The following is a 71,321-nucleotide window of genomic DNA, read 5'->3' as shown; positions in this document are numbered from 1 at the left end:
ATAAATGCACAATGCATATGGCTGGTCGAGATTGCAGTAGGCAGGTTTACTTGCATTACGAGTAGCACTTCACTTTATTTTCAACGACAGCGCCAGAAAACCACTTTGCATTCAACGCGGCGAGTCGCCGCGGGCGTACGTACTTACCGAACGCCCAAGCACTTCAGAAATGCGGGCGCAGTGCATAACTTGGGCGCGCCAACACACAACGCAACGAGACCAACAAACAAACCCCCAACTAGATCAATACGTTTATTTTCCCCCTCCCGTATTTCCCGATCATTCACGCAGTCATAAACAGACACACGCACACACGCACGCACGCTTCGCTGCGAAGGCATACATATACGCTTTCCGGAAACAGGATCCACACAACATCGACAGAAGATGATCTCCCCGCAAATGCGTATTTATTTGAGGAATGCAACCATTCCCGCGTTCTGCAAACAGGCAAGCGTTCTGTATCAAAATGCGACGCGCGACTCAGTATACTCCACATATACGACCAAAGCAAGTAGGCTACACAAAGAAGTTTGAGCTGAAAAAGGGTCTACAATACCAAGCCTACCAGATAGGAAAAAAAAAAAAAATTGCATATATATTGTTTGCAGGAGACCTTGTTGATCGGTTAGGTTTCAACGACGCAAGCAAACATACCCGCACGGAAGCACAGATACACCGCGTTCATCCAATCGGAAGGGAGGGATAAAACGGCTTTGTTATCGAGCCCTTGTTTCTTCCGCTACACGCTCTATCAGTGCCGGGAGACAGGCGAACGCCACACTGATTATACAACAAGCAAGCTAGGGGCTATCAAGTATGAACGCGTAAGCAACAAGCGAGTCGGTGTCGCTAAAAGCCCCAATAACACCGAATCAACAATAGGAGACACTTACCTTGTACAGAGCGGTCGACAGCTAGGAAATCCCAGCTCGCGAAAACACGCCGGGGCGCATTAGTAACATAAGGGATGGCCAAGCCGAAGCCAGGCGCAGTCGCACATGCACCGCGGACGTTATAACGCCCATCGCTGAGCTGCTGCGCGCTCTTGATCGGCTCTGGGCCAACTACCAGTACGGGCATATTTCTTTCTCTATGGTACGGGCGCGAAAATCGATGCGCTGCCCCAGTCTCGCCTTCCACAGCGAACGCCCACAGTTCGCTGCTTCCAATCGCCTCGTGCGTGCGTGACCCGTTCGACGTGAGCAGGGAGGGAAACGCGTGCACGCCGGACCCGTTTCACGAGAAGGTCACGCGCGAAAACGAAACGGCAAAATGAGGGTCGATTCGGTAGGACGCGATTACAGCTGCGAAGTGCACAGCGAGTGAAATTAATGGCCCGAAAACGACACGACTTGGCGACGAGCGGGTCGTTCAGAAGGACAAGAACGACGCGAAAGTAACAGGACAACCCATTTATCACTGGTGCTCTGTTTTCGTTTTGGCCCAAGTCCGCCCACTAACAGTTTTACAAGAGAAGTTGCACTAAGGCTTGACAGCTGTTTATGAGTAGAGCCAATTACCAAAGCTCCCGGATGTTGTACCACGAGGGGCGCATTCCTGCATACGTGCTCGCCCATCTTGTCGCATAACATGCCAAGGCCAGTCAGTGTTTCAGGCGTTCAGGAGTCTGGCGCTAGCGATTGCCTGGGGGCTTCCAACACATAGCAACTCTAGATCAAATCGGATGGCTCTGAAGCAAACCGCAGACGAATGGCGCCTGGATTCCAGCTGACACAAAGCCCGGCTCCATACATTTGCCCCGCCTGACAAGTTATTCAGGTTTGTTTAACCTGTCCCCACAAAATCCCCCAAGCCGGCGCAAGCCATATGGTAAGCGTGAACGAACATTTCAACAATACGAGGCGCATTTCAATCCCCTTGTTTTTGTGAATTATTCCTCCATCAATGTGCCCCCGGTGACGTCACTGGTACGTTGTGTAAGTTGCGTAGGCGGGACCATCGAAACAATCTTGTGCTGATAAACTTCAAAAGCCTTTGTTACCTTCATCAGTATATACTATTACATGCCGCTTCCTATTTCATGTCTCCATACTGTTCCTAATACTTCCGATACCACTACGCGGGATTACAACGCGGCTGAGCTTATAACTAACAGGATGAGCTGAACTACGGCAAAGGACGACGAGGAGGCGACTCTAGACGTCTAGACGCAGGCCAGGTTCTGGTCCGCTCCAGCGGTCCAAGCCATCTACCCGCATGGCAACGGGCAGCGCTAGGGTGACTGCCGCTCCCAGCGCCGCAACACGAGCGGCCGCGGGCGGCAGCGCACGCGCGCCCATAGAAAGACAAGTGGGGAGAACAGAAGCGAGGAGAGAAGTAAAGAGAGCGGGAAAGAGGCGCAGCTCCTCCTGCGCCGACGCTGAAACCGAGCGACCGACTCGACGGGCAACTTTTGCTACGCCCGCTCAGCTGGGTCGGCCGGACGGGACGCAAAGGCGGCAGGCAAGCACACACACGCAAAAGGCCACCAACAACAAGAGCGCGAAGAAAAGGGGAAGGTCGGGCCGCCGCCGCGGTCGAGCCGCGAGGAGAGAAACGGGCCGCCAAACAAGGAGGCTTCGCTCTCTGAACAAGAAAAGACGCATCCATGGCGGCCCCGGCTGCAGAAGCGCGCGAAATCAACCTTCTCTCATGCCCCCTCCTCCACCCCCTGTCCACATGCGCAACACAATCGCACTGAATCATCTGTGTGGGATAACGTGATCCGGACGAGTGCGACGTCGCAAACAGTCGAGAGACGAGCGCTTTTTTTCTTTCTTTCTTTCATTTTCGGTCTCTACGTCTTTGTCCACTGCTACTAACGATCCGAGTAGTCTCGCCCGACACCCAGCTTCGGCGAGAAACACGCGAGAGACGGTTAGGACCCAAGCTGGCGCGAAAATGGCGCGAACGACGCGAATCCCAGCGCATTCAATTTTTGCACTCTCGGCGGCACACAGGGAGATAGTGAGGAAGAAGCCGCTGGAAATTGTCTGCACAGCGTCGGTGGACGGGCATTTTCGGAGACGAGCTGAGCTCTCTCGTTCGGAAGAGCAAGGTTTTCGCTTACGCACGCCGCAGAGCCCACGGCGAACGCGTTTTCGTGAAGCGCAGGGAAAAGCCATCTACGGGGTGTGCGAAAAGCCCAGTTCCCCCTGAACAAAACACTACGCGCGGTAGGTCCGGAGATTGCGGACTTAGCAGGAGAAGGAGGCGGAGGAGATAGCAGCCATCTGACGCTATTCGCCCTCCACATGATCTTGATTGGAATATGGCAGAGACGCACAGATAGGAAATTTTACGCTCGTAGCCAGACTGCCTTTAAAAAAGCGCTTACCGTATGCGAGCATACACGGCATAACGTGTAATTTATTTCTAATAAAAGCTCAACAGAACTTGGAATGAACGTAAGGCAAATGCTCCACGTAACACCGGTTCCTATCAGAAATTTTTAAGCGGCGTTGCTCACACCGAATCCTTTGTGGCGTAAGCAAACAAATGTCGCAAGCGTCACCAACTGCGAGGTGTAGCAAGGGAATCGAGTGGCCTTTCTGCGATGTGGAGCTGTTCGCCTAGCGCGGCGGAAAAAAAGCCGGAGGAAGCGAGCGAAATGCGAATGCGGGTCAGCGGGAAAGAAGCACGTGTACATGTTAGTTTTTCAAGAGTGAGTGAAGCAGCACCGTTGTCAAAGCCACCGTGCAGAGCTCTTAACCATGTTTTAACCGCGGACTGCGTTGTAAGATGAAGCGCGGAAAGCGCTCTCGTGCGTTTCGGTTGAGCAAACTTTGGGTGTGTTCCAATTCCCGGCAGGTGGCCGAGTGAACGATGGTGAAACGGCGACGCACACGGTCGCCGCCATCTTGGGTCCCGGACTCGCTTACACGGACAGACATCGGAAGAACACCACCAGAGCTCGACATCGATGTGGTGCGCTTTAGCATATATGCAAATACTTATCAAGACTGACGCCAGCGCCATTCTTTATACAGAGGATTGATTAAAATGCGTTGCTTTGAACTGTTTTCTGAAACAGTCTATTTTAGTGCCTTGTTACCCCTGGTTATATCCCACCACGCTCGATCCTTTTGAAGCCTATTTTAGCTCTGCAATTTCATCGCGCTTGACTTTGAATCCACGCCGGAAGCGCAGCTTTTGTTCCATTAATCAACACTTTGCCCTCCATTACGACCACCTAAATAGACCGCTTTCAATCCTATTAACACTGCAGCCGCCACCCCTGGCAACACACAGCCAACAAAAAATGAAAAGGCACGGGCGCCCCTAGAGTAACGGGATCCAGATTAATCTACCACCTTGGCTTATTCAGCGCGCGCCAAGCGCTTCTGATAAAATAAGAATAGCAAACACACACAGAGAGGGGGAGTCAGCTCAAATTACATTGAAATTGGCATTTTACGAGCCGAAGCCAAGCCTCGACTGGATTAAATTCGACCACCTGGGGATAATTTTAAATGCGCGTACACGTGTTGGTGCCTCCACCGGATAAAACGGCCTCCGAGGCGGCGGCACCTTGGCCGTTGCGACGGGTAATTTATTGAACCAAGTTGTAGACGAATCCGAATCCGCGCACTGTTCCGTAGCGAATTGGCTGCGCCGCTCGGTTACATTCTAGCCACTGTAGCTCGGTGAATTCTTTTCGCTCGCTTCGATATCGACCTGCAGGCGAGCACACCTGCCATCGGTTAGCACTCTATTCGCCGTTCTTTGAACTCCCGCTTGTGTTCTGCTCCCTTCCGGCTTGCAAATGTATCACTCTCGGGGCATTTAATCTTGCAAGGAATCACGATGTCTACGTTTTTTTTTTTTTTAGAAGAAAGAATTCTTCGATGCTAATTGTGCGCGCACATAAACGAAAGAAAAAAATAAACTCGCGACCAGATGACGAATAAACGTTCATTATAGAGACCGAAGAGAACGTTGCTGTATACGATTTCGTCGCTCGCTGTATCTGCGCCACAAAAATTGCCGCGATTGCGGCTTCAATTACGCACGTTTTACGGCAAACATAAAAAGACCTACATTGTCAAGGTTTGGTGACATAGGACGCGTCGAAAAATTAGCGCGTCCGAAAATGCCGCTTACACTGGCGTTATAGCTCAGAGACCATTAGTTGAAAAGGAACTTTGAAGCTAAGGACTTTAAGCGAAAAAGGAACAAATCTGGACTATTTCCGTTGTGTTTAGACTGAATGTATTCGTTGAAGGTAACCTATGGGACCATCATCATCATGCCTGCAAGTTCTAAATATATTAATTAATCGAGCATTTGTTGAGCATACGGTCACCGGTAATGTTGTAAAGAATTTATTCATAAAACGAAATTACGGAGACATCTCAGTAGGCTGCACGACCGAAAAGTGATTTTTGTTAGGACGCTACCTATTCTTACTGAATGCGATTTAAAAAGACAAACAAAGAAATCTGTTTAAGAAACAGTTCTTTATCAGCTGCCATAGAGTAAAACAGATCAGCTGGAAGCAAGAAATGTAATGGTCGTGGCTGAATTTTTATTGGCGCAAGGGGAAGCAAAGAACGACCACTCGTCATAAGTCGGGATCGAGTCATGTTTATGACCATGGCCCGCACGGTCAGCAAAGATAAAATTGTGCCACATAAGGGTGAACTTTCACCCGCTATTAGTTTAATGGTTTTAACGATTCTCAAAACGCGACTACTCAGGCATATATATCCCCATCTGGCGTAGCAAGCACTGCCGCTAGCAGAGCTGACCTCTCCAGCCCACATTAAAGAGTTATCTCTCTCTCTCTCTCAGGCATCTATCCTGAACATATTGGAAATGATGTCGAAACTTCACAGATAATGGTTTGCTGATGGAATTAGGTTTCCTATTGTTAGCCTTGTACCTTCGAAACAGGCTCGTAAGCGATACCGTAACAGCGAAATTTGCCGCCAGATTACTCATACAAATAGCAAAGTATTAAGGTCTTTAGTTTCTGCAAGCCTTCTCCAAGTTTCTGCCCTGTACGTCGGCCCCGGGGCTACGCTCTGCTTGTATGGTTTTCTTTCTAGGGATAAAGCCTGTGATTACTTCACACTGCTTGCCGAATGCACCCAACCCAGTGTTAATTCTACGCCGCATTCCTTCTCGTGGTTTTTTGTATCGGAACTCGCAAGTTGCTCAATAAAGTTATAATCATCAACCTATTTTAGTATTACATTACTTAGGCTTGAGGAGGTAAGCTTTCTGCACGTCTACACTAGACTTTCTAGCTTTCACATTTACCGGGAGAGCACAGCGGTTTGAGATAGGTGGCGAGGCAGTGGAAGTGGTAAGCGAATATATCTATTTAGGCCAAGCAGTGACCCCGGATCCCAACCACGAGGCAGAGATAATTAGAAGGATAAGAATGGGGTGGAGTGCAATGGGCAGGCATTCTCAGATAATGAATGGCAGCCTACCATTGTCCCTGAAGGAGAAAGTGTATGGCAGCTGCATCTTACCGGTACTCACCTACGGGGCAGTAACCTGGAGGCTCACTAAGAGGGTTCAACTTAAATTGAGGACGACTCAGCGAGCAATGGAACGGAAGATGATAGGTGTAACGTTAAGGGACAAAATGACAGCGGAGTGGGTCAGGGAACAAACGTGTGTTAAGGACATATTAGTAGAAATTAAGAAGAAGAAATTGGCGTGGGCAGGGTATGTAATGCGAAAGCAAGATCACCGTTGGTCAATAAAGGCAACTGAGTGGATCCCTATAGAGAAAGCAAGCGTGGCAGGGGGCGGCAGAAAGTTAGGTGGTCAGATGAGATCAAGTTTGCGGGTTGATGAGAGCAAGTTCGCAGTTAGCTCAGGACCGGGATAATTGGAGAACCATGGGAGAGGTCTTTGCCCTGCAGTGCGCGTAGATAGGATGATGATGATGACCTTGAACCCAATCACTGATAGTTCCAAGTACAGTTCTTATGCTCCCGAGAGAACTATATATAGACGATGCCATCCGCAAATCCCGACAGGCTCAAATAGCCTACATGTACTCTTCTGACTTCTCCCAATGCACACGGGCACGTTGTACACGTGCCATTCTGCTATGTATTAGAACTAATTAGTATTTCTCAGAGGCAATGAGGAACCTGCGACGCACGGCAGTTGAGGCGGCAGATCACCGACACAGTAGAATCGCTCTTCGCTACACGCGCACTTCCACTCGATCTACATTCGATAAAAAGAAAAAAAAAATGTAAAGCCGTTCCATTCAATGTGAAAGCTGTCGGAAGCGCACAGAAAGTGATTCGCCATAATGGGCTGTAGCGCCGTTATCCGCTCACTGCTACCACCCAAAGCAATTCAAATTTCCCGCCTCCACAATGCTCGTGCGCCCCCCGCCTGAAACTGCGCCAGCGGGATTTCTGTTCTTTTTTGCTTGTTTTTCCTCCCGCACGTGCCGGCGTTGCACTGCCACTTTTTTTCGCTTAGTATCGTAAAAACCATTACGTACATTTTGCCTCAAATGTACCTGAAGTGTTCTTTGCGCTGAGCAACAGGAAAATGTATGACAAGCGCCAGCGGTTCACGAGTTTCGAACGCTTATGACTTCTAAACAGCTTGGGTTTCAAAGCCTCTGGGTTACGTCGCTACGACGGAATGCCGCGTGAAGATCTACTTGGGTCCAGCGAGCGAGCTACGACGACAAGGCCAGCCCCTAAAGTGCTCTGCACTTAGAAGATAGGCCTTCTCCTTCCCTCGGAGCTGAAACCGCGGAAGGATTCGGTTGCGACACGCGCCAAAGTATAAACGCGGTCGCACCCTTCTCGGGCCGCGTCTGTCGCCCCTCTTATTGAAGGCGGGAGAGGGAGTGGGTCGAGAGGAAGACGCGTGGCACTAGAATGTTTTTCTGGCAAGCCTTCCTCGCCTGGCGCCGTGCCCGGTTCCTTCACCGCAACGCTTACGCCAAACAGACAGGGCGCGCACATAATTCGGGGACGAGGGCGTTTACCACCGAGATTATAGGAGCGACGCGTCCTCCGACTCGCCTTTGCAAAAGTCCGCGCGCGACCCGCGCCGGCCGAGGTCGTTTCGCACCGCGGGCCGGATAAAATACTTCATCCTTCCCGTGTGTGAAGGATAGCCCTAAGCATAGGCCCAGTGCTACTCCTATAAGCTCGTCTCGATAGATAGGGGATGGGGTGTTTGAGATATCGAGCCCTGGTGCTGCGATTAGCTGGGTTTCCAGATTTACGGTACTGCGTTTAACAGCCCCCGGCAACACGCCTAACGCGTCCTACAGGGTGTGTATACGTTGAGCGTGTGAATAATGCCGTTACTCCTGCTGGGAGAAACGCTTCGCTAAATGACCGGATTTATCTGGAGGGAGATGGGAACGCACTTTCTGAAGTTTTTAAGAAAAAAAAAAACTTGTTAAAAAAACGTGTTTTGTTATGGGAGGAAGCCAAGTTGACTTGTAATAAAGAAGCTCTAACGGGATCAGGCGCTCCTCGTATAATTTGGCTAGCGCAACCATCAAACCTCCACAAATGTTCCACTTGTGAAGGAAAACGGAAGCGTTGCACAACAATGCGCTGTCCTCTCACCGCTCCTACTGATAAGCTGAGAATTTCGTAAAAAGGCATAGGAAATATTATCTGGTGCTTAGGTTGCTTCTTTTCATAAAAGGCGAGCGCAACATAGACGTCTGACACGAGTGTTTCTATGAATAACCAGATTTAAACAATACTGATACCAAGTGTTGATAATGCAGCCCATTCGCCACCAGCGCACTCGGTCGAACTCCAAGGATCAAAATATATCGCTGCTTTTTTCGCACCTTCTGGTGTAAAACCACCCTTACCAATGAGGAAGCAAGCCCTTGGGCAAGAAGCGTAAGCCCCCACTTTAAACAAATGCACGAATTTGATGAAAACTGAGACCGATTTTAGATGCGACGGCATCTCATTCACTCGCCTTGTCCCTCCATACGGCGTTGTTGTCCGTCCACACCCCTTCCCCATCCTCCTCGCCGCACGAGCTGCGCTCTCCCCCTCTCCTCTCCGATGGCGAACACTCTCTCGCGAGGGGCATTGGATAGGAATCGATTGGATTGGATTGGCTTGGATTGGATTAAAGTGGATTGTGTTGCATTGTGTTGCGTCATAGCCGCGACAGGGGGTTCACGGCACGTTTCACGCGATGGGAGAATCAACCAAACGGAAACAACAACGGAACCCCCTATGCGTCGCATCTACACAGGGGTTCCCGCGAGGGGAGGTGGGAGTAATTTTTTAAAGTTTCTGCCTCCGTAATATTGACAGAAAATGGGGTCAAAGTGGTGCGCAGATTTGCAGGTGTCGGTTTAAAGTTAGTTTCTCAGCAGGAAACGGTTAACATTCTTTGACCATTTTCTTGCTTTACCACACGCAATCAGACTACCTCGGTATACACGCGACGATTTTAAAGGCTCCATCCACATCACGAACCGAGCCTGCACAAATGTAGCTGCTTCAATGCTAAATATTAAAAAAAAAAAACGGTACAGAAATACTGAGAACTGTGTACCCTTACCAGCCGCACCGATATCCACCAAGCCCATTTAAAGTTGGCTTCACTGCTATACATAAATTATTTCGCAGGGAATTTTTACTAAAGGCAACGTAAGCAGCCTTATATAAATGTATGAAGATCTCATGTATCCCTCCTAAGAAGCACTACACACCGAGTCGCCCTAAAGTAGGCTTCACTACTATACAAAAAAGCATTGCGGGCGCATCATCCCACTCGTTTTCCTCCCTTTCTTCACACATTCTGAAAGTACCAATCATCCACATTTGCGCTGTTGCTACGGTTACGTGCGTCAATTTAACCAATAATGCACCGATGGAGTACCCGCCAAAGAACGCTTACTCCTCCGCCCCCCTCTTCTCCCTCTAAAATGACTTTACCGAGTCCAACCTGGCGGTAAGCTGTATTTCGCGGGCCTTTTCCTCGTCGTTGACCGTACCATAGCGTGTATTGTTGAGGGTAGCGTTACTTTAAGGACTAAAGCGAAAGCACATACGAATTTTGAATATTATATAAACTACGGTAACTTGACAATTTTGAGGGTTTAACGCGCAGAAGCTACGCCTACGCTATGAAGGACGTCGTAGCGGAAGGCTCCGGAATAATTTAGACCACCTAGGCATGTTTGACGTGTGCCGGAATCTCGACACACGGACATTTTTTGCTTTTTAAACGCACTTATTTTTTGCCACGGTGTCGGCGAAAACAGCCACCTCTCACCTACTTACCCGCGACCCCTCATTGCACTCGGGGTCCTCGGTACACTCACGCGTACGGCTACCAAAAGCAATGCGGCCATACAAATATCTAGAAACTCCGTCCTCTACACAACCCTCCCGTACAAAAGGGTAAAAAAAAAAAAAGTCAAAATATGTCGACGTGACTCTCCCCAAAACAACAAATACATCGTCGCGGTAAAAGGGCGATGTTTACAGCGGGCAGAACCTTGTAAAAAAAGAGCGAGCCACTCTCGGGCAGCACCACAGGCGCGAACGTCCGGCTAGGGAAGCACTCCGCGAAGAAAAAGCAAAGCGACTTCCAGATGGGGGCCCCCGACCAGGGTTCCGGTACAAGTGCACAAACGCAAAGTGCGTTGACATCGGCACACGCCACGGCATGCACGCGCGGCCGGCGCTTTCCCTCTTCTGCACGCGTGCACGTTGCTGCGCGGCCACCGCGACGTATTAAATAACCGCGCCTGTACGCGTCCCCCGCACGAGCAGCGCCGCGGGCGAAAGTCTGGGCTGTTGTGCGAGCAAGTTTGGGACAGCTTTACGATTTGGGGCCCGTTCGGAATGTGTTTTGTTTGTTCTTCGCGCCGCTCGTGCGGCCTTGCAACCGCGCAGTCCCGCAAACCACACGCAGCGGTTATACGCCCTGAGGCACGGACTGGATCCACTACAGTCTCGCGTCTGATACCGGGCCGCTTATATAGGCGGCCCTTTCTGTTGAGGCCATGCATACCGCTTCCTCGAAGTACAGTTACTTTGTTGCACGTTCGGTAACCTCGTATAAATTGGCGCAAGCGAGCCAGTACTTTTGTCACTCTGGGGCTACGCAAGAAGCCCGGGATGCGACTTTTGAAAGTTGACAATTGGTTCTTGATTGCGTAATATTGCAACAGGTATGAGGAGGAGGGGGAATAAGAACTTTATTTGCAGTATGCAATTTAGGGGCGTGCGACTTCGGTAGCACGTTCCACCAGGGCTTTTTGGACTCGGGTAGAAACAATCGCCCATGATGATTAGTGCGCACAAGGCAAGATGATAAGAGGAGGAAGAGGTTGGTTGCGAGCTTGATTGATGTTTGAGCTACGCCGATGACAGCTATCGCGGCGCGTTCTCTCCTGTTAACACTGCTCATCTTTTTGCATCTACTGCCTCGATACTAAATGTGACTCATGTAGAAGGATTGTAGTTCTCAATACATCGTCCTCAGTTCCCACAAACGGCGTCTTTCTTTTTGTTTTTACACAAAGGTTCACCTTTTTCTGTTGGAAGTATTTTGGGAGCGGTTCATCGCTATCGTCACCCCCCCTCCACCCTTGCGCGCACGCAAGTGGAAACGCCACGGCTTCGTCAAGTGCACCCCTTTTTCCGCCGCAATTTTCTACCGGTAAACCCCGCGGGTCACACGTCAAGGCGAAATACGCATGCCGTTCAAGATTACAACCTTCTAAAACTTAATTACCATAATCTGCGCTAGGGCCAAAACAATCTCTCCGGGCGTACATTAACAGATAGTCACCACCGAAGCAGGTTATACGGCTTTAACCTTCGAAAAACTGAAACAGTCAGGAAGACAACCCTTTCTCGCGCAAGCTAACAAAATGTTGAATAAAGCACGCTCTAAATCTTCAAAATGTCGTTTCATTTGTGAAACGGTTTTAAGATTACGTACACCACACGCTCTGGCAGTGGAAATTTTTTGGTTACAATCGGAATACCCGCTTCATCACCCCCCCCCCCCCCCCGAATAATTACGTATGCTGACGAATAATTTGAATAAAAATTCAGGGTCTCTTAACGCGTAATCCTGACTCCCCTCGTGTGCTCCCAGCTGTTACAACGCAAGCGGATGCGTAACTTGACGCTGCCGCGAAATGACATTGCGTAGTGTTTGCAAGCCAAGTGTCGATTTTGGTTTTTTAAACGTGTTGAGCCCTCGCAGCTGCACACAACAGCACGTGAATGAGCAACTGAGACTGGAGATCTAGAGAAAATAAATAATAAAACGAGGGAGAATAAACTTTTATAGAAACCGAGGAAAGGCTTCAGGGAGGTGTTCTTATTCCAGCATGCTTGAGCTCTGGCCGCGTCAAATAAGGAGCCACTTATACGTGATCTTCTGACCGATGTTCTTAATAAAGTTTCTCTTTCACTCTCTCTCTCAGTGCAAGAGTCGTTGGCTTTCTGCCATACCATATAACACTTTTTCAAAACCATTCTTCTCAGAGTAGCTCGTAGCTCGATGTTTTAGTGGCGGCGGTAAATATCGATCGTGTACGCAGTTCCGATCAATTCAGTGCTGCATCCTACCAGTACGGAAAAGAACCAACTGTGCACCCGCCGGGACAACAAAACAGGCGTCCTTGTTCGACCCACAAGTGCAGCGCATCGCGTCGCAAAATGAAGAGAGCGCGACCTACAAAACGCAGACGGTACACGTCGCCAGACGACTTCGAAGCGACTTAAACCACTCGAGTTGTTTTAAACGCGGCGCCGAAAGGCGTTCCGTCTCTCTCTCCCTAAGCGAGCGACCTTGCTTGAGGGCCACTTCGGTGCACCGACGAACCAATTTATTTTTTATTCCCTTCGTATCCCCCCCCAACCCCTCTCTCGCCCTCGGACAAACGCAGTTGTTGTTGGGAGCGCCGGTCGATCGCGCCTCGCTCTCCCGCCGCTGACCTGCCCTCATCACAGCGCGGACGGTGGAGGGAGCCAACTACATTTCTCGCGCCCGTGGCAGCGATTGGAAAACCGTTCGGCTGGCCGTAGTTAAGCGAGATGGATTAACTCCCGGAGAGCGGACGCAACACGAGGGAAGCAGTCGCCGCCGGCAGAAAGTTTGTGACGGCCTGCGAAAGTATATAACGACCTGCATCGACGGTTAGGTCTACGCACTGTACGAGCCTGCTTCCGACGACAGCCACGTGTACGCGTCACTAAGCCGAACGAAAGCCCCGAGCGCACAGCTTTAGGAACACCACGCCTTTTTAGAGCGAAGGCTTTGAATGGAAGTTGAACAGAAACGGAAAAGCAGGCGGCGTACGTAGCGACGAAACGGCTAATTAGAGCACAAAAGAAGGAAGCGTTCCATGCTTATCGTTGGAAGAAGTATTATTTCGCGCCCACGACGTAACTAACACCCTCTCCTCCCAATGCAATGGAGATATGTATGCGTAATTCGTAGTGGCGGGCCATCTGTTGGGAAATTTCGTTTCTGATGGGATTGGAGCAGCTCGAGCCGACCCGTTTCATTTTAGTGTTGCGACAGGGCGTTTGAACTTTCTCCTAGTCTGTCTGTTCTCGTAAGAATCAATCCCGGAGTCTTTTATAAAAAACTACATAATCTGCTGCTCTCAGTCATTGACTTGCGTTTTGCCCCAAATATGACTAATGTTTTCTTCATGTTGCGCAATGTTGGCGTGTATGAAAAATGCCACCATTTTTAACACCTTTAGGAAAGATCTTGCCTACATGTATTCGTGTTCAAGCATTCTTTCACTTGGTTTCTGGCCGGGCGGTTGAATCGAGCTACCGACAGACAGACAGACAGACAGACAGACAGACTAAAAATAATTGAGACATTAAGTAAAGCGTACGAAGCAGCGGTGATTACTCAGCCACTTTCCGGCAATTTCTGGCCCATGACGTCACGTGTTCTTTGTGCGGTTGGCGGACGCCGACCTATAGGCCACCGCCAATCAGGACTGGGTGAATATAGACGTGCCTCTCGTTCCGCCTAATCGTGTAACTTGAATGCTAAAGCCCACTAACTAGCACCCTGATAACTGGTATGTTATTGGTGCTGCCCATAATACCTCACTGTGGCGCGAAATTTTAGTTATTTTTTCAATATTTTTTGCGTTTTTTTCGGTTATGGAAAGGTTACAGGGAGCCAACCAGGGCCATTTTTCTTAAAAGCGGTGTTATCGAAATCTTCAACTTGTACAATTATCGTTTGAGTAGCCTATTCAAAATAGAAACCAAAAGAAACATAAACCATATACGTAATCTGGCCCGGTTGCGACAGAAAGAAATGAATTACCCTTTCAGGAATAAGGAACCTTGGGCGGTCCCTAGAGCTTGTTTGAACACTTGGACCTCGCCTTCTCTTTTAAAGGTATTTCAGTGCACCGATTTTGATATCTACAAATGTTTTAAGCGTCAATTACGGGCCACGTGTACCAAAATATGTTAACCTTTTTATGTCTCTCATTTGCTTTCTTTTTTTTAACTGTTCTTTTTACACCCGGTGAAGATAACGGGAATTAATGCCCGTTATCTTCACGTTGCACGTAATTACGTACACCGCAAAGAAGTGTCTTAATGTTAGCTTTTTATTGTTACTAATTTTCCAGTTGCTTTGTAACTGTGTTTACTTTGTCGCGATGCTTCTGAGCCCGAAAAGGGGGCTGCGGCCTCGTCAAGCTGTCTACGACAGCTTTTTCCCGCGGTCTCTATTTCTGTATCTCTGTTTATAGAACAGGAATAAAGTTTCATTATTATTATTAATATTATTAGTATTATTAATATTATTAGATGCGACGCTGAGAGCATCTCTTGTCGGCGGCCCTGTCCTTCCTGCGTGCGTCCGTTGTTGTTGTCCGCAGCCACTCTCCCCCTCTCCTCTCCGATAGCGAACACTCTCTCGCGAGGGGCATTGGATTGGATTTGATTTGGATTGGATTGGATTAAAGTGGATTGTGTTGCGTCATAGCCGCGGCACTCTCTCTCTCCGCAGTCTCCTCTCCTTCGGGCCCGCTGCGGTGTGCCGCTCTCCGGCGGCCTTTCGGTCGACGGTTGCTCTCCGCTTGCGCTTGAACCCCCCTCGGCGTCGCATCACACCAGGGTTGGGGACGTGGGCGTAATTTTATTATTATTATTATTATTCCGTGGCTGGGATGGAGCTGACTGAGATACGAAAGGCTATATAGTTATTTCAAGCTAAACAGAGCTGTGTTTTGCCTTGTTCTGCGTCCGACAACTGCAGTGACACGCGGCGGCCGCTCTGCTCGGTCGTCTATACGTTAGCGAGCTGCAGATGAAGTAAAACGGAAGAAGGGAGATAAACGAGCGCAGAGCGAACATTATTCGCAGCGTTGAACTCGAAAGAGCTCACGGCAGATGCATTCAATTCGACATTTAACGCCTTCACATTTACAAAAGAGGTGCTTATGTGTCGTCGGATTTTTGATTCTGTTCTAACGTTTCCTGTTCTCTTTTGCAGCCAGACACACCGAATGTTTTAGTCATTTCCAATGTGGAGGAAGAAGGTTGGATTTTTTCAAAATGTTCTTGAAAGCATTTTTACAATAAAGTTTTGTTTCTCCTCTCTCGTTCGAAAACCAACGCTACTCCTACGCATTACGGAGAAGGTCATTTTGAGACTGCAATCTCATGCTGTCTTTTGATAAATTAAAGAAACTAGCATGACTTTTTTTAAGGACGAACATTACACCCCAATTCGTAGAAAAAGTTATTGTAACACAAGCAAAAATAACAAGTGTCTGCTATATCAATAGCGGGCACTTGTTATTTTTGCTTGTGAATCTACGATAGAAAACCGCCGTTATTTCTCTCCATTGACGCGGTGAGAGGGGGAGAGGGGGGTGACCTCCGAACCGATAGTTACGCCTCACCACGTATCCCGGGTTTTTATCCACCACCCCGTTATCACAGGCAACCCGTTATCTATGCAAAGACGACAGTTGCACGCTCACAGCGACAATCCCAATCGAGCATACCCGTATATTACCGCCTACAACATGCATCCAGCATTTCTTTTTTAAGCGCTGATAATACGCCCTAAGCTCGCGAACCAAGTTCTCCACATAGCCGAACAAATAAAAGCGAGGTAATCACATGTACTGTGCTTATGGCGCTCGTGATCGCACGCTTAGCCCAACTGTTCCAGCGGCAACAAACGGCAAAGCGACGTGTTTTTAGTTTAAACCAACGACGAACTTCAGCAACCGACCGAATTCTCGAGACTCGTGGCCCATAACTGCGTACTAGCGCGGCTAGCATTCAAATTGAGTCGCTAGTACGCTCACGAGGAAATAATTACGAAAGTTGCATTGTGTTCGCAGCATGAAAGGCCGAAGGGCACGAAATAAAAAAAAAGACTTTATTTGCGGTCAGACTAAGACCTATTGGTATTCTCCCGTCAGAAAACAATTTTTTTTCTTGGGGGGGTGGGGGGGGGGGGGGGTGGAGGGGGGTAACGTGCCGAAGCTGCGCTTGAGCTATGAGGTACCTCGTAGTGGAGGGGGCTACAGATTAATTTTGGCCACCTGGGGATTCTGACGTGCGCCGAAATCTCGACACGCGAGGCACGAGAGAGAGAGAGAGAGAGAGAGAGAGAGAGAGAGAGAGAGAGAGAGAGAGAGAGAGAGAGAGAGAGAGAAGAGAGAGAGAGAGAGAGAGAACTACAGTTGATGCTTGTGCAGTCAACGCAGGTTACATTCGAAGGAAAAAAAAATACCGGGCCATCTCCCTTAGCGTGAAAATTGGTGAAGGGCGAAGCGTGACGTGTATAAGTGTATTCTTGGCGCCTCGGCGTTTTTGCCAACGGAGATGAAACCATTGGGCAGTAAAAGTATACAGCTTTGCTGTAAAAGTCTCTTGTCTTTGAAGCACGAAGCTCTCTACCGCGAGGCGTAAGCGAGTGTCCCGGTGTTTTTTTAGTACGCGTTACGTTCTAGCGCGAGGCGTAAACGAGTTTCCCGGCGTTTTAGTACCGTGACTACATGAGACGACGATTATGATGACAACAGCCTCATCGAGTAAGGGGCTTCACCCCTAAAAGCGTTTAAGCGCGTCTCATGGCGGGATTCATAGGAGCTACTCGAGGCGACAAGGTTACCTAAGCTGTCCTAAACCAGAGCATTGAAGGACTCTGCCTAAACTAGTCCGGTAGCCAGCGTAACCGGGGCGACTCCAGCGGGCCGCCGCATGCCTCCTAAACTACACCGCAGCCTTGGGAGGCCGTACCGCCAGTGCTACGCGGAAAGTGGTTATCGGAATGAAACCGAGACGACGAGCGAGAGAGCGTCCAACAGGAACAGGGGAGGGGAGAGAGGGAAGAGGCAGCAGCAGCTACCGTCCAAACAAGCTCCTCCGCCAGGGAGCCAGCCCGCTTCGACCCGACTTCTCTGCGCGCCACAACGAGAAGCCAGCCGGCCGAGCAGCGCGAACCCGGCGGCTTCCTCGTCGACGTCACTCGCCCCATTCTTCTGCTTTGTATACACCTTTTTTTTTTTTTTCCCATCCTTTCTCTTTTCCCGGCCCTGTCTCCAGTTTGAAACCTCTGGCTCCGCGCAAAAACGGGCTGGCGGAGACCCGACACTGCGGGGTTACAGTTCAGTGTGCAGAAATGGGGGGAGGCCATTACAATCATCACCAGCTGTGGCGGGTGGTCTGTCTGCCTCTGCCTTTCCTCTCCGTCTAACCTTGCCTCCACACAAGCCGTCCCCAGAGCAACGCTCGGTTCCTGCAAAACGCTGCCGCTCTTTTCCTCTACTACCGCTGCGCTAAATTATCCAGTTTCCGTTGAGACTGGCAGCGAAGTGGGAACCACTCCTACAAGAACATCGCAAAATGCGTTTAACTAAATATGTGTTGGGAGCAGGGCCTTAGCCAGATTTTTTTTTCTTTTTCGGAGGGGGTTATGGGTTTTGGGAAGTAGGTAGTTTAGCTGAAAGCAACAGTAAGTATTGCTTACGCGCTGCCTGAAAAAGATTTTGGGAGGGGTTCGAACCCCCAACCCCCTCTGCCTACGGCCCTGATTGGGAGAGTATAGAGAGGCAGCCAATAGGTTTTTTTTAAAGAATTGAACAAATCAATGTTCCATACACGCCATGTTATAATTAAAGACCGGATTTTAGGCAAATGCCTATTCTGTTCCTTGTGCTCCTATCGCGCCATTTTGATATATGAGCATGAGTTTATAGCGCCATAAACGCCCATTTTGGCGTTTGTGCTTAAAAGCCTCGAAATGCCTACAAATGGGTATTTTCAATATCGGTACCTATTTTCAATATCGGCCTCAAGTTTCTCTTTCGGGTGCAGTTTGAGACTGTTATCCACGTCACTGGGCAGCAGCGACTCTAGAACTCAATAGAGTTCTACCTGGGACCCTAGTTCAACCAACTCTCGGAAAAATACGGCTAGCACAAATATAATGGTACGCTCATTCTCGGTGATAAGAGGCACAGTTTCGAACAGAAATCGTGGAGATGGTGCAGTTTGCTATTGTTTCCACAATTTTCACAGTTATTAATAACTAAGACTACACTCCGCCTGCTTCCAAAATGGATTTCTTTAACATGTGCAGCCGCATCCCCGTTTCAAGAACCATACTCCAATCCAACTCAATTTTCAACGCAACGGTTGAGCATTGAACACGCCTTTGTTAGCAGTATTGCAAAGCCAACGGCGAAACATCACTACGCAGCTGCATTTCTTTACACCCTAAAATTCACACTTCCGACGGGCTCCAAAATATGCTTTCCCTTCAAAAATTCATTCAGCTACTAAACACCTTTGGAAAAATGCTCATGAGGTGTGTGGAAGTGTGTTTGGCAGAGTTAGGACGCCTTGCTTGTAAAATTCAGATAATATCTTTGAGAAAATTGCCAGAGTTGTCCCCAACACTCTTCACGTGAGGTCATCTTAAATTCTAATAAATCGCCGTCTCCCTTGTGTTTAATATCTGCCTCTATTTTTGTCGTGTCTTAATTTATTCGAGTCAGGCAGACACAAAGTAGCGCTTTAATATTCAATTTCCACAGCTTTCAAGTATTCTAGTTCAGGCCTTTTTGACGAATTCATAGCGCAAAGAACGAGGACAAGAAAGAGGACACACAACTTGTCCTCGTTCTTCGCGCTATGAATTCGTCAAAATCGCCACACCAACTTGCCCAAGAATCCGTACCAGTGAACTTTATTTCAGGCCTGTTTCGCTACATGCGACGCTGCAGCAAGCGCCCATGGCCGTTGAACATAAATGTGTGCAGTGGCTTGTTGAATTAAGAAAATTTATCTTGATATGGTTAGCAGTTTTATTGGACATTTGAACGGGCATGTTCAACTGTGGACTCTTTTGCGCCATAATGATAACATTTTTGGTTTTCCGCTTTTAGATACAGGTCCGATGCACGGCTTCGTTTGACATTAGAGAGTTTTAGCATATCGTTACCGTGTTTACGTTACCGTTTACCGTGTTTGCGGGAGTCGACTGCGCAGCGCGAGAGATACCGCGAACAGTAACTTAACGGCACAGGCTTCACCGTCGCCAGCGGCTTCCGGTAACACGGTAAACGGTAACGCAAACACGGTGACGATATGCTAAAACTGCCTATTATTTGCACTCATGCAAAAAAGCTATCGTGCCTATATTTGCGAGGTTGAGAGACTAAAACGCTGTTTTGCCTGCCTATAGGCGCCTAAAATGCGCATTTTTATTGCCTGAAAATCCGGCCTCTAGTTATGTTTTTTATGGCGAAATGAATAGGCAATGATCCGCTACATTGAGACCCACGCATGAAACCTCTTTAGCGACAGACTTTTAAGTACCCCACACCCCTCTCCCTGGAAAAAAAAAAGGTGGGGGGAAGGAGGAGGAGGAGGGGGGAGGGCGACTGCTTTATTTTTGATGGCCATGGAAAGAGAGGAGATTCGATTTCGACTCCCCATCACATATCCGAACGTTTTCTCCCATATGACCGAAATGCAGGCCAACCCCTGCTTCTGCCGAGGGTTTTCAAAAAGACCGCGCCGCCGCATTTTAACTTCGAAGCACAACATCACCCGATAACGACATTGCCCTACAACGTGCTACACAGAACCCTATCTGCCAATCACGCCGCAGCATACAGGCCGATAGAAACAGCGAGGTTTGCCGAGCCCGAGGATCGAAGCACCTGCGCGGGTTCACATGCTAAACAAGTACGTCGTCCTGCTCTCAAACAATCGCGTATCGGTTTGCCAGCCCTCTGCGTTTCACCGCCAAGACAGCAAACATGGAGATATACGGTACGGGCCCGCCAGTGTGATCGGCGGAGCGATATGCACGGCTGCTCCACGAAACGGAGCAACCGACGCGCGGTCGCCAGACATGCGGGAGCGTCCCCCTGCTTCAAACGGCGGCGCCCGTTGAAGGAGACGCCTAGATCAGGAGGCGCGGGCGCGGATTTCAGTAAAGCGCTCGCAAGCAACCTCTCAACGAAAAGCTTGGTAATGCCAGCTGCCATATGCATTCAGTCGTGTTCACGCGCCTTTCACAGCTGTGCCCATTACAAGGCAAGAATGAGCACGTTTGACTTTTCGCTTTCAGTCGTCCACAGCTTCTGCCTTGAAAGAGCAGACGGCGTTGAGAAAACAGAAAGAATAGTAACTGCTAAGCACGTCACAATCCGTAACCGTAAATAAGTAAACTACAAGTTAGCACTGAAAAAAGGAATGGCAGCGTACCCCGCGCGAGAAGGCTACGTAGCCTGTGTTAAGTTGTATTCCTAGTATGACAAAAAAACGTCGGCATTAACCAGGATGCGCTGAAACTCGTCCCAGTTGGATCGAACCACCTGCACATTCGACAACACGTTGACGCCACAGCTGTTGTCGCCAACCCACGGAATGAGTGGGTACGCAATACCTCCCAACATAGTCACTTCCCGGGTTGTCTGACATTAAAATCATGCTACGCGCAAAAAAAAAAAAAAAAAAAAAAAAAAAAGAAGGAAAAGAAAAAACGAATGTCGCCAATGCGAACGGGTGTTACGAGGTTCTACAGCGATCAATTTAAAGACCATGAAGTCGGGCTCTCCACGAATACTTTCACCCTTGGTTTCCAAAATGGCGGCGCGATACGGTGGCCCATCCTCCCGTTACAAACGCCCACCGAACTGCTCGCAACCCCAAGTTTATGCGATTGAAAAACCAAAGCGAACGCCAGGGGTGAAGACCACCGCCTTTACGTTTTTAGCGTGCGTGGTTTACGTATCGCTGCAACAAAGGCACCCCCCCCCCCCCCCCCCCCCCCGTCTTATCCAGCGCCCCAACTGGGCCATTGTGCACAGGCCGCGAGGGTGTTTTGTATGCATCCCTCGTCTCCCCCAGACCCGACGCTATTGTCTCACAGAGCCGGTAAATAACGCTTGAAGCCTCACTTCTGGACCTTGGTCTAATTTTAAGCTAGAGGGATGCTCATGGAACTATGTGTGTAAAGGAGATCATTTGTCACTAACTTGTGCAACAAGAGTTTTCATTTTCCTCGCACGGACTAAGCCCATGCGGCACAGCGGATTGTGCCTTAGTTTTTTTTGTTAGCGTAGCAACAGCAATAATAATTATTGTTTCTTTCTGAAGACTGATTATCTGAGTATGTTGCGTGCATTCTCCTGTTATTTTGTGGTCACAGAGGACGTGCCATTCCCCGCAGAGGCGTGACAAAACAGGGGGGGGGGGGACGTCACCTTGTCAGGCTTTTTTTTTTTTGTAGCCTTTTTAAGCGTTCCCCTCGACAACGGTATAATCATTCCTGTACATGTTGTAGCAATAACTTTCACTTCAACGTGGCCACCTGGAGTCGCACAGCGACTACAGTGGATTCCCGTTAAAACGAACTCGGTTAAGACATACGCTATGGTTAAGGCGAGCAATATTTTTGCTCTCTTGTAACGTCCACCTTAGCTTAACCTCCGCTTAACACGAATTTCTGATAATGCGAACAAATTTTTACGGTCCCTTCGAGTTCAACTTAGCGGGAGTAATATATACGGCAGTGGTAGAAACCAACAATAACAATCCTTACTATGCTAATCCCGTACAGTCTAAGCTCGCTAAGTTTAGACTCATGCATCGCAAGAGCCAAGTAGAAAACTTTAAGGCACACTACAAATAGCGTATGTGCGAAATTTTAGAGGATAAATTTTCATATTACGACGATAAAAGGATATGCCTACTACGGCTTGCTGTTGTCACGGAAACCGGCTTTCGAAAACTTCACTTGAACACTAAGCATACACGACACATACGTTTACATTACAAGCTGGAGAAAATAAAGAAATAAGAAATTCAGTTCCCCATGAAAACAACAGCAGCTCCGCCTTTTCTCAGACGCCAGATTCCGTGACAAAAGCACAACGCCGCCTCTCAGACGACAGAATCCACGACAAAGGCATAAACGCGAGACCTCTATCTCTACCTGCTGTTTTCGCGACCAACCTAGGGGACGCTAAACGGGTTCCACCTAGCGGCGATGCACTCGCCGTCCGTATGGCGTCTTTCAAGGTTGTTTTCCCAGCTATTCCGCCAACCCGCGTGCCAGGACAACAACTGTATCAACCACCACTATCACGAGCAATAAGAGAGGCCCGTTTAGCCCAAGCCCGTCAATGCACGCAGCAGCCCTCGTTCCAGCCCCTTCCCTTTCTGGCTGGCCCCGTGAGCAGTGGTGTGTGTTCGTAGGCCGCCCAGTGACGTCTCCTGGCCGCCAAGCCATCCTCGGAGAGGTCCGCTGCCGGCGCAGAGCACGGGGGCCCCAGGCTCGCACACCGCACCTGGCAGCAAAGACAGGGCAGGGCGTCAGACGAGCCTCCTCCCCGACCACCCTCCTCCTCCTCCCCTTCCACAATGCAGCAGCACACCAACTCACACTCACGTCACACTGCACGGGTGGCCAGGACGCACTAACACCTCCAGGCACCCAACGTAACCTCGCTTTACCAAAAGCTCCACTCTACAAAATCGGAGCTCCCCGTAGCATCATGTTCCTCAGCGGTCCCCAGACATAAGAAGAGTAGCCAAATTTGTCCTGTGACTGAACACAGGGCAAGTTTGCTACCAGGCGCCAATGCGAAGCCGGCAATGGCCGCTTCAAAAACCACGTTTTCTTTACGAAACCGCTCCCCCTGCCGCAGAAGGTGGCAAATATTAACCCTCCCGAAAGTGTGTTTTTTAAGCCCCGCACTAGGCAAGGAAGTGGAGTTCCAACGTTTGTGTTAACTCACCATGGGAAATATGTCCTGGGTATTAATTACAGGCTGGTTGAACAGCCTTTGGGGACATTATTAAGGTCTTGTTATTTCGTCACCAGATGTGTTAGCTACTCCAGCTTCCTTCACACACACCCATTCCGAGTTGAATGACCTCGTAGGTTTTAAAAAATGGAGAGGAAAGAGACAACTGGTGTATGGAGAGAAACGGGCAAAATTTGCTCCGTTCACAGAAATTTGGAAACAAAATAAGACAACGCCGAAGGCTGTTTGGTGGCAATTTGGTCCACAAGTTTTTTTTTTCTTTTCAATCTTCTCACCGAGTTTTCAGTCTTCAGTTTTTTTTTTCTCTCTTTTTAATGATGAGCGACGACGGAGTGTGTCCAATAAAAGGGTTGCTGCCGTAAACTCAAATATGTACACAGGACTAGACCGTCACGGCGGATCTCTTGTACCACCGAATGCCAAAAACAGCAGAAGCCGAAAAAAAAAAAAGCCTTAACTTAATGTACAAACAAAAGACGATGTGGCGTCCCCGAAGGGCAGGTATCTACAGTGAACGCGGATGCGACCTCACGATGCGACCAACTAGGTCCGGATGCAGTTTTCAACACCATTCACGCCTTCATCATCATCACGACCCCCTCCCCCCTCGTCGTCGTCTTCGTGCTCGCTGTCGCAGGACTCGTCAAGCGCGTCATTGTCACTCTCCTCTTCGTCGTCGTGCTGATCCTCGGCGCCGTGGTCACTGTCGTCCCCGTCGTGACCCGAGGATGACGAAGTCGTCGTCAGACTGGACGTCGCGGCCGAGCGCAGGGTGCTGTTGAGCTTCAGCAACGCGCTATTCTCGTCTTGCAACCGGAGCAGTTGCCGCTGGAGCTCGTCAAGACAGTTCTGCGGGTCGACCCTGTGAAGCTCTTCCCACAGCTCGGCGGCGCGCCGCTCAAGAGCCGAGTACAGTTCGGCCACTTCGGACCGCGAAAGCCGCATGAGTTCGTCGATGCGCGCGTTGCTGTACACCGCTTCGAAGTCCTTCTCGTAAAACTCCACCATGTTCCCGTAGTCGAGGGACTCGTAGTGCTCGCCGGACGGAAACCACGACTGCGGCTGCTCCTCTCCGCCCGATTCGTCGGTCTGCGAAGCGGGCAGCGACGTCCGGGGGAGGTCCCCGTCGGGATGCATGCAGTCCTCGTCTTCGTCACTGCGCTCCGAGCGACGCGGGTACGCCACCTCGAAGCTCTGGTACAGGGCACAGTTCTCGTGGTCGTCGATTATGAACTGCGTGAAGTTGGCCGGAGCCTTGGGCACTTCGCGGGGCCGAATCATGACCTGCCTCTTGCGCCGCTTGGTCGGCGTCTTTTTCGTCGGGCTAGCGGCGTCCGAGGACGAAAGCACGCCGTCTTGATCGTCGCGGCCTTGACGGCGCTTCTTGCCGCGTCGCCGCTTGCGGTGCTTGCCCAGCGGCACGCCGAGCAGCGCCTCGCTTCCGGCGGGTTCGGCTGCGACTGTCATCCCTTTGTCTAATGTCATCGATGGGTCCACCGACCCGTTCAGGGGCGGCGAGGGAGCACTCGCAATGCTAGCGATCATTCGGCGCTAACTACTCCAAAGCGTTAAACAGACAGACCGTTAAACGTACACCAGTACTCAGATCAGACGTCTAGCGGCACGCGACTCCGATAATAGCGAGTAACCTGCAAAGGCAACGCGATAGAGAAAGGCGTTTCACCTTGATGTGACTTGAAGTTGCCGGGCCGATCTCAATCCCCGCCGTTCGTCGCGTCACCGGTGACAAACTCGTTGATGTGCCCTCTCAGCCTTGATAAAGTCACTTCTCAGCGCAGTGGTTCGATCCGAACAACGCGGCGGCCTCGTCGTCGTCGATCAGCCTTCCTGCCACCGTGAATTGTCTTTGAAGCAGTCCGTTGACAGAAAACGTACGAGAAACGAACACCGTGACGAGGAGCGCGGCTGCGACATGCCCAAGCCAGTTCCAAACGTTAAACTGACGTTCTGAGCCTGCGTGACGTCGTATTTATAGCTTCCGTGACGTCACTGCTACGGCGGTTTTGCCAGCCAATCGCAGAGCGCTGGATATATTGGGCGCTACGAGGGGGCGGTATAATAATGGGAAAGGGCGGTGAACGGCTGTTTTCTTTATTTATTAATGCGGGCTGCTTCGTCTTTTGTTGCTGCCGCGTGCCACGAAGCGAACGCGATGGTTGTAAATACACTGGACGCCTTGTATTTCGCGTTTTGAATGCCGAACATTTTCTCGTTTTTTTTTTTTTTGTAGAGTTTGTTCCATTTTTACTCCGTCTGGCAAACACCATACAACGACGGTCGACAGTTTACCGTCATACTGATAGTTTTCGCTTTAACCGCTCTAACAAACTTCCCACTCCAGCTGAGGAGCACCGCCAGCGCAGATAACAAACCGCGGCAACGCAAGTTCGCAAAAAAAAAGAAAGAAAAAAAAAGGGAGAGGCAAGAACGCGCCAACGTAACTATGTCGTCGGAAACACGGCACTTCGCTGGCCCCGTCGTGTTAAAAAGAAAAAAATTGTGTTTTCTCGACAGCTTTAACAGCCCGTACTGCAGACAGGGCATAACGGTTTGCAAACGTGTCAGTTTTCAGGCAAAAATCCGCGACTGCGGCACCATTGCGGTGGTAAACTGACACGCCCAAGCCTTGCCCTCTTTTGCATTTCGTTGTGCCAGGTGAAAACGGGTTCAATCCGCGACTGGCATGACGCCGATGGAAGTATTATCCACATTTCGCCAAACTTGTATCCTTGCTGCGCTCACGCATTGCGAATATACACTCTGTATTTGTAAAATTCGGCGTGAAAAACCAAATACAAAGAAACCACAAGCTGTCGGTGAGGGCAAGGGCGGCAAGGGTACATTTATTTCAGAAAGGCATAGCTATCGTTGAGCCCCCTAGCGGCAAATTTCATTATTTAGATCTAATATTATATAATTGTTATATTTGTCGTTCAGCCTTTTTCTTGATCCATTCGCGCGACTATTAAATTTAAATGTCTGATCAGTAGCGCCTCTGGCGTACAGCTCCAAGTTGCTTTTGTCGCTGTTTGTCATACACTGTTCATCTCACCATGTGGATACAGTCTCTCGCCTTTGTAAACAAATATTGCGTCGTTGGAAAAGATTTTAAATTTAGATCGATATCGGTGTGTTGCCCTTCTTGATTAAGGGGCTTCTTAGGTTTTCTAGTATAAGATATTGGACGGAATGCCGAAAGGAAAGAAGAAATCCAAAGGAGGTGAGTGGCCGTGAAGCCTAATGTTAGTGCTAGTGCGCTAACTTAGTGTTAGTGCTAGTGCGCTAACTTACTGACACTTTCGCCAGACGACGGCGTTTATTTTGCTGACACCGACTGGTCCGCTTCGTCAGCCGTGCCGTCGGGAACAGCGCCGAGTTGTCGTTACCGCGTAAAGATAACTTCTGAGTCAGGTCCACGGTCGACGGTTGCTTCCTAAATCGGCCGACCTTTCAGCGAAGTTTGAATGAAAAGTGGCTGCCATATGTTGTCACGTTTAATTTAGTTAGTGGACCCGATGTTTGAATTTGGGTACGCGCATTTCGTTTAGCGACGATCGCTGATTCTCGCAAGGTTTGTTAACAGCCCTGAACTAAGTGTAACGTCTTTTCTGCGGCGAAGTAGTGTTGGTTTGAATGTTTCAAGGTCGCCTAGCTAGCCACTCGCTTGCCGCGTGAGCACTTTCTTCCGCCCGTAGTAACGGTCGCAGCTCTTATCTTCATTCAAGTCGCCACCGTTTCGTTGTGGACATCTTGAAGCTATGCCAAATTTAACAACTGTTGGGACAGTATGAGCATACGATATGAGGCATGTTGAACTCGCAAACTTTCGAAATTGCGGCATTTAGCGCACATTTTTTGCGTTTGTCGCGCCAGAAAACTGGACAGCGTATGGAAAGGTAAAAAGGTCTAGCGGTTGGAAGGTACTGTCAGTAACCTGAAACCAAAAGTCATTTCAATTTAAAAACTGATGTAGATTACTGTAACAACGCTGTGTGGTTATGTTGAATCGCGTTGCAGCTGTTTGGTGAAGTTTTCCTGTATTAAAGAAAAAAAAAAACTCTTGCTTAGCGTACAGTCCGCGCCTTTGTGCTGGCTTCCTTTGTATGCTGATTTCGAAAAACTGTGAAAGCAGTGCTTGTGTGGCTTCACTGAGAGGAAACAGCTGGCGAAGCTGTTTGTACAGCTAGGTCTTAAAGAAACGGGGCATTGGCGAATGAAATTGGCGATTGTGTAGCTGGATAGCCGCATTATCTCAGAGGATGGGAAGAAATACATTGCTCCAGATGTGTTCAAACATCGCGTATTCCGCACATAGCAAGTCGCAGCGACATTATAAAACATTTGCATTAAAGAACATTTATGCAAAAAGAAAAGTGCGCCTTGTAAGAAATGTTGCTTAAGAGTTGGGCAATGCGTATAGTTCAAGAGTGGCACTTCTTCAAAATTGTCGACAGCAGTTTTGTGTCTGGTTAATTAAGCAGTTCAGAGTATTAAGTTCTCAGAACTTTACTCATGTCAATCCACACCTTCCCACGATCTGTATGCTGAATGTGGTGTTTGTTGTATGCGAGGAGGCGATGATTTTACAAGCCACTTGAATGGTAGCTTTGTGGTGTACAAACGCCTGTAATTTGGATGATAAATTGTCCTGTCTGGCAGCAATTGGACGGCAGTCTGATATATGAGGGGTGTTTGCCAGCTTATCTAACTCAGTGTTGGAGAAAGCAGGGAGTGCGCTGAAACAAGTCTGGGCGCGTTGTGACCGGTCACGAGGGTGGTCAGATGTGGCTCTGACAGAAGTGCCGAGTGAAACGTTCTAAGGGGAAAGTTATCGCGCAAATGAAGCAAGGAAATGCTGGATATGCAACAATGCCTGATGATAAGATTTCTCGCAGCAGAAGGAAAGAACTTACGGCTACGGTTTATGGTGTACGTGCCTGTCCCCATCATCCCATGAGATGAAATTTTGAATGAAGCAGTTTAATTCCTGCGCTACACGAGCATTTGGAAGAACATTTCAGTCGAATGGCCTTCGAAATTTGAACTGGAAGGAGTTCCGCCAATCTACATGACAATTCTCAAAGGCAGATTAAATTATCCGTGTTCGCCCGCATGAATTCTCAAAGGCAGATTAAATTTTCCGTGTTCGCCCGCATGTTTTGGTGTTGCCACTGCTGCCGTAGTTTGTTCTTGAAAAATTTAGCTTTAGAGTTAAAATGGGCAAAAAACAATTATCAGTAATCAAGTTGACAACAATTTACAGGCACACACAAAACAGCCAGCATTTTTTTTTCTTTTTTCGCACCGCCAGTGTTTAAGTTGCCGTTTAATCGTAGAGCGACGAGAACAAAAACAAGTGATAAATTACGAAGATTGTGTACTTTGAACACCAAGTTTTACTCGTAAATAATTGTTTTGTAATTACGGCATCCAGAAACTTAGCCTGAAAGTACGACAGTTCGCGTTTCGAAGGCCTTTGAGAACCTCAAAGGTCGTTGGATGTGCTCTTTTTACTCAAATGGCATTTCAACCAAACGCCTTAGAAAAATGTCGTGTAGCAGCTCAAGGTGTCATTTGAGTCAAATGACATTCGACTCAAGCGCAAGGTAGGGAGCCTATTGAAGGTGACCCTTAACTTCTACAAGAGGGCGGCAGGTAATCCAGAACATAATTTTGTCAAACGGGCGAATCAACGTTTCCTAAATAGCCAAGGAAATGAATTTCAGCAGGTTAAGCTTTGAAGGTGATTGGGGAAATGTTGGGAATGTCAGGAGTTGGCGTAAGGTGGGTGCCCAAATGTGCTGGCAGGGTTTCGGAAGGCACTGACGATGTGTTGGGAGACCACTCGGGCATTTTTTATTGTTTCGTGACCGGAGATGCTACATCGGTTAATCACAGAGACCTTTCAGCCAAAGCGAAGTCAAAACAGTGGAAATCACAAATCATCGCCCTCTGCGTGACAGTTTCAGTGCAGAAAAATCGGCAGTAAGAGTTGTGACGGTCTTTTTTGGGGGGGGGGGATGTCAAGGTAGTACTTCCCGCTTCGACAGTTCATGCGGCACAAGGCAGCCATAAATGGTAAAGTTACGCCAACACGGTGATTGCCTTGTGGGAGGTAATTGAGGGAAACTTGCAGCTGGTGTGCTTCCGCGTCGTGACCGATTGCGGCGGTTCACATGTCGAGGCAAGCACAGGCTGCTATTCCCAATTGCAGATTGCGGCAGCTGAGCCGTTAGCCCGACAGTCTGCAGCTGGACCCGTCGGAATGTTTCCTCGTCCGGTTTGAATGCATATCTCTGTGGGCAGCTTTTTTCGAGGGACAAAGACTCAACTGTGTGGGGAAGTCCTGAGAGCTGAGCAATCCTTTTTTTTGTTTTTGTTTTTTCTCAGAGGGTGTTTTAGTCATTGCAGGAAAAATGGGTGAAGCATACCTGCCAGGCTTCCCGAATTTTCCGGGAGACTCCCGAATTTTCATGCTTTTGTACAATTGTACGACCGAAACAAAAATCTCCCGAAAACGCACCCGTCTGCGGCCTAATCCTTTTCCCAGTATGGCCACAATGCGCCGGAGGTATACCTGACAATCCAACCAGACACCAGTTGGCATCGCTATCAGTGAAGTGCTTAAAAAGCGTAGTCCGCCATGCGCACACGGTGACCCCGTTGTCCCATTGTTAGTTTACTGTTTATAGAAACGCAGCGCCGCCGCAACTTTCATTTACGCACGAGCACGGCCATTCTGAAGGTTTAGCAAGTCTCCAGTGGTGTAGCTTGTTGTTAGTTTAGACGAAACAACCAAACAGTTCAGTTCCTGCTGTTTTGTATTGCGCTTGCAGTACTATTTCCAGGACTTTCTGAAAATGGCGGCGTTAGCAACGTCGAATATTTAAGTGGTGTACCTTGTTGGTAGTTTGGGCGAAGAAATAGTTCATTTCCTGATATCTTGTAAGTGAATAAAAAAATGTGTGTAGTTACCCATTCTCTTGTTGCTACTAGCCCCCCCCCCCCGCCTTCCCCCTCCCGGTAAGATCTCCCTAATGCCATCCCGGCAAATCTGGCAGGTATGGTGAAGTAAATTGATGGGGCATTACATTGAAAAATGAAACCTTGGAAAAGCTTTTTTTTAAAAAAAACAAGATGTTTATTGAGGTGTGCTAGAAAAGTACATAAGTAAAAATACTACAGACAAGGTTCCCAAAGTCAGTGAGTGTATTAAGAACAGTGTACTAGTGACAAGTGTACCAATGTAGGTACCAGTGAGGGTACCAAGTCAAGTACCAAGTGTAAAAGTGACAAGACAAGTGAGCCAGTGAGTGTGCCGGGACCCTTTTTTACTACTGAGGTGGACGAATTGTTGAACTCCCCGTATACATACAGCATGGAAGCTCTTATTAAAAGGCACAGAGCAGCTAGCGGGAGGCAACACGTATTTCCTACTTTAGTGAAAGTGCAAGTCTGTTTGCTCTCTGTGACAGGGTACTGTAGTTGATATGTCTCAAAATGCCTGTGTAGGTTCAGGTTAACACCTAGAAGATTCAGCAACTGCGCGTGTTTTAATTTTTATCCTCACCTGACACATGGTCCCAGTCCATTCAAGTGGCTTTCGCAAAACGAGTTTTAAGGGCGGGCTTGAGAAGCCGTTAAGCAGAAAAAGGTATGGGTGAATTTGGGAGCTCTGAACTAAAAGTTCATACTTCTTGTTGCATGGAATTTCTACGCCACTATGTTTCTGAAAAATCGTCACACGTTCCACCTACGCAGACACACAAGCACACATTAGTATGCTTTGCTGGGCGAGTTTGTTTTTAGTTTGAACTATAGGAGCGTGCAATAGGACGTAGAGAGAGAATAAGCAGGCTGGGGGAACACTCCCTGCCAACCAGTTCCTTCAGGAAAATGTCATCTTATATAAATGCCGCAACGACAGAAATGTGCACACCGCCCAGGCAGGCTAAACCAGCCACATGTTATGCTATTTATTGTTCACTGTAGCGGGCGATGCCAAGCGACATATACTGTGATAGCGTGGGGATGGAGGCATGTGAACTATTGGAGGCGTTCTTGCGTTTTTTTAAGAGGGGCCACAGGTTGTGTCAGTGTAATGTCAGTTTGTTCAGGGAGCGTGAGGTTAGGCTATTATGTTGCGAACAATAGCATAACTTGTGGCTGGTTTTGCTTGTGTGTGCGCAGGTGCGCCTCTGTTGTAGCGGCATTTATATAAGGAGAAATTTCTCTTTATCTAGATAAACTTCTTGATACTGAATGCTTGTCCTTTCTGCTTTTTATTTGCTCACTGCTCCTGTCCAACTGCGCTCTCCTTTGTCAGTTTACACGCACACAAACGTGAGGCACAGTCGTCGTGCCTGGGTGAAAAAAGAAGGTTCGGGTGAATCGCAAGAGCTAAATCAGTCTGAACAGTTTTTTTTAAGCACTACTTAGAAATGCAAGAGTTGTACTGAGTTTGTGGAACACGTGTCAGCTGTTTTTCCTTGGCTGTGAGTCTGGTAGCGAGAGCTCATGACATTAAATTCAGTTTGGGCCACTGTGAAGTTAAAAGGAAACAGAGTTGCGTGGACAGAAAAAAGCACAAGAGGGTAATGGGTAATAGTTGAGAGATGCCTAGGGGTATAAGTTTTGTACCCGCTGCGGTGGCTCACTGGCTAAGACGTGCTGCTAAGCCCAAAGACGTGGGTTCGATTCCCAGCCGCTGCGACCGTTTTTTTAATGGAGGCGAAAAGCAAAAATGCTTACGTGTTAGATATTTCGGCGTACGTTAAAGATCCCCAGGTGTTCAAAATTGATCCGGAGCCCTCCGCTACGGCGCGCCTTATCGCCTGTGTAGCGTCGCCGCGTTAAACCCCTGTATCAATCAATCAAATTAAATCAAGCAGTTTGGTCTTGAAGAGGCCATGAAGGCAAAATAAAGCTTGGTTCGGTTTGAAAGAAATAGCCTTTGGTAACTCATAACCTTCATTCCAGCCATGAAAGAAGTTATTTTAGCCGAAAAAAACGCAAGAAATGCTGAAGAACTTTCTAATTCCGTTGTAGAACGACCTGATACGGGTAGGAGTGATGTAATAGGGGCCAGCACTGAAAACGTAGTTATCAATTAACTGAACGTGGGCATTCAAGTGATACAACCAAACAGAAACTGGAGGCCCCACTACAGTCACGACGGGCTGTTGGCGGTGGCTCAGGTCGAAGGCTGCCACTCGCCCAAACAGAATTCTGTGACGTCGGGGAAATCGCTGGAAAGTGGCTTGGAAGTTCCCGCTGCTTCATTCGTTTCCTTTAATATCTCCATTATGTGCTTAAGTTTGCAGTAAAAGTAGTATCACTGTTATTGGCACGAAGCTGTCTTTTTAATGAGACAAACCTGTATTTTGTCTTTGCGGCCCCTTTAAAACAGGACTGGGTGTAATGACGACAATGACAACATCGGGGGCGAGAAAGATTGATGAGGCTGGCATGTGGTAGTCGTGGTTTGGGGGGCCTATGGTAGAACCTCATCCTGCAGGGTGCATCGGATGTGATGGATGGGGTGATAGGCTCGAATAGGGGAGCCAAGAGTAGGTTGCAGGCATTTTGAAACCTGCCGACTTTTGGGAGGCAGTGCTTGAGTTCTGGCTGTGTGTTTCCGTTTGCACGAATTACACGAACAGTAAGATAGACGATTCACTAGACAATCATACACGTTCAAACTCTCCCGCTTTGCCTGGGACACTCCCAATTTTTGACCTATCCTCCCGATTGCACAGGTCCGGCCACAAATCTCCCTAAAAAGTGCCCCAACCACACCACAAAAAAAAAAAACTCAAGCAGCATTGCTGTATTGTAATTGCCATCATAAGTTAGGTAGCCACATGAAATTAGTGGAAGTTTTGTACAAGCCATTTGAGTTTAATGAGCGTGTATAGGCCTTTTTTATAGCTTCGTTGGCAACGTGGCGTTGTCGAAGCCAAAGAAGTAGTATTTGCAGTTTTTCTTAAGGATTTCCGTGTGCACGACTTGTGCATGCGGCATGAGCATGGCGCACGGTGGGAAAAGCGATATAAAGCTGCATTTGGCCACGACCAAGCACCGGAACTTTGATGGCGCCGCTGAGAAGCAGTGGACCGTGGACAATTTCTTGGTCAACAGCAATGTCAGTTTGAATTTGCTTGGTTTGCAGATCTTGTAGGCTAGACAGGCCACGTATGCTGCAAAAAAATCCCCCCCCCCCCTCCCCTCTTGCGGACAATCTCCCCGTTTTTGATATCCCCAGGTTGGCATGTGTGGACAATGAAAGAATCACTGAATAAACAGTTACAGCAGAAATGAATGAAATTGCACTTCTGCGAAGTATTGGTTCACTTGTGGATTCAGGGGTGAGACAGCTGCGCATATTGCGCAGATTTGATACAAATTTGTTTTCCTGCACCAGGCTGCTCCAAAAGCTTGAAAATTGGTAAAATTGCGCCAAACTGCTCCAAAACAGTCTGAGAGCCAACGATTTTAACGCTCCCATCAGTTTCAGTGAAAAAAATGCTTACTGACCACATAATTTTCCATTACCCCCAAAGTGATGCTCTTTGTAAAAATTAATTTTCTGATCATTCAATAAAAAACCCGCGTAAAATGGTCCCCGAAATAGTTTTTTTCGGAAGTCACAATGTTGGGTTGCACATGTTATATTCTGTATGTTTTTAAAGCTTTCCCATCGAAAATCATTGCAAAGTCCTGTTCAAAAATACTAATGCTTACTGAGGCGACAAAACTTGTTTAAGTTAATGACAAAACGGCAATTTTCTGAGCGCCGTATCTCCGGAACGACATTAGGCAGTTTTAGCATATCGTTACCGTGTTTACGTTACCGTTTACCGTGTTAGCGGGAGTCGACTGCGCAGCGCGAGAGTTACCGCGAACGGTAACTTACCGGCACAGGCTTCACCTTCGCCAGCGGCTTCCGGTAACACGGTAAGCGGTAACGCAAACACGGTAACGATATGCTAAAACTGTCTATTACGTACGTATACGGGGCGCCGCCATCTTGGTATGGTGAGGATCGGAAAACATGGCCAGCGGGCGAAGCAGTTGCTCGTAGTTCAGGCTAGTTCACTCTAGTTCAGGCAGACCGCTCTTCACAGATTTCTACCGTGCTTTTGGTTATTGGGGTGGCTAGGTTTACATTTAGTTTGATCTGTTACGGGAAGTTGCGCCACTCGAAAGGTGTTCATAGAAAACAACGTGGTGCCCGCGAATTCACCGCGTTTCGTGTGAGGAGCGGCTCGCGCTTGAAGTGAAATTTCGGACTCATTGCGTTGTTATAAAACGCGGAGTTATTGCTGCCTTTGACAGCGAGCTTGCGAGCGGCGTGAATGCGACAGTCGACACTTCAAAAGGGGCGGCGCAGGCTACATCGCCACAAAATGTTCAAGCAGTGTCCGATAGCGGGACAGGCTATTATTGCACGCTAGTAATAATGGTTCATCAATCTGAAGTGAAATTTAATGCCAAAAGGGAGATGGCTAAACATATCAACGCTACTCAAATTACGATCGATCGTAGTGAACATGCACCTTAGTGTTTGAAATGGGAAAGCTGGTGGGGTGCCACGACTGTCACCTCGCTTTGCGCAACTTTTGCCGTGGCTCTACACTTGTGCTTAAAGCCGAGTCTGGGATTACAAAAATAATAATTTCGGCATGCCCATGATAATAAAAATGCCTTACGATTGCTTAGTTTTTCAATTTGACATTTTCAACGGAACTTCATGCTATCTATACATAGAGCCTAAGAATTTAAAAATGGTTCGTAAAAAGGTAGTGCATTCGGTACCTCGTGATATTCTGGTAGAAAAACTTTATTAAGAGGCTGTTTCAGTGTTATATACATTCAAAACCGATTAAAAAGTGCTCTTTCCCCTCCCGAGTTGCCAAAAATTTAATTTTTTGGGCACCTAAGCTGACATAATAAATGTCGTTGACTGCTCCAAACCAAGGTTCTTCTGCTCCAAAATCGAGATTTTGCTGCTCCAAAAACTGCTCCCAAACTTGATTCAGCTGTCTCACCCCTGGGATTGAACCTCAAAATTCTTGTGCATGCGTGCGTGCAAACACATGCACGTTCTCACATGCACACACCAAAGGGATATGATTGCACTACAGACTGCAGGAAAATGCATATGATGCTACACTTTGAGTAACTTGTATCGCACCTGTTCCATAACTCCTTTTTTTGGGACTTATAGGAACTATTCTGGCCCCTCAAGATCGTGGTTTTGTGGTGGTCTAACGACGTCTCCCTTTTTTTTTTTTTTTTTCAGCTGCCATTTTTATCGTACCTTTCACACTTTGCACTAGTGGCTACGTGCCTGTATTCAGGTTGACAAAAATGAAACCAAGAGCCGGGTTTTATGAATTGCAGCCGCGTCATTCACTTTTGGCTGCTGCTATCTCCCCCTCCTCGGTTTTTGGGCCATGACCCCCGTTATCCCATCCCCGTCGACGCGGTTGCACTCCACCTCCGAACGTTGAAAGCACACTCCCTCGCAACGTCCAAGGCACAGATAACTTCGCGTATGAGAAGCCGCCAGATAAAGTAGTACTGCTGATTTCAAGTGGCGTGTCCTGTGTAGGCATCTTTTGTATCCCGTTCCCTTTCGCAACGTGTGGGTTGATTTCACTTGCAGCAGCAGTATCAGTTCTGCGGAGGCAGTCATGAAATTAAGTCCCGGCATGAGCAAAGTCAGTACCATGAGGGTAAAAAAAATTTGTGAATGCCCGTGCATCCACAGTGAAACCACAGTGAATGCACGCTCATGTTTGCACTACTTTTTGTGGAAAAAGAGTGTGTCTTCATTTTATGAGTCAGTACATTGTTTAGCAAAACGGTGTCTACCATGTTTATTTTGCGTTTGTTGAGAACAGATTTCTGAAGAGAGTAGAATCGCTATGGGCGTGTAAACTGACGCCTTGCTCTGCACTCTAAAACGTTGGATGCCACCTTAATGCTTCTCTTTGCACTGGTAGCACACCAGTTGGGTACACATTAGGTACACTTTACTTTGAGTGCGTGAATGTCATTTCCATGTAATCATCTTCAGTGTTCCTGTGAGGTACACATACACTTTAGGTTAGGTGTACCGTAGGTTCATCAACAGGAATATATTGTTCTGTGGGATCTAATACATGAAAGACCAGCTCTTGTTTATCCAGTGCTACGTGAAGATCTGCAGCAAAATGATTTTAGACTGTATTCCTTATTTTTTATGATACATCATATTGAGGCAATTTACGGAACTTTCTTTTTTTTTTTTTTTTTCGCCAAATGCTGTGATCGCAACACAAAGCTGCGAGGTGATGATAGCAGGCTTATGGATTTTTTGTCTCATGATCAATATATATGGGTCCCTTAACCAGAACTATAAGCTGCTTGCTAGACATATTGCCTGTATGTGCTTTGTTTCTTGAGATGTGGTGCACACTCCAAGTTATGAATTAAAAAAAAAAAATAAACGAAGCTTTTCTTGTTTTGTTGTATTTCGATGTAACCTGGCACACACCAAAACCTATGGTATGACACATGGTCTTCTAATTGCTGCTGTTCAAGAGTTACAGGCTTACTTGTACGGTACACCATGCCTGGCACATATTTCAACTTGTAGTCTTAATTCTGATTTATCTCAAAATTCATATTTGTTCCTTTTTTGTGTCTATGCCAGCACTGAAGGGTCCCTCAGGGAAGATTTTTTGCTGAAACTTTGCACTTTTTGTTGGATATGAAGCGGGCAACAAACTAGGATCATTGGGGCCCTTCCATATTTCTATTATAGCGTGCTACTTCAGAATGTAGGCACGCAAAATGCAGGTTTTTGTGTGTGGTTCAGTCTTGGAAGGGTAATATCCCTCAAACGTGTCATATTTTTAAAATATGTTCATTGCGCAGCTTAGAACTAGCCCTGCATAAATTTCAGGGCATTGTGGGTTTCAGTTTGTTTTCCAGGCACGGGGAACAAATGTGACTTTTTAAAAGAAAATGGGGAAAATTAAAAAAAAAATTGCAAGATGTTTTTTCAGAGCTTAAAACACATTAAGAAGCTTAAAATGGTGCTCCTAACAGGGGGTGTAACGCAGAACATAGAAATTTGTGTCAAGAGGTCATCATACCTTTCAGGTTATGTTGAATTTGTGTTCGTTCAAATTAACAATCGTTATTATTTCATAATTGCTATGCCTTGCACTTGTAACTAGTCTTAACATGATTTGATTGTTGGGTTGGGGCATGGGGCTGTTTCGTTTTGTTTTTATCCATGTATCAGAAGACACAAATTCATATCTGGGGTGCACCTGAATTAGCTATGCAATCCAAACAAACAAACACCATTGATGAATGCATTCTTTCCCTGTTTCAGGAGATCCTTGTTTTTATTTTATTTATTCTTTGTTTTTCCTGTGGGTTGTTTTAACATGCCAACGCTCTGTGCAGTGTTTCAAAATGGGTTCCATGCTGCCCCATAGGCCCGTTCTGCCAGCTGGCAAGGCACTTTCGGCAGCTCTGAAACTCATTTTAATCAAAACTCACTTACGGTTGCCCCAGAAGCTTGTCCAAAATGAGTCGTTCCAATCACATCGCTGACATGTGCATTAAGAGGCCCAGAAGGAGCTCATTGAAAGACGGGGCAAAACTTTTCAATTCAATTTGTTTTTCTGGCAGCATTACAAAAGCTTGGCGTGTCTTTTTTGTTTTATTTTGTTTTTTTAACTGGTCATCAACAAATGTCTTTTTCGCAACAACTGAAGCAAAGCCATGTGGTCATCATTGCTCGTCACCTGTGATGCACGTGTGGTTGAAAAATAACCAGCGCACCTCCCACATTAGGGTGGTGGAAAAACGCAAGCAGCGATAATTTTCAGTTCATTTGTACGTTGCCTGTTCTAGCTGTAGCGGGAGTACATAGTTAGCTCGGCTGTTCGGGAATCAGCTACTGGATGTATTCATTGATAGCATTTCAAAAGTTGATTCTGCAGAAGTCTCTCTCAAAGCTTCTTTAGAGAAGTTGTTTCTTTAGCTGAGAAGGTTATGATGTGGGGCCCCTTTGAGCTTAGAGTGCGAATTGAAGGCGGGCCAGTTGGTACACAATTTGGCATGAATCAGCGCGGATGTAGCGCCTTTTAGTAGGGTATGCTTGATAGGGCAGCTGATGGCGCTCCTGTTTGTGGCATGAAGGGGTGACACTCTGCTGGTGTCAAACTATGCAGGTGGTGCCCTCCGCAGCGCCCGGCTTGAGGCCAGCCTAGCGCCGTCGAGCAGCGACGATGAGTCCAACGCCGACACTGCCAGCGTGCTCAGCTGCGCGTCGGAGTCTCGCTGCGGCAGCGACGGCACGGGTAACCTCCTCCTCCTCCTCCTCCTCCTCCTCCTCCTCCTCCTCCTCCTCCTCCTCCTCCTCCTCTTTGCGATAGATTGGTCCATTATAGCGTAGCTGCAGAAGCTCTGAAACGATTACGGTGATGCGAGGCTCAGCCTTGAGGATGTGAAGTGACAGCGAGGGTATGTGCATGATGCCTGCAAGTTGAGTTCGTGTATGCTTGCGAGGACATACTTGCGAGCGCTTCAATAGACGGCACTCGCAAGTGAGCATGTTCATTGTTGTTGCAGGTATGAAACTGAGTGCCTGCTCATTAGTGGTTCCATACGTCATTTTATTTATTTGCTCCTTGAAGGCCCAAGGGCATCACATAGGGTGGTGGTGGGTCTTGCGCCGTAGTATAACGGCGTAACCAGTGAGAACATGGACAATGAAAAAGAGAAGTGAACACGATGAAAATCAAGATCAGGGCGGAATAGTAAGAACTGGTGTAAGCATGGTGAGCTGAAGGGATGAGATTGGTTGAATAATGCAGAATGAATTTAGGAGTATCGCAGGAAGGCTTTTAGCTGAGTAACTACACTGCTTAGTTTTTCGTGAAACGTTTTGCGGTCGGTGCATGAAGTTGTGTCATTGGGTATTGTATTTCATATGGCTATTGCGAGAGGGAAGAAAGGTCTGTTTGGTGATGACATACGGCACTAGATTGTAGCTACTGGGTGACTGTCGTTCAGACAGGAAGAAGCTTCCTGTGGAAGCCTCTTTGGAAAGCAGGTAGTGAACAATGTGAAGAAGGCTCAAACGACCAATGATGTTGTGGGTGGCGAGGGTTGGAGGGTCGCGGTACTGTTTCATTGGTGTATCACTGATTGTGTGTGGATACTGTAATGTAAAATTGGTGGCACAGTCTTGAATTGCTTCCAAGTCAACGGAAAAATTCTGAATATGCACACTTTGCTCATAGATACCTACGGGTGAGTACACTGTTACGCGTACATATGTACTTGTGAACTCACCAGTCCGTAACTCACCAGTCTGTAAGCACTGGGGATCACATCAATTTTTTTTTTTTTTTAGTTTGAGTATGCGCTGACATCATTGTTGTACACATACCCTCGAGCTTGAGTGCTAAGTGGCTAAACTCGCATGAGGGTGTGGGTATGCAGCAGACCTGTAGGGCCTGATGGCGGTTGCTGCGCGAGTGAGCTGCTTTTGTCTGCGACAAGACTGAAAGAGGGGGATGTAATTCATTCACTTCCTCTTCGATTGGTCCACTTTTGTTCCCATCTTTATTTGCCTTATTTGGAGTTGCATCCTGGGGTGGTCCCTGGACTGAAGCCGTTCATTCACATTGCAGATGCCAGCAACTGTTTCGTAATGTTTTAATTGCACTAGATCTAGAGGTCATAGGGTAGCACCACCCTGGTAAACTGCTTTTGCAGTGTGCTGCAAAAGTGGACGATTCAGGTTGCCGCTTTAAACTTCCACCGTGCACAAATGAATGGAGGGAGGTTCGTAACAGTGTGGAGTGTCGTGCTTTCATTTGTCTTGCAGTCGGTGATGCTGACGTGGAGGAGGGTGTGCTTCACGATGATTTCGAAGACAAACTAAAGGAAGCCATTGAAGGGACCTCACAGAAAAGGTGACAAGCGCTTCATGAAGTTGATTGATTGGCGGTGTCTGTAGATGAGTCCCCCCTCGCTTATCAGGTGCTGTAGACCCTCGCTAAATTGTTTAGCAGGTAGGTGGGGGGAGGCTTTGGCAAAATAAAACAGTATCTTTGTGTGGGTATGATGATGTTGCTTCCGTCGTTAGCTGGAGAAAATACTCTGCCTATGCTGCCTATGTAAATTGTAGCACGAGGACAGTGTGCAGTACTGCTTGATACTGCTATCAGCCATGACATTGCCTTGAATCACCATTTTTCCACATCTCCTTGCCCTTGAAAAGGCAATGGTGAGAGATTATTGACCAAACTGGAGTTATCAAATCAAATTAAAGTCGTCGAACGGAACTTTCAGTGTATGTGATGTTTTCAAATTACCCAAGTGACAATCTTGAATCCTAAAGTACGTTGCGGCGCTTTCGTTTGCCAAATTACCCGATTAGTCATCTTGAACTGTAAAGTATGTTGTGCCACTTTCGTTAGCATTGATCTATGTTTGTGACCTCTTCCTCTTCGTACCGCACCTATGTTTCTCAGTGGGTTGCACCTTTACTGTTTTAGTGTTGCAATTCACGCGTAGTATTTCTCACGTGCCCTCAGCTTTCTTGTTATCTGTGTCTGTTATCGGCATTGGGCCGTCTCTCTCTATTACTTGCTATCTCTCTCTCTTTTTTTTCCCCTGTGCGTCACTCCCAAAGCACTTGTGTTGATAAAATGAATGAGCGATCATAAGAAAAAGCGGGCCTCTTCGTAGAAAGGCTGTTATCATCGTTGCTGTTGCGCCAGCCTTGGCGTTCGTCCAGTTTTCCAGTGTGAGGCTCCTGTGGACAACTTGCCAAATCTGGAGGAGTCTGTTGTTTCTCTAGTGGGAATGTGCTGATGGGTCAAAGTGGCTCTGCGGCCCTTTGCAACATTTTGTCTCTGCTGCTTTTTTAGACATTTAAATGACCAGCGTACGATTGGGTTGCGTGTTGGTATGACAAGCTTAAGCGTATTAATGTGCAGCGGGGCTGTGTTTTGGTGTGATGAGCTGAAACGGCATGCAGCTTTTTTCATGGCCTCGCCAATTTGTCCGTCACATGCTTAGATCAGAACATTTTGTTGTGTTGCGTATCTCTCACTACTGGGCCTAGCAGGTTTGGTCGGTGCCATTGCTAAAAGTTTTGCTTGCAACGTTCCCTTTATGCCATGTAAACATTTTGTTTGGAAGCACGCAAGGTAATATGCAGAAATGAGTAAAATATAAATGTCTTAATAAGGGGGTCACGCAGATGAAATGCAAGTTTTGTTCATGTGAAAGATTGCTTCATTAGAATCATACTGACCCTACTTTTAACGTAAACTTCGCTCAAATCAGCTACATAATTAGGAAAAAAGGGAATGGCCATGCGACCCACTAGCTCATTCCCCGCAACAGAACCTATCCCCGCAACAGAACCCGCAACAGAACCCCCCCGCCAGTCGCCCTGCTGTGCGACTGGCGGGGGGGTACTTGGGGGTACTTATTACTTAGCTGATTTGGGGGTACTTACTACGCATTAAAAATAAATTTGGTCGAGGTGAAATTTGAGTGCAGTTGGCCTTTAAGGCCCTATAAGGCACTAAATCTTTTGAATAAAGCAAGCTTGTATTTTGTCTGCATGGCCTTTAAAGCATGATCTAAGAACTGGGGTTCATTCTGTGAGGAACAATGGTCAAGAAATACTTTGGTGTTCGTTAGTGTCTCTACAAGTTGATGGATTGAACTTATTGATTGGTAGTTCTTATTAACTACTGTTACGAGGGCTGTCGGTTTAGTGACAAATTTTGGAATCTGTGTAGCTCTCGCTCAGGGCTAGCGCTTATTTCACTCGGTGATCTGGTGAACTGTGTCCCAGCTGTTTTAACGCGACCAAGGTCTTGTAGCAACTGACCGTTCACTCTGCTGTCGTTTCAGTGCCAAAGGACGTCTCTCATGCCTGGAGGCCATTCGTAAAGCTCTTTCAACCAGATATCTCTATGACTTTCTCATTGACAGGTGAGTCGCTTGCTTCCCCCCCCCATTTCCGCACAGAACGTTGGTTGAAACTTGTTCTCGGCTGATGTTGGGCCCATGTCCTTTTCAAGTGCAGAGCATGTTAGGGCTCGCTCTGCTGCCGTGGCTCGCTCACTGGACCTAAGTAGAGCCACACACGTTTTGTCGTCGCGGCGTAACCCAGAGGCTTCGAAAGCCAAGCAGTTTATATAGTCGTAAGCATTCGAAACTCTTGCACCGCTGGCTCTAGTCATACATCTCCCAGTTTAGCGCAAAGAAAACTGTAGGTGCATTTGAGGAAAAATATACGTAATTAACTGACAGCCCCCGCATTCATTTAGTTGAACGCTCGTTGGGTTGGTTCTTGCGACAGTAAACGAAATAAAGTGGCAGTGCAACGCCTTCACGTGCAAGAGGAAAAGCAAGCACAAAAAGAACAGAACCCCTGCTGGCGCAGTTTCAGGCAGGGGCGCACGAGCATTGCGAAGGCGGGAAATTTGAATTGCATTGGGTGGTATACAGTGAGGGGATAATGGCGCTAGAGCCCATTATGGCTGATCGCTGCTCTGCACTTCCGACAGCTTTCACATTGAGTGGAACGCCTTTCATTTTTTAAGTGATGTCTTTGCTATCCCTGGCAACGCAGGCTCATGCACCAAGGAAGTTACTGTCTAGTTTTTCAGCTGTAGAACATATTGCAATTGACCTGTAGGAGCGAGCAGAGAAAGTTGTTGTTTTGGGTGTTGGGCAGCAACTAGTTATGCGAGCCCCGAAGTTTACGGCAGGCAGGTGCTTTGTTTAAAATTGTCCTCTCTAATACTGTCTGCCCCCCCCGCCTTTTATTCCATCATGGAATATGCTGGTGCGTCTAAACCCCAGCAAAAAAAAAAAAAAAGATTATACACGTGGTGACATGTCACTGTCGTTATGGTGACCTACGCCGGCGCAACTTGGAAAAGGGAAAAGGATTGCAACCCTACTCGTCATTAGTGAGTGAGGAACGAGTGTGCATATAGTCAAAACTCGATCTAACGAAACCTGATCTTACGAATTTCACAATCTAATGAACGAATTCTGACTCCCCAGCAGGTGTCCATACGGCTCAATGCTTTTATGAACTTGAACTAACGAAATAAATTCAGCGCCATTCCCGATTTAACGAGGAATTTCGAGATGCAGACACTTAAAAAGGGAGCAATTTCGAATGTGTTTCGTCTGACCACCACGAAGATTATTGCGCCACGTCATAGTCAACTGTTTCAAGCACACCGATCGAATTTATGGAATCAACTGCTTGTAAAATGACAGGCCTGATTTTACGAGGTTCTCAATTTAATGAAGTAATTCACGGTTCCCGGTGACTGAGATCGTGTTTTAACTCTGATAGGGTAGCATGCTATGGGGAGGGGGGTCTGATGACCCCTTTCCTGATCGTGGAGCGTCAGCTGCCTGTCGTGAGAGGCCGCGATGTGGGAGTGCGGAATGAGACACAATGCCTGGCGGCTTTGTCTCGAGGAGCAGTCTAGCACATACCCTTCCATTGTGACGGACAGTGATGAGTTGTGAGTGCATCTGTTGTCACGCCCTGCATTGTTGCCAATTTTTCGACGGAGGAATTTATGCTTTTTATTTTTATTATTCGCTGCAAGCATTCAGTTTTGTGTTGACGCTGCATTGAGAACAGATGGACTGCCTGAACAATGGCTGAAAGTTGACCGTCTTTGGGAATGGGGGTGGGCGATGGGGACTGTGATGATTAGCTGAAGGAGTAAATAAAACAGCAGTTATATACTGGAATTCAGTAACCCAGCTTCTCAGTGCTGCCATCGTGTGTTTTTTGGCTGTTCGTTAAAGGGGCCGCGAAGAAAAAATACCGCCTTGTTCAGCTTGCGGGAAGTAGCCTTTGGCAGCTTGCTCAGCTTCATTTGAGCCAGAAAAGATGGTGCTTTACCTTAAACAACAACATAAAAGTAAGAAATATTGAAAAACCTTCACATTTTGCACTAAAGTGGTGCAGTATGGGCAGGGGTGATGTAAATTGGGCTAGCACTAAAATTGTGGTTATCAATGTGGTTGGTAACTGCACGTTAGCATTCAAGTAATGCAACCGAGTGGGACTACACGCCCCACTACAATTGCCCACTTGGGTTTCTTGTTGGTGGCTTAGGCTTGACATCTCAATTATTTGTTGGCACCATTGTTGTCAGGACACGGCGGTCTTCCTAATCAACTAAGATTACGGCAGAGTGTGGTGTGAGGAAGGTGCGATGACCCCTTGTTCCTCCCCTGGCTGCAGGCCGACGACAGTGTGTGACCTGGTGGAGCGGGGCGTGCGCAAGGGCCGGGGGGAGGAGCCCGGCGTGAGTGCCACCCTGGCGGCCCTGGCGTGCGTGCACTACGGGGCGGGCGACGAGGCGGTGGGCCTCTTCCAGAACCTGCGCCAGCCCCTCACCACCTTGCTGCTGGACGCGGCGCAGCTGCCCTCCGTGCGGGCCAAGGTGGGGAACACTCTGAGTTGGCTCTAGTTAAGGGGACATGCTTCTCGAAACAACTTTTCTTGTAATAATGAAGGTAGGCTGAAGGTAGGCTGAAATTTGCGCAGCTTGTAAAAATTCAGCTCCTCTTGTCATATATGCTATCAGATCTTGTATGGCTGCTCTGGATGAAATTTTATGCAGCATGATGTGCAGAAAAATGGCTTGTATGTGTACACTGTTTTTTTACAGTAAAAACGTTCAGTAAAGTTTTAAAATAGCCTAGGTGGTTTCTTATGAACTATATGTCCATTTTCTTAACCAGAAAAAAACATCGACTGGTAGTGTGCCTTTCTTGCTTTGTATATTTTTCTTTTATGATTGTCAGAAATATCTAGAGACACAAATTGCATAATAAATAATATTTGTACAGTCTATGTGTTATAATGAATATCTGTGCAAAATTTCATTGCAATACGACAACACTAGGTGGGAAAAAGAGCATGCACAAACTCGGAAGATGGACAAGCATGCCAAACAGAAAAAAAGCAATTGAAAGTTTATTTCTTTGACAGATTTTCAGAAATTCTTACTCAAACGACATGAAACTTGGTGGGGATATTGTTTGAAATGTCCGCATTGAAGTCCTAAAACTAGAACTCTCCTGCTGTATAACCTGGACAGCTGATCAGGCCCAATGCTAACCGCGCTTGCAGTGAATACCGATTTTACATTGATGGTGAAACTACCACAGGGGCTTTCACTGCAAAGTTGTGGGTCGCGGCCTCTGCGGCTGATGGTGGCAGCGTGATGAGATGAGTGAAGAGAAGAAATCACTCGTGCAGGGACCCCCCTATTTTTGCACTTGAAGTACCGATGCGAGGCCCTTCTTCACGTCGCGCACATGGTGCCGCTCACAAATTCAGTCAGAGCGTCAACTTCGCAGAGATAACTGCGCCTGCACCACTCCCATTGCCGGCTGTCTCCCTGCCTTGGAAGGTTGCCTGCTTCTTCTCGTGAAAAAAAAAATCACAATTTTTTTCACCCACGTGTCCCCTTAATCCAGTTTCCTGCCTAATGCAACCAAACTTTAGCGGTCCTGCCAGGATCAAAATAACTATGACAGGCTGTGCTGGCTCAGTGGCAAAGGCATTGCGCTGCTGAACTTGGGGTTGCAAGTTGATTTGCAGGCAGACAAAGGCTGAAAACTCTTGTCAAAGGTCCCAAGGGGGTCACAATTCATTGCCTTCCACTTCCTCATAACCATCCAAACAACTTTTGAACCAAAGTAGTGCGAACCAGTGGTATTCGTACCATTGTCATTGATATTCTTTTATCTGTTGTTTTTGTTTCTTCGGTATCTAATTTTCCAGCCCAGATGAGCAGAGCTAAGCCTAACTCGCTCTCCTGCTTCTTTTTCTTTGCAGTGTGCTACAGGCCTGGGCTTGTGCTGCTTTGTGGCGGAGTCTGACAACTATCCAGTGAGTGCACCTGGTTACCACTTGTTAGTAACTCTGCTGTAGCTCTAGTTTCTGCTGGTTAGGCCCCAGCTGGTTAGCCACTGGTTCTTCATTGATGACTTGGTTATTTTATTTATTTCACATCTTGACTGCTTGTGCGGGTGTTTCCATCGGAGCAGAAATCTTATCCACATGAGCAACGACAAATTGTGCAGAGTGAAATTTTTTACTATTGTAATGTTCAGGCAGTGAAAAAAAACGAAAAAAAGATAAAAGTAGCTTTATTTCTTTGCCATGGGTAGAGCCCCTAGCTTTCTGCGATTCCGCGATTCTGCAAAATATCGCAGAATTAAGGTTTTCTCGTGGAAATAAAAAAAAAACGTTAAAAGTGTGCCACTACGTCCCCAAAACGATAGATTCGGTGAAATGTGTCGGAAAAGTGGTATTTTCTATTACTAATGGCAAAATGGTTTTTATTATTTGTCTGCAATGTTTTTACTGTTGAAAATTTGAATTTGTATCTGCATATTCCAACCTTATCAAATAATAAAAGTGGCTAGGTGCCGCAGCCTCCACCCGAATCAAGGGGCTTAGCCATAGCCCCAGAAAGAGAACAATGCACCACAACAAGGCCCGTCAGATTGCAAACAAAATGAAGGGTGCAATGAGTAAAGCGGCTAGCAAGGCGTCAGAGTTTTGGGGCCGTTCCTGGACTTGGGGAAGAATCCCTAGCCCTAGCTGCTGAATGGCAAGTGTACCTAAAGTCTGCCCAAGACCTCAAGTCTAGTGACAGGGACTTGGCACAATTTCTTTTTAAACAAGAAAAGCCAGGAGAAGGTTTTGATGTCCTGGCTTTCTGGGCTGGGATGGAACACCTGACTCCAACCCTTTCTTCCATTGCCCTTAAATACGTGTCAGTGCCAATCAACTCTGTTGATGCAGAAAGGTGGTTCAGTCACTATGGTGGCATCGTGTTTCACAAGTGCCATTCTCTTGGTGAAGAAAGCACAAAGCATCACCAGATGATCAGCCACAACAGCCTCTTTCAGTTTTAAATGAAATCTAACATGTTAGGAGTCTGAAGTGTCTAAAAAATGAACTGTACATGTGCCTTATGCCTTTTCAATGTTGTCGCGGAATTTTGCAGATTCCCCTATCTAGAATCGCAGAATTTGAAATGTTCCACCGCAAAAAGTTAAGGGGCTCTAGCCATGGGTTGCTTGCAAGACAGAGTGCTGATGGGGATGAGCTTTGATTCCTTGCTAGTTGCAGGTGTGTAGTAATGCTGGTGTGTCTCATTTACACACAGCATGTGTAAATGACTTTTTGCTGGTGCAGTTACCACATTGGTGCCCCACATGGGCTGTGCCACCAACATGTTATGTATTGCATAGGAAAGCAGTGCATTCCTAACCAGAGGCATTACTCCTGGAGTGTGGTGCCCACATAACGTGGCCATTTCCATTTGTAAAGAACTGCCAGTAAAGAAATTGAGGTACAAACACATATAAAGGGGCTGCGAATTTCAGTGGCGGCAGAACTTTTTTTTTTTTTTTTTTCACAACGGATGTCGCAGCTTCTGTGATGGCATGTCCCCATGTAGTGGGCAGTATGGAGGAAGGTGCGACTAGTTCATTCTTGGCTGACTCCCAGTGACGGTGTGCACCATTTTGTAGCCAGTGGTGATCTCAGTGGGCGTCACAAATCCAAGACAAGTGGGCACTGCACAGCTGACGCTGCGAAGGGCGTGTTTCTTCTCCGTACGGTCCCCGTATGACCTCCGTACGGCTCCCGTACAGTTCCCGTACGGTTCCTCCCCCTCCTCTCCGGCACAGGTGGTGCAGTCGTGCATGGAGTCCCTGTGGCAGGTGGTGTCGAGCGCCAAGCCCTCGACCAGCAGTGGGCCTGCCAGCGCCCTGTACGGGGCAGCCCTCCTTGCCTGGGGCCTCCTGCTCACGGTGGCCCCGCTGGACAGGATGCTGGACTTGGCCAAGAGGTGAGGAGGGAAGGAGTGGACGAGTAGCACCTTGCGCTGCTGTTGGGGCACCCGCCTGGTGGAGGAGATCCTCAATCTGGGATCCCCTGGCGGTGGCTGGCTGCGCGGGCCCTGTTAGCCGGGTCGAGCCCGATCGAGGGTCCTTGCCAGCCGACCATGCCGTGCACTGTTGAATGGAGGAGCAGTTCCGTATTCAGGTCATTTAAGGGGGGACGCGGGGATCAGATTTCGAAAAGTGACCAAAAAATTGTTTTTTCGGAACCCACATTTTCGGATTGCACGTTTTATATTCTATGCGTTCACAAAGTTTCCCCGCCGCAAACGATCGCGAAGTGCCAAAGAAAAATATTTATATCAACTGAGGTGGCAAAATATTTCCTCAAAATGACGAAAACATGGCAATTTTCGCAGCGCTGTATCTCCGGAACGACGCTACCGGGCGCCGCCATCTTGGTCGCGTTAGATCGGCCGACTCTTTAATTTTCGTTTTCCGGTCGCTCCTTTTGTCATCGCTCGCTCACAAACGCACAAACGGCAGAAAGAGAAAGATAGTGAAACGAAGCAACCGATAGATGGTAACACGCGATTGGCTGTCCGGCCGCGTTTTTAGATACGGCTCTCCTGATTGGGCGCCGCCATGCCAGCAAAAACATGGCCGCCAGGCTGCTGCGCATTTTGCGCGCACTGCGCTCCCGATGTTTTCACGGTTTCCCGGTCGACTCGGTAGCAGTTTACTCGTTTTATCTGTTGCGGTACTGAACAGTGACATTACTGTTATCGCGGCGATAAAGTTGAGATCGTGCGCCAGATAGGGAAGTGCGCGGCTCGAAAGACGCATCGAAAACGTGCCCGCGACATCGCCGTGGTCTGTCCTTGAGTGGGAAGCGCGGTTCGTGCGCCTACAATTGCGGTTCGTGAAGCGAACTTTCGGACGTATTGTGAGCATTGCGATGTTATAAAACGCTGAGTTATTGCTGTGTTACACAGCGTGCTCGCGAGCTTCGGGAATGGAATGACCGACTCGCCAGAAGTTGCGGCGCGCGCTGCATTGGCGCGACGTGTTCGGGCAGCGACCGATAGCGGGATCGGTTGCTATTGCACGCGATTAATAATTGATGTACGCGAAGTGAAATTTAATGGGAAAAGCTAAGTGACCAACCATATCAATGTTACCTAAATTACGATCGTGGGGAACGTGCGCGTAGGGGATTGTAGGGCGGGGGGGGGGGGGGGGGGGGTGCAGTGGACCGTCACCTAGCTTATTTGAGAAACTTTTGCCGTGGCTCTAAACTAGTTCGTACAACGAAGTCTGGGATTGCAAAATAATATTTTCAGTGTTAAATAAATTATAAAAGACGCCGTAAGGGTGCAGCATTCACAATTCGATATTTTTATTGGGTTTTCTATTTTCGCAATGTTTGCAATTCTGTTGTCTATTTTGCAATGATTGATTCTCCTGAAGGTGAAGAGCATGGTATGCTAATAATAATCAATGTTGTAATTGTGTAAAAATACTATACTCTGCTTTCAAATAGCTCATCTTATGCTTGTGATGCCCAGATATAACTTTTTGACACCGAACAGCTCCATGTACTAAGCTGCAGCTTTGGCAATGTTATGATACCCAGAAATCTGCTGAAAGTCTGCTGGAATATTAATATAAAACGAAACCATGCCTTACTCTTCATTTTGGAGACAGCTATGCATTAGGCATGCATCAAGTAAAGTATAGGTACCCTAGTAGCCCATAGCGAACTTAGTGGTACACTAGGTGTAAAACTGGTGCTTCTGCCATCTGAAGGCCTGTACATGAAAACCTTCAATTGGCCAGGAAGGCCTCCCAGATTCACCAAATCAAAGGGCAAAGGTCTTTGAGGTTGTCCTCAAGCAAGGACAGCAAGGACTATGCTGCTGGTGCAGCTTGAAAAATCGTGAAGTCTTCGTAAACTTCAAGAGCCGTTTTCTCAAAAGTGCGTTTTACGAGTTCTTCGTTGCTCGTGGAAAGGATAGCATGGCAACCACTAGGCGGATTTTGACACTGTTTGTTTTATTTCAATCCTTGAAGAGTTCTGCAGGGTATGACATTGTCGGATTTTCATTTTAGGGCCTAGATATTTTTTTAAGTGACATTCACGGCCAAGTCAGCTGTATACTACTGGGTACAATGGAAAATAATGTTTTCTGTAAAAAAAATGAAGGGTGTAAAAAACATTCGAAGAATGTCATACCCTGTAGTGTTCTTTTGACTACAATTCAAAAGTATTCTGAACTTCCTACCATATGTCAATACCTTGCTAGGCTTTCCACGAGCGGGCGACATGTACATCTCTGTAACACAAAAACTACTGAAGGTATCATTCTTAAATTTCAAAATTCACCATTTGGAGTGTTTTCCAATGCGCCTACCAAATTTCATTACTCTATGTTAAAAAATAAAAAAGTTTGCTCCGATCCCCACCTCCCCCCTTAAATGATCCTCCCCTGCAATTTTGAGCTGTTAAAAGACATCTTTACTGCGAGAATATGCTTGCAATGAAGGGAGGCCAACTTCGTGGGGTGTGCGTGAACAAAAGGTAATAAACTACACAGTCGAACCTGGCAATAATGAAACTGCCGGAGAAAGCCAAAAAATTCTCACTTTTGTGTGAAATTTGTTGCCGCGAGAATGAGACAAAATGACAGGACTCTATTGTATTGCAGCAGACGAACACAAAAAACTGAATCTTTATTGAGACGCATGCATATATATATGCACACAAGTGACTGTCTTCGCTAGCAGTGAGTAAAATACAAGTACAAACTTGAACACCACACACCCTCAAACTGAAAATTTATATTTCTGGAAGTCGGTTGTAATATTCTGCGAGCCTTACCTTGCAGCAACTTCACAGTTCCGCTCTCGCTCTACAAGAAGTGGTTTCTTGCTAGTCGTCATGCGTGCCTAAAGAGGACCCAATCCTGCCAAATGCATCCGAAACATTCCGGGGGTTCGCCTTCTCTGCACGTTTTTCTCCTTGGTCCTCGGCACCGAGCATGTCCAAGCATGCGAGCGATGTCCAGTTTCTTGTGTTGACAAACTTGTCCGGTCAGTGGCAACTCCTTGTTCCAGTGCTGTTCACAAAACCAAATGAACACTGCTTTGTCAATGTTCGGAAAGAAGGCCAGAGCCAAAAGTAGCCATAACTGTTTTTTTTTTTCTTTTTTTTTTTTTTTTTTTTTTGCGCACATGCGCCTTTATAAAGCGGTGGCCTTGCTTTTCAAAATGTTAGACAGTGAGCTGCACGCCGGTGCCATCCTCCCTTCCTCCACTTGGCCTCTGCCTTGAGCCGTGATGGCTGCCTTATCTTGTAGCAATGAAAACTTCTGCTTTTGCGTGGGTGGAGGCATCTTATCAAAAGCAGTTGTGCCTATCGCCACACGCACGCGAATGAATCGCAAACTGCTCAGCGGTATCCAGATAGCCTAGCCAAAGCCGTGCTGCGAGTCACCACCCTGACCGAAATTGTGTTGCCCCTCCCCCAGTGGTGTCGGTGCAAGGATGCCTCCACGGCAGCCATGGAAGCATGCTGTAGCCGAAGTTGCGCAATTTGAGTCCACAAAAAGAGCATTTGAGCACTTTTTGGACACTGGTACAGGGGTGAGACAGCTGCACATATTGCGCAGTTTTGATACAAATTTGTTTTCCTGCGCCAGGCTGCTCCAAAAGCTTGAAAATTGGAAAAATTGCGCAAAGCTGCTCCAAAACAGTCTGAGAGCCAAGGATTTGGACGCTCCCGTCAGTTTCAGTGGGAAAAATGCTTTCTGACGGCATAATTTTTCAGCACCCCCAAGGTGATGGTGTTTGTAAAAGTTTAATTTAGTTATCAATAAATAAAATAACCCGCATAAAATTGCCCCCGAAACAGTTTTTTCGAAAGTCACGATGTCGGGTTGCACATGTTATATTCTGTACATTTTTAAAGCTTTCCCATCGAAAATCATTGCAAAGCCCTGTATAAAAATACTAATGTTTACTGATGTGACAAAACTTGTTCAAGTTGATGTAAAAATGGCAATTTCCGGAGCGCCGTATCTCCGGAACGACATCACTGGGTGCCGCCATCTTGGTGAGGTGAAGATCGGAAAACATGGCCGGAGGGCGAGGCAGTTGCTCGTGGTTCAGGCTAGTTCACTCTAGGTCAGGCAGTGCGCTCTTCGAAGATTTCTAGCGTGGTTTTGGTTATGGGGGTGGGTACATTTAGTTGTTTGATCTGTTACGGGAAGTTGCGCCACTCGGAAGACGGAGTTCATCAAAAACAACACGGTTCCCGCAAATTCGCTGTGTTTCGGCCTTGAGTGTGAGGCGCGGTGTGTGGTTGAAGTGAAATTTCGGACTTATTGCGGTGTTATAAAGAGCTGAGTTATTGCTGCCTTTGACAGCGAGCTTGAGAGCGGCGGGAATAGGACGGTCGACACTGCAATAGGGGCGGCGCAGGCTACATCGCCGCAAAATGTTCAAGCAGTGTCCAGTAGCGGGACGGGCTATTATTATTGCACGCTAGTAATAATGGTTCATCTATCTGAGGTGAAATTTAATGCCAAAAGGGAGGTGGCTAAAAATACCAACGTTACTCAAATTACGATCGTAGTGAACGTGCACCTTAGGAATTGAAATGATGAAGCTGGTGGGGTACGACGACTGTCACCTCGCTTTGCGCAACTTTTGCCGTGGCTGAACACTTGTGCTTAAAGCCGAGTCTTGGATTACAAAAATAATAACTTAGGCATTCGCATGATAATCAAAACTTCCTTACGATTGCTTAGTTTTTCAATTCGATATTTTCAACGGCTCTTCACGCTATCTTGCGTAGAGCCTAAGAGTTTCAAAATGGTTTGTAAAAAGGAAGTGCAGTTCGTACCTTGTGATATTCTGGTAGAACAAACTTTATTCAAAGGCTATTTCAGTGTTTTGTACGTTCAAAACCGATTAAAAAGTGCACTCCCCCCCCCCCCAAAAAAAAAAAGAAAATTGCCGAAAATGTGATTTTTTAAGCACATAAGGTGATGTAATAAATGTCGTTAACTGCTCCAAATTGAGGTTCTTCTGCTCCAAAATCGAGATTTCGCTGCTCCAAAAACTGCTCCCAAATCTTATTGAGCTGTCTCACCCCTGCTGGTAGCTTCAGTTAGGTAGATAAAATGCCGACCGGAGTTTGAATGAATTCCGTATGCGGGATCGCTGTACAAAAACATTTCGCTGCTGAGAGATATGAAATGCATGGACTTCCATGGACGTTTGCCGGGGATCTGGAAGTATTTCATTGCTACGGAGATTTCGTTATCGTGGGTTTGGCTGTATAAAGTCAGCCCTGCTGTCTTGATTAGTATGTCTGGAACAGTGTTGGCTGAATTGCAGCGAGTGATAACCACTCCTGTTTGAAAGCACCAAAATGCTGTGTAGCTGTAGTGCTGCGCACTTGCTTTGCATTGTCGGCTGCTCATGGGATCCCAGGAACGATCCTGCACTTCATTTTTGCACTAATATCTGATACCATAAGGTGTTTGTGAATGCGCCATCTATGAAGGGAGGCTTGTCCTTTACTTTGTACTCTTGCTTGTTGTGATGGTGGTAGTAAGGGGCTCAGGTTTGTTGCTTCATCTTGTAGGTACAAGGCTGTCTTCTGCTTTCTTTCTTCCTTTTTTTTTTTGGGTGGACAATGTTTTTTTCTTGTCGATGTCTATGCTCTAGAGGAAGCGTCCAACCAACATTATCTTTGCGAGCATCGTCCAAATGGATCTCTGTTGTCTTGTTCTTTTTTTTTTGACGAAGAATTGCCTGGCATCAGAAGCTCCGTCATAAAGTGCAATGTTCCTGGCTCTGAACAAAAATTTGCCCGCACGTAACGCCGCAAGACGTAGCATTTCTTTGCAATAGCCTCACTGACCTATGGATGACTCACTGGTCGCATTAGTAAAGAGTGAAATGTGGAGTGCAATAAGAGAGAAATGCGTGCAGTACCGCTTCTGAGAAGGGACCACCGTGGCAAGTCATCTCGGTCGTCACCGGTGTTCATGTCGTGCCCCCCCTTTTTCTCCAGCAACATGGGACGCCTCCAGGAGCTTCTGGAGAGCTCTGACCTGGAACTGCGCATTGCTGCCGGGGAAGTGATCGCCATCATCTACGAGGGGGCCCGGGAGTACGACGATGTGAGCACCGCACTCGTACCTTTTCCGTAACTCGGTGCAACAAGCGTAACCCGACTACTATCGTCATGCAGTGTTTGTTGGGAATAATTGATGGTTCAAGCAACCCGGCATAATGCAGGCCTCTTTAAAAAGGGGGGGGGGGGGAATGAATGTGAATTTGCAGTTACTGGTGAGGCTTCTTTAGGTAGAAATTTCGCTCCTACTCCTCCTGCACGATCTAAAGCTGTTCAATGTGGATCAGGTTGCACTTCCATTGATTGTGCAAAATTATGTCCAGATTCAGTGGAACCCTGGTTATATGCCCCCAGGTTTTACGACAACACGGGTTTTACGACTGACTAGGCGAGGCCAGGCGAAGTTCTCTTAGAAGCAATGCTTAAAAACCTTGGTTATCCGACACGATTTATGCCTGACCCAAGTTATCTAACAACCCACGCAGAGCTCACAACTCACCAGCAGGCCATACATCTCTTGGATGTACGGACACAGAGATAAACTGAATGAGAAACTGGCTTCTGGTGCTCGTGGCGGAAAAAATGTTTGCGTATACTTCGTTGCTGTGACTGCAATGCCTGTATCGTCGTACTCTGCTACGCAAATTGCAAGTTTTGAGAAAACCTTGTGGTGCATCACTTGATTACTTGCATTCAAGCATTTCCTCTCCCCCACCCCCTCCTTTTTTCCAGAATTTCGAGGAACCAACAGAGGCCCTCTGCAGCCAGTTGCGTCAGCTCGCCACCGACAGTCAAAAGTTCAGGGCAAAGAAAGAACGGCGTCAACAACGTTCTACTTTCCGTGATGTCTACCGAGCCGTTCGTGTGAGCACCCGCGGTTTTGTGTTCATTCACACGCGAGTGTCTTAAGGGGGGACGCGGCTTTCAACTTCGGAGAAATGACCAAAACATCGTTTTTTTGAAACCCGCATATTCGGCTTCTATGTTTCCTATTCTGTGCGCCTGCAAAGTTTTTACGCTGAAAAGCGTCGCAAAGTGGCATAAAAAAATACTTTTGTCAGGTGCGCTGACAAACTATCAGCGCAAAAGGGCGAAAAAACGGCAATTTTCGGAGCGCTCTATCTCCGCAACGGTGCCACCGGGCGCGGCCATTTTGATATGGTTAGATCGGCCGAGCGATCGTTTTTCCGGTTCCGCTCGTCTCTTTTATCTTCGTTCATTCACAAACGCACAAACGGCAGAAAAGAAACGACGCACAAACGAAGCTAGAAATAAATGCTGAAGCGCTACTGGTCCTCCGGTCGGGGCGCAGAACGACGCCCCTCCTGATTGGATGTCGCGGGCGCAACGCAAGATGGCGGCCGCCTGAGCTGCGTAGCGAGCGGATTGAGTTCATTTTCGCCGCTTCGCTCGGCCGAGTTTCTGTTCAATCTGTGGTATTCAACACGGACGTTATCGCGATGGGAATGCCAGAGATAACGAGCCAGATTACGGGAAGTTGTGTGGCTCGAAAGGCGGAGGTCATCGAACGCTTCGTGGTGCGCGTGACTCTACCGTCGCCAGACCCCGGAGGGTGACGCGGTGTGCGCGCTTGCGATAGCGGTTCGTGAAGTGAACTTTTAGTCGGATTTGCGATGTTTACACGCTTAGTTAGTGCTGTGTTTTGACTGTGGGCTCGCTAGCCTTGAGAAAGAAACGGTCGACGCGTCAAACGCTGCGGCGCGCACGGCATAGCCGACGCGCATTGGAGCATCGCAACCGGTTACGATTGTACGCCAGTAGTTGTAATTAATGCCTGCGACGTTAGTTTTAATCTTAAAAGCGACCTGACCAGCCATATCAGGTATAATCAAAGCTCGATATGTCGCGGTAAGCGTGCGCTGCGATGCGCGCGAGCCATATCGCCTTTCTTGCGCAATGTTTCCCGTGCACTTGTAATTTTCATGCAAACAGGTTTGAGTTAGTAATATAGGAATAAAATATGCTCTCTGCGTTAAAAATGTACGTTACTGTGGCAGCATTTAACAGTGATTTTTTTAGGGAAATTATTGATACCATTGCTCAGGGCATACTGGCTGTGCTGCGAGAAATATTGGATGCCTTGAATGTCAAAAGTAGTAAAAAAAATATGCTCTTGCATTGAAGTTGGGAGTTATGCAGAATACTCTACCAAGCTTCAAAGTAGCTCATTTTCAACCTTGTGGTATGCAAACTTTTGGCAATGAACACCTGCACTATGAGTACTAATTGTTGCTGTGCCAGGCAAGATAAAACATGAAAAAAAAGCCAAAAATGTTCAAATTTAAGTTAAAAAAATGCTTAACTTGTTGCCATGGTGACAACACTGCAAAAGGAGGTTGTCCAGTGCGATACAGCCAACCAACTAACCTACTTTGCATTGAAAGCCCATTGAAACCCATCTCCCCTCCGTTTGGTTTGCAAAGGGGGGTATGTACTCTTCACGGAGGAGCTGAAAATGATGTTTTCTGGAAAGAGAAAGGCTGAAAAGGCACTCCAATTTCAAGGCAAGGCCTTCCAGAAGCCCCATGTTCAAAAGGACATGAAAGGCTACAACCGTGACGACTTTTGATATGTGAAACCTATGTTGCAACTTCGGAAGCCGTTTTCTCAAAACAGTTTTTTTTGCCACCTGTGTCGCTTGTCCCAGGGATTTCTTCGTGACTGCTGGGTCTATTTTGATTCCGTTTCTTGCATTACATTCCTTGATGAACTGTTCAGGTCGTGACACTTTTAGTTTTCCAGATTTGTTTTTTGTGATTTTTTTATTCAAATAATCGTTCACAGTTGACATGCCTGTTGCACATTAACCTCTAAAAAAATGAAAACTAAAAAACATTGTGTTGTAAAAAAAAAAATTCTAAAACTGTCACGACCTCGTCCATTCATTTGAGAATGCAAAGCACTTCGAACAAGTTTTCTATCGTGTTTTATAAGCCGCTCAAGCTCGGTACAAGCGGAACAGAAAGAAAATTTCATACATAAAAAAGTTATCAAAATATTAACTTCAAATTTTTATGGTGTTATCACAGAAGCATTTCCAGTTGCTGTGCCAATTTTCATCAAAATCCACAAAGAAATAAAAAAGTTGATTTTGAAAGCCACGTCCCCCCTTAAGGGGGGACGCAGCTTTCAACTCGCGGAAATCGGCCAAAAAATCCATTTTTCGGAAATATTTTTATTAAATTCTACAACTATTCTTCTAAATAAATACAAATTTTCTTGGCCGAGAACCATCTATAGTTCATCTCACAAGCTAGCTGCAGCACTGTGGAGGCTACATTGTTATCAATAGTGCGCCCACTGAGGGCGCCTAATCCGCCGTGAAGGGGGTCCTGAAAGGACACTCCCTTCTCCCCTCTCGGCAAGTGGCACCGCACGGCCCTGGCGCCTTTTGTCGCTTCCTTCGCGGTGAGTTGGGCGCCCTGAGGGGGACAACAATGTAGCCTCCACAGTGCTGCAGCTAGCTTGTGAGATGAACTATAGAAGTACCCTAAATCACTGTTTTCCTCATCGCGGGTAGCAAAAAGTTTCTTCGAAGTTGCCAAAAAAACGGCGTTTTTCAAGGCCGGCTCTCTCGGCAAGCACGCAACGAAGCGCGGCCATATTGGTCTCAATCGAAAGCGCGTTTTTCCAGCTCCAAATTCCCCCCCTTCACAGTCTCCTCCGAGCAAAAATAAAAGCATAAAAAGCAAAAGCCCGAAGGCCGCGAGGTGGGCCCCGATTGGCGGCGCGCGCCACGTGACCGCAGCGCGACGCGTGATTGGTCTCCGCGGCAGATGTGCTGTCTGCTAGGCGCACGCTTCTATTCTCGGCTCGCTGTGGTGCAAAGTTTCGAATTGTTCGTCAGCACGCGCACCGCATTGTTTTGTAGCGGATATTTCTAACCATGGGTCGGCGACGTATGAAGTACAAAACCTACACCTCTTATGGCACTCGTAAGCGAAAATCGCCGACGGCGAGGAGGTCGACTGCTTCAAGCAGAGCTTCAAGTATTTCCGATGTGCAGCAGACCGACACAGTTACGGATGCGGAGGCCATTACTTCGTGCGCAGCTACGACAGTCAGCGACGCCATTGAAGAGCCGCTCCCGAGCACTTCTTACGCGGTCGAAACTTCGCTTGCGAGCTCGAGAGGCGGTGATGATCTTTCTGCGCGGCGCTCCGCTTCTTCGAAAGCACCAAGTCGCATCGTGCATACGACGGATTCCAATGTCGGAACTTCGAGCGATGATGACTCTACGTCGTCCACGGGCACCTGGAGCAGTGGTGACCTTGCCGTGCGGCTCGCCGCTGCTGCGGAAGCATCAAGTCATCGCAGCGCGCTTATCTCGGGGTCGCATCTCGACACTTTGGGCGACGTCTCCGTGCCGTCTACGAGCAGCGGGCGCCGTGATGAACTTTCCGCGCCGCGCTTCGCGGCTCTAGATGCGAGTCGTCGCAGCGCGCGTATCACGGCCCCTCATCTCGACACTTCGGGTGATTTCTCCGTGCCGTCCACGAGCTTCGGCCGCCGTGATGAACTTTCCGAACGGTGCCCCGTGGCTCTGGAAGTAAGAGGTCGTCGCAGCGCGTGTACTTGGGGTCCGATTTGGACACTTCGGGCGATGTTTCCGTGCCGTCCACGAGCACCGGGCGGACCATTCAGGCACACCTGCAGCCCCGTTTTGTGTCGTCAAAAGAAGCGCGGGAAGTCGCCGCGAAAGTACAAGCTAAGCTAAGTTCCACACCTGCGACCGCGCGGAAAATGGAACTTACAGGTGAGGGTGAAGCACTTGCTAGTGCAGAACCAGCGGACGAGTTTCTTGTTGTGCAAGTCACGGCCCTAAACTCTCTTCTGAGGAATGCTCTATGCCAGAAGTGCTCCCAACCAGGACTGTCAGTTCATCTTGGTACAAGGCATGGGTTGGCAGCACGAATGCTTTTGACATGTGTTTTCTGTGGTACCCTCGACAAGGAGTGGTCTTCACCGCGTATAGAAGGTCGCAGAATTTTTGACATCAACGTCAGAGCTATGCAAGCTGTAAAAAGCATAGGTAAAGGAGCAACAGCTCTGACAGACTTCTGGTCTGTAATGAACGTCTCTCATAGAGGCTTGCATCATAAAACTTTTCAGAAGCATCTCAAATCAGAGTTTCGGCCCGCCAGTGAGGCAGCTGTTGATAACGTGTTTGCTGATGCTGCGGCAGCTGTGCGCGAGGTGTACCTTGAGATGGACCCTGCTTTCAACAACAACATTACGGTGGTCTACGATGGGACATGGCTTACACGTGGCCACACGTCCCACATCGGTGTCGGCACAGTCATAGAGTTTTATACAGGACTTGTCCTCGACTGTGTTGTCCTCTCGAACCGGTGCCATGGATGTACACTAGGCCCCAAAGAAGGCGATGAGAGCTACGACTCTTGGAAGGCGTCACACATCTGCCAGAAGAACACAGATGTAAAGTCTGGCAGAATGGAAGTAGAGGCTGCCCTAATTCTATTCAGACGCTCACTTGAAAAGCATGGCTTCCGCTACACAAACATTGTTTGTGATGGCGACTGCAGGACCTACCTGGCACTGTGCCAAGATGAGACTTATGGATTTATCCGGTTTACGAAGGAAGACTGTATTAATCACGTGAAAAAAAGAATGAATTCGGCGCTGCGTGGTGTGGTCGCAAAGGGAAAGAAGGGACAACCAGTTGGTGGTAGAGGCGGCCTGACCCAAGACCTGATAAAAAAATTGACCACCTACTATGGCATGGCCCTGCGTGAGCACGACACCGTAGAAAAAATGCAGAAGGCCGTAATGGCAACATTTTATCACGTTACTTCAACAGATGAACAACCGCGCCACGAACTTTGCCCACAAGGTGCTCAGAGTTGGTGCCAATACCGAGCTGCTGAAGCGCACGGGAAGCGTCCACCCCCACACAAGAACCAGCTCGCCAGGCATGTTGCTGAGGCCTTGCTGCCTGTCTACCAACACCTTTCCGAAGCGCAGCTCCTCAGCCGTTGCTTGGGAAAGAAGACACAAAACGCTGCTGAGAGTCTTCATTCGGTGATTTGGTCCTGCTTCCAAAAGACGAAAATGCTTCGTTGATTGCAACAGAGACAGCGGTCAACGAGGCAGTCTGCAAATACAATTCTGGAACCCGCCGTGCTTACGCAGAGTCTTGTGCATCACTGGGTCTCCAAATTGGTCAGCATGCTCTTCGCAGAGGAGCTGAAAAGGATGCCTTGAGAAAAAGAAAGGCTGCAAAAGCACTCCAGCTTCGAGGCAAGGCACCCAAGAAGCCCCATGTGCAAAAGGACACAAAAGACTACAACCCTGGGGCCTTTTGATGGTTGAAATTTGTGTTGCAACTTTAGAAGCCGTTTTCTCAAAACTGTTTTTTCCGCCACCTGAGCCGCTTGTCCCGGCGATTTCTTTGCAACCTCAAGGTCTATTTTGATTCCGTTTTTTTTTTTCAGAACATTCCTTGATAGACCGTTCAGGTCGTGACAGTTTTGGTTTTTTCAGTTTCCGTTTTGTGAATTTTTTATTCAAGTAGTCGTTCATAGTCTACATGCCTGATGTACATTCAACTCATAAAAAATGAAAACTAAAAAACATTGTGTTGTAAATAAAAAAATCTAAAAGTGTCACGACCTCGTCCACTCTTTTGGGAATACAAAGCACTTTGAACAAGTTTTCTATCACGTTTTATAAGTTGCTGACGCTCGGTACAAGCGCGGTACAATTTTCAAAAAAGAAAATTTCATAAAGAATAAAGTTATCATGATATCACTTTGAAATTTTTATGCTAGTGTCAGAGAACCATTTCCAGTTGCTGTGCCAATTTTCATCAAAATCTACTAAGAAATAAGAAAGTTGATTTTGAAAGCCACGTCCCCCCTTAATAGTAGGTGGCCAGAAAGAGGCTTGCCCTGCAGTCTACACTACTTGTCAAATGTACAAGCATTACATGCTTTACAAAGAAAACTTAGTGTGGATGTAAATGTTTTGAAAAAAGTCTTTCACACATTGAGAGCGTGGCAGTGAAATCTTGGCTGTGTAAAACTTTGTTGTTTTTTTTGACAAGCACTTCCATTCACCACATAATCTCAGAAACAGTCTAAACTGGAACCCAGTATGAACAGAGGTGTATTTCCTTGTTTTCTGGAGTTTTAAGGAGTCACTTTCCTAAATTATCCTTAGACAAGATGGTCAAAGGCCAGCTGCACCTAAATTTTACCTCGGCTAAATTTATTTTAAACGTGCTGTGGTTATTACCAAATCAACTGGGACATAGCTGGTAACTCCGTATGCATTGTTAATCCATTAGAAATGTTTAAAATGGTTTTGTAGCAGATGGCACTGCATTTGCCAGCAGATTGCACAAACAGTTGGTCTTTCTCTCTCTCTCTCTCTCTCTTTTTTTTTGCCTGCTCAAAGCAATTCTGAGCAGATCCAAGCCGCTCCGTATTTATTTGTGGGAGCAGCTCCGGAGCTGATCTGTTGTATTTAATTTGCCCCAGGGAGCAGCTCAAAGCTGCCCAAAACTGCTCTCTTGGCTGTAAGCAGACAACAAAAAGGCGAGCAGACGACGCGCAAGCAGACGACACATGCAAAAGGACACTCTGGGTCTCGGCGTTTTCGCTCGTTCTGGTGTCGGTTAGTCGTCTGCTCAGTGCGAGAATGGCAAGATTGTCTGGTGTTCCCTCGCAATTAGTGACTACAAGCGGCATTAAGACACCGGTGTGTCCGCACTCCTTGACGGCGGCAGGGCACCGGTGTTTAACGAAAGGCATCAGGTTTTCACGTCTACTGCTACGAATGTACAAATGGCAATGTTAGGACACCGTCATTAACGTGGGTGCGACTGCTCGCTGAAGCCAATGCGATGGGATTTTGCATCGGTTTGCATCTCGTATTGTAAATTTTGCATCAAGATATGCGACTGTTTCGTCGCAGTCAATGTAGGAGTCTAGTATATCTAAAATTGCAGGTAGGGGCTCTGGCTATGTGAGGTGAACAGTTCATTTCGACCCACCAGTGCACTCCTCACAGAATTTTCTTGACCGCAAATGGAATACGCATGAAAACAGCATCGCGTAACATGGCGAAAAGAGCACGTTTGGTTGTGTTAACAGTTCTCAATGCAACTGAGAAATTTTGGTGCTACTTTGACAGCAATTTATAAAAAAAAAAACTTCATGTTAAATTTTGATGTTGCTTTGGCAGCAATTTTTAAAAAACTAGTCGTCATAATTTGTCACCACATAATAATTACTGGAGTTCTAACTTCACGTTGAACAGACTACATGAGGTGCCGACAGAAGCAGACGACAAATGGTCTGCTTCTCCGCAGTTTCAGCTTTGAGCAGCTTCTTCACGTTACCCTCTGTGTAACTCCAGTCCAAGAGCTGCCTTGTAGCTGCTTTGAGCAGGCAAAAAAAAAAAAGACCTAGTCATGAAGTCGAGGTGACATTCTGGCTGGCCAGGTGCTTGGTCCCCTGGCCAGTAGCCACACAGCTGGAAAGCCACAGCTGGAAGGGGTTGTGCGCAGGCTTTCTTTCACGCTACTCGCTGGCTCACTGCAATGTCACTTTAGCCTTGCCATAAATGGCCACTTCCTTCTCAATTTCAATTTCTATACTGCCAATTTTTTTCTGCTCGCTTGTGGCGCGCATGCATGTATTTCAACTGCCATATTTGTATCTTGCAGAGTCTTTTCGGCAAACTATGGGAATAGGGTGTCCAAGAAGTCGAAATTTTCACTGCAGTTGGCTTTTGCATGTGCACTTGTGAAAGAGTGAAAAACGTGTATAGTAAACTGACCTGATCGCGGGATGGCTTATTTCATTCATTTCTGTGCTCAGAGGAGTGGGTGTTGCAACAACCACTTGTAGAGTTGTGTCTGCATGGCCTAGTCGTGGAGGGGGAGGGAGTGACGATGGTTGTCCCTGTTGCCCCGCCTACCAGGAAGGGTCGTCCCCCGACATGAGCGTCAAGTTTGGCCGCGAGGTGCTGGAGCTGGACACGTGGAGCCGCAAGCTGCAGTACGACGCCTTCTGCCAGCTGCTGGGCTCCGGCATGAACCTGCACCTGGCCGTGAGTGCCGCCCCCTGCTCTTTAACAGGCCCCTCCCTTGTTGTGTGTGGGTTGGAAGGCATGGGCGTTTCGAACAGTAGGGAAATGCTAATCTGTTAATTAGCCATGTCGGGTGTGCACACCGGTCCCTCCGGTTGTTTGGTCTCGCTTTAGCTTCAGGGATTGAAGTGCTGAGTAGGAGCACGGACTTCATCGTAGGCACCTGTCCATCTATCTCTGCTGTTATGGATGCATGGCTGAGCAATTATTTTCACATCTGATCTTTTTTGGTACTTGTGGAAGTATTATTGGGGTGCATGTCTGAAATTTTGATCTGTGTTGGCAAGTTGGAGTAATCTAGGTGGTCTCTTTTGCTCAAGGTTGGATGCAGGTGCCTATTTGGGGAGGGTTGCAACCGACCAAAATGTTGTGTTTTGTTCTCAGCTTTTTTCTCGGCTTTTTTCGTCATCGTATTGTAGACAACCATGTGACTGGCCTAGGAAGGGCTCCCTCCTTGCTGCCCCTCTGATGCTCTTTGAAGGGGAAAAATTGACTGTGGAGAAAAATCAATTAACGGAGGTTGTGTTTGCCAATATCACGCCAAAGAGAAAGTTAGGAGGGAGGGTGCTTTGCTTGCTGCAAACAGCGATGGTCCCCGCTGCTATCTAACAAATTACACGTGCCAAAACATCAGTGTCGAGGTGCATGGAAAGGGGAGGGGGTGAATTGCCTTGGGGAGGGAATGATCGCCCAGCCTTTGGATCTGCCACTGCTTTTTCTCTTGGTCAGAAGTGTTGTGTCGCATGGCCTCCTTTACAGAAGAAACTTGGCCGCACAAAAAAGTTGTCCTGGTTATTTTTTTTTTTTCTTTTTTTTTTTTTTTTTGTTTCCTGCAGGCTAACGAGCTGCTGAGGGACATCTTTGAACTGGGCCCCGTCATAGCTGCCGACGACCACATAATTTCAAAAGTAACAAAGTTTGAGAGGGTGAGTCTCGTCCTTTGTGATGCACTTTGTGAAGATGTGTGTAGGACGTGTTATTTGAGATCGATATTTTTTTTTTCAATTCCCCCAAAAGCAAGCTTTTCTGAATGGCGCATGAAGTAAATAATGCCCAGCAATACTGCTTTTACTGCTGTCTTGTGGCATTTATGTAAGCGGTAGTTTATTATCTGCGTTCTTAAAAGCCAGCGTACCCTATGAGGGGCCCTACAACCAACTGAATAACCTGTGTGGGTACAAGTGCAAGGGGCAACATGTTAACCCCTGTAGCACAATGATGATACACCGTTCGGAGTGCTTTATAGCGCGCCTGTGTAGAAAGTTCGCTCCAATCCCAGTTCCCCTCTTACTGAACAGCTGAACTTGTAGGATGTTGTCATTAATGCAGTTTTATGCTGATACTTGACCAGACATGGTCAGTGGCATTCACGCAGTAATAACTTTGTCTGCAAGAGTGGACTTTGCAAGATTTCTATAAAAAATTGTTAATTATTTCAAGTCGGTAACTCTTACAGTGAATGGGTTTTCTGCCATTGAACTTTACAAATTTCTTGAGCTGCTTCAAAACTTTGCATGTCTAATATCTACACGCGTTTGTTGTTGATCTTGCTGTTCTGTTTGTGCTTTCAAATTTCCAGCACATGGTGAACTTGGCGAGCTGTCGAGCCAGAACGAAGACCCGCAACCGGCTGCGTGACAAGCGGGCCGATGTGTTCGCTTGACGTCCGTCACTGGCAAATCGGCGACCATTGGCTTTTGCACCCGTGGGGTGCGAGAAAGGAAAATTCTTCCCATCGTGTATCGACGATGACCTGCCTCTCCAATCGGGTCGAGTCAAAATTGTTTCACTCCACGAGCAGAGAGAGAGACTGTCCCCGTTCTCAGAATGATGTTGGTGTGGGAAAACTTCCCCCGGCAGCAAACACTCCTTCTTCCCTCAGGGCCCCAGCACGGTTGGCGCTCTTTTCTTTCGCATTCCGAAGCACAGTGCTGGCTTTTACTGCCATGAATCTAAGGCCTTCTGCACGCACCTGGAAAAAACCGACGCGATCGGGTCGGAAAGATTCTGGTCTGCGTGTTAGCCCCGTATCATTGTGTGGAAAGTTAACACTTCTAAATTCGAAGCATTGTATGCACTGGAGAGTGGTGAGCATTTGGTTTTGCGCTAGTATTTGTGTTCAGGCGAAGCTGCGTGTTGAGGGGGCGAGAAACTTTTAATTTGTAATAACTTTAGGCGGCGGGCTTCATTTTTTTTTTTTTTTTCCTTCCTTCTGCTTGTGGCATGGTGCATTTATCGAGCGTGCAGTGGACACTGCGTAGTCTGGCGGAACGTCGTCACTTTGAGAGCGAGAACACCCCGACTCCCCTGATTCGACAGAGGGGCTGCAGGGCACGAGAACTTGTGCGAGATCTCTTCCTTCCATTGTGTGACGTCCTGGCGAAACCGATAAACTTGTTTTGGAGGGAGGAAAGGTTCTGTGCAAAAATTTTCTCGTGCATAACCCTGATAGATCTGTGATAACAAAAGTGCGCATGTGAAAATGCACCCTGTTTTTAAGCAGCTTGTTAGTTTTTCTCTTCTTTTCTTGTACAGGATGAAATAATATGTTGATGGAGTAATTAATATACACTGTTTTGCCGTAACACTGCCACTTCGCGAAGCATCGCGGCTTCTTAACTGTGGCGACTGGCAGTTGTACATTCTCTGTCCTCTGAAATGTTATTATTATTATCATTATTATTTTTATTGTACTATTTTTCAGTTCTGCTTTTATTTTTATGTATTTGAAGGGCATTGCTGTTCTTGTTGCTGCAGCGTTGGTCCATGGCATTGCGGGAACCCTCACGAGGTTCTTTCTATTTGTACAGTTTCAAAGCTGACGTGATTGGGGTCAGCAATGATGTAGCTTTGGAGGGAAGCGAACATTAGCGTTTGTTGGGGAGAAGATTATAGTGGTTGTTTAGTGCTGCTCGCGAAACAGGGGGAAAAAAATATTTTAACACGCATCTCGAGAATTTATAGGGCCTAGAAGGTGTTGATTTCCAACACAGGTAACCACAATATCTTACTTTGTAAGACTTAAATGGAAGAAAAAAAATAACAGGGTGTGAGGCATTTGTGACAAACAGAAAAAAAGTAAATTTTTGGAGGTTATTAGTGCAGAAAACTTGTTTCCTCTGTGTATGGATGCTTTTCTTCCTTTTTATTTTCTTTCACGGACCCGTCTAGTCTCCTGAGAAAGAAAAAAATACTATTTTGGAAAACAATAGCTCTATGCAAAAGCATTTTTATGTTTTATAGTTGAGCAAAAAACGAGAAAAAGTGAAAAAAAATATATCATGGGAACAACGAATGTGCAGTCATTGTGAAAAATGTTGAGGAAAAAAGGCAGCTCAGATACACATAGACGACAGGCAGGGAATGTCATTTTATTGTGCTGGCTCTTACAGGGGAAGCATGTTGAGTTGGTAGTTTTTTTTTTTTTTGGTTTAATGAAGGACCACACGTAAGCGTGTAGTCTTTTGTGTAGCTGGATAACTTAATGCTTGCGGGGGACAGTACATTGAGCTCTCTGTCATTGACAAACCAGGAGTGTAGCTTTGTGTTAATGCTGCGTGTAATTGTTTTTGTGTAAAAGAATCGTCTTGCAGTTGCATCGGCAGTGTGAAATGCTCAGACAGAGAGGGTAACTTAACGTTGTATCCTCCGAGAAGTGGAGATAAATACCCGGTATAGTCCTCTTCAGAGTCCCGTGTGTTTCACACTGCAGTTGCGCGAAGTCCTTTCAACTTGCAACCGTTTCCCTGTTCTTCCAAAGCTCACCTTGCAAGCTAGAACTAGAGCTGTGCACCATGCATAAGTGTTCCCGCTGTTGATTGGCCTGAAGAAGTGCTTCTTATTGGTGAACCTGAAACCATCATGCCCACCAGAAATCTTGGAAGCGACCATTAGGTACATCAGGACGATATGGTAGTTTTTTTGGGGGGGTTTGCCGTCAAAGTGAAATGAAGTATAAAAATTAAAAAAAAAAAAAAAGATTAGTGGATTAAATTGCTTGAAATGAAAATTTTTTTGTGGAGATGAGGTTTGTGGCGTGTTTCGAACATCCTAAATGTGTGTGCCAAGGCCTTTTGTGACTTTATTCCCTAAGACACCAGGGATGTCTTTTTTTATAATGTGTCTTCTAACTACTGGAATTAAAAAATAAACAAAAACAGAACGCACTAAAGGTAATAAAGTGGCCAGTTAAGCAGCACTCACGACTGTTTAGTGAGGTGTCAGAACTATTCCGGTGTTTTATTATTGATAGTTGAAGCAAAAATTATATTTCAATTTCCTATGGAATGTAATCTGAAAATTACTGGAGTGATGGTGCATTTCAATTTCCTCTGGGAGTGGTGCCTTTTTATAGCACTTTGGATTCACTGTGTGAACAGAAAATTCTGCGATTGTTAAAAAATACCATGTCATGATCTTGGCCACCTTGCCACGATGGTTATGCCACAACTCCAACCACCCATAACAATGATCTGCCGGCGCGATATTGGCAGCACACGCTTTGCATTGTGTCTATGTTTCGTAGTGGCCACTCCTGAGATCACCAGAGGCCTTAGATTTTGCATTAGAGCACCCTGTGTAGTAGACAAGGGGCTCCTTTACTTATTCCCCCCCTTGTTTTCGCATCAAGATTTACCTGCTGGTGTCTGCTGAAGCTGATTTCCTGTCACGCAGGCGCTCGTAATTGAGTCGATTGTGATAAATCTGAATCTAGGTAGAAGATATGTCGTAGTAAAATGCTCCGCATCAATTTAGACCACCTGGGGATCTTTAACGTGCACCAAAATCTCGTACACACGGGCGTTTTTTGCTTTTCGCCTCCATCAGAAAAGCAGCCGCCGCGGCCGGGAATCGAACCCGCATCCTCGTGCTCATATTCTGATTCTGAAATTTGTGGAAACCGGGTTTGCTTGTTGTGCGAAGTCCTTCCTATAACATTTCTGGCATCCATCTTCATTTGGTAGGCATGAGAGATTTCACTTTAGGAGCATTTTTTTTTTCTGTCCAAATAATCTTCACAGACGTTGAGACCGGTACAGTGTCTCGCCATCATTGAATACTCGGCGTCAAAATTTGCCTGTCGTGCTGAAAGTGCAAATTCATACCAAGTAAAGCCTTTTGTAGGGCTTCCAGAATAATGGGTAGCTACAAATAGAGAACTTGCAAAGGCAAATAGGACACTTTACTAAATGATTCCTTTGAAGACTCCTCAAATTTCCCTCAACACCTTGAAATCCCCAGAAAAACATTTTCATGTTGGTTTAAATGTTTTTCACAAGTCCTCCTCATCCAAAACCGCCCTTCCAGCAGTTTGAGACTGCAACTTACAGCTACTTACAAGTGCCCGATTGTATGAGGCACATTTGAAGGCACAATGCAAAGTTTGTGTTGTACGCCGCCGATTTTTTGAATTGGACATGTCTGGAGATGATGCCTCGCGATATTTTGTTGAAGTGGCTATCCTTGGTTAATCTTTCTTGAACATGTTCTTTGGCGGCATTTTCAGATGTGCGGATTGCAGCATGTGCACAGCTCTAGTTGTATCGCCCGCGGGTATTTGCGCTATAGTTGATATTGATCTGAGTTGGGGACTTGATTTGTACAGAATTCTTTATTTTTGGTTGAGAGCATTTTTGAATTGCCTCTATCTAGCTTTTAAAGATGAGTTGTTGTTTACATAACATGTGATGATGCTTGTTTATTAAAGATTTTAGCGCCACTTGCTGATATTGTCTGCAGATGTGGCTATAATGGAATTGCCTGCCTCGCAGGTTGTGGGTGTTGTACATGTTTGTGGAGAATTTTGTCTATAATAAATGCTTGGAAGTTGAATGTGTGGGTTATTTATTTTGGCATAGATTTTATGCAGGTGTCGGTTTTTCGGCTGCTACCGGCAGTGTGTAATCTTGCGGTGAGGCCTCTGACTCGCCTTGTGCAAGTAATATGTGGTTACCACTATTCGCGGTGTAAAAATGGACCCTCCCTGTATATAAACACCGTGACGTCATGGTCACGTGCGAGACGGGTGGCGCCTGCTGGCGGCCGCGATTTATACAATCCCCCCAAAAAGATTCTACAGCCACCAGGACTTCGACATCCCCGAAATCGAGATTCTGGATAAGCCGCTGGACGGCAGAGACAGAGAAAACATTTTTATTTATTGAGCTTTCGAATCCGTTGAAGTTCATGCCACCGTGGAGAAGTGAAGATGGCAGAGTGCGACATCTGCGAATTGTATTTTATTTTATTTCACGAAACACACCGCACTTTCCTGGAACTGATAATCTTATTTTTTCAACTTTGCCGCTCAGGTCCTATAGGAACCGAGCAGCTGGACGGGTGGTGCCACCACTTGGCGCTCCCCTCGTTAGTGGAATGAGCCGGTGCATTGGACTATGCAGTCTCCGTTGTTTTTGCCGTGTTTGCTTCGGTGCTGTTGTGAGCGGATATGTGTGGTCGAACGAAGTCTAGACGGATGTGTTCAGTTCTTAGATGCAGTAAAGGCTACGTAAACTTGTCGGACTCTTGTAAAGCTGGGTATGGGGTACGATGACATGAGCGTTTTTTGCAGCAATCTACGCTTGGCTCCACCTGAATAAAACTACCTACTATTAGTATTCCTTTCTTAAATGCACTAACGGCTACGTAAACTTACTGAATGTTTCTAAGGTTATTAGTATTCCTTTCTTAAATGGACTACCGGCTACGTAAACTTGTTGAATGTTTCTAAGGTTGGGAACGGGCTACATTGACGAGCGCTTTTTGAAAACAAATTCGCGCGCGTCTAATGCAGCCTCACCGCTTACGCGCCGCGCGCCTGTCCGAATGTTTTGCCAACCGCCCTCCCGTTCACACGCCACACCCAGCACGTGCGCTCGCCGCGACGTCATGGCCGCCGCGTGACGTACCCCGGGTACGGCCGATTTTACCAAATCGGATTTTCTCCGGAAACGAACAACCCTATACTGATGAGCTGCTTGTGAATAACAGGCTGATCAACCAGGTAAAGTGAAACCCACCTAGTTAGACTCCAGTTATAACGTTGATAACAAAGTGCACGATTTCCTCAACATAAGGGGTCCAAACTCAAGTCTACATTTAGTACTGTCAGAAACTGGTTTATTTGCACCGGGGGCTAATCCCGCAGTGGTGCACACGACATTCCAGTGTTGTGTGTAAAGTGGCTAAATGCGCTACGAACTGCATCGTGCATGTTTCTTGCAAATCTAGCCGGAGAGAAGATAGTGCTTTGCATTGAGAGGACTGCTTGCCCTGCCTGGTCGGGGACAGTTAAGCTTTGAAGCAGAGACCACAACGTTTAAGGGGGACTCACTTGCCTGATCACGTTCCTATGGAACTTACAAATTCATGATCCACTGGCTTAAAAACCATCGTGTACCTATACAAAACGTTTTGCAGATACATGAAAATGTCCCTAACGGCCTAGTTTGCTTCGTTTAGAAATAAAGAATTTATTCACAGAAAAAATAAACAAGAAGTGTATTTTAGTTCATTTAGTTTTCACTAGATGGTGCTAGCTCTGGACACGCAGTGGCTGAGGAAAACTAGGAGGCTATCGAAATACAAAAAAAAAAAAAAAAAAACCAGGAGAATCAAAGACCGTTAAGGTAACCAAAAAAGAAGCAAGGCAGATTAAAACGAATAAATGGAGAGAAAAATGGAAGCTAAAACGTCGTTCGAGATGTACAGGGCTGAGAAACTGGACATCAGGAAATAAAATGTACACGAAATTCCAAA

The 71,321-nt window shown here is 47.1% G+C and overlaps 2 protein-coding genes and 1 pseudogene across 2 annotated transcripts; 2 read left to right on the top strand and 1 right to left on the bottom strand.

The window, feature by feature from the left end:
* Positions 1 to 23,581: 23,581 nt before the first annotated feature.
* On the bottom strand, positions 23,582 to 24,990 carry LOC144151847 (uncharacterized). The gene has a single exon (XM_077683011.1). It carries the CDS (start codon positions 24,848 to 24,850, stop codon positions 23,849 to 23,851), a length of 1,002 nt encoding a protein of 333 aa, XP_077539137.1. The 5' UTR covers positions 24,851 to 24,990; the 3' UTR covers positions 23,582 to 23,848.
* A 1,349-nt stretch (positions 24,991 to 26,339) lies between these two features.
* On the top strand, positions 26,340 to 69,395 carry Ifrd1 (Interferon-related developmental regulator 1). Its single transcript, XM_077683010.1, has 12 exons — positions 26,340 to 26,546; positions 38,566 to 38,694; positions 40,230 to 40,317; positions 42,278 to 42,358; positions 44,652 to 44,853; positions 46,257 to 46,310; positions 48,125 to 48,285; positions 54,363 to 54,471; positions 55,158 to 55,289; positions 63,396 to 63,524; positions 64,400 to 64,489; positions 65,143 to 69,395. Exons 1-12 carry the CDS (start codon positions 26,516 to 26,518, stop codon positions 65,224 to 65,226), a joined length of 1,290 nt encoding a protein of 429 aa, XP_077539136.1. The 5' UTR covers positions 26,340 to 26,515; the 3' UTR covers positions 65,227 to 69,395.
* Positions 59,041 to 61,351, top strand: LOC144151703 (uncharacterized; annotated as a pseudogene).
* Positions 69,396 to 71,321: the final 1,926 nt, after the last annotated feature.

This window comes from Haemaphysalis longicornis, unplaced genomic scaffold (genome assembly GCF_048455015.1).
Source record: "Haemaphysalis longicornis isolate Haplotype H1 unplaced genomic scaffold, Haemaphysalis longicornis Haplotype H1 scaffold_9, whole genome shotgun sequence".
Classification (NCBI taxonomy): domain Eukaryota; kingdom Metazoa; phylum Arthropoda; class Arachnida; order Ixodida; family Ixodidae; genus Haemaphysalis; species Haemaphysalis longicornis.
This window is presented reverse-complemented; position numbering and strand designations above follow the sequence as displayed.

What these genes read in the sequence shown, in the direction of transcription:
- Ifrd1 (XM_077683010.1), top strand. Translation starts at nt 26,516, where the DNA reads ATGCCGAAAGGAAAGAAGAAATCCAAAGGAG. An exon ending in TGCCCTCCGTGCGGGCCAAG is followed by an intron (nt 44,854 to 46,256) that starts GTGGGGAACACT and finishes TTTTCTTTGCAG; the next exon opens with TGTGCTACAGGCCTGGGCTT. An exon ending in GGGCCCGGGAGTACGACGAT is followed by an intron (nt 54,472 to 55,157) that starts GTGAGCACCGCA and finishes CCTTTTTTCCAG; the next exon opens with AATTTCGAGGAACCAACAGA.
- LOC144151847 (XM_077683011.1), bottom strand. Translation starts at nt 24,850, where the DNA reads ATGATCGCTAGCATTGCGAGTGCTCCCTCGCCGCCCCTGAACGGGTCG.